This window comes from Sinohyriopsis cumingii, chromosome 10, assembly GCF_028554795.1.
Source record: "Sinohyriopsis cumingii isolate HCF-2022 chromosome 10, ASM2855479v2, whole genome shotgun sequence".
In the NCBI taxonomy this organism is placed as follows: Eukaryota; Metazoa; Mollusca; class Bivalvia; order Unionida; family Unionidae; genus Sinohyriopsis; species Sinohyriopsis cumingii.
Window position 1 is genome coordinate 67,509,836 of NC_142970.1, and position 59,844 is coordinate 67,569,679.

The window sequence follows — 59,844 nt, forward strand, 5'->3', positions numbered from 1 at the left end:
GTAAAACTGAAAGCGCGAAATGACATAAACGAATATGACAACCAAATCTTTAATGAGACAACACAAGAAACGATAAATTTGTGTGAGGTAAAGTAGTTTTAAAACAAAACAATTATATATTGTTGGAAAATAACACCTCGAGTACTAATTCTTTAGTTATAAAACGTTGACCTAACGTACTAGATACATGGAGATAAAGGAGTTTTACGCATAGATGTAGGCGCCCCACTTAAACTAGGTTTGCGAATAGATGTAGAAACTCTGCTGTTTATGTGAACATCAATAAAGTATGCCTGACCCTAATGAAACAGTATCAAAATTAAAGGAATACATTCTTAGACACATGATACTTTATCACCGCCGATGAATTACCTTAATCTTGTAATTTTTTTCCACATACGATTAGTAATAGCCAGAAGTCAAAATTACCAATCATTACAACATATATCTAATCTCTAGTGATATTCGTCTAGATCCAGGTTCGAATATAGGTTTCATAAATCATCAGAGTTTAATTTTGTCAGACAATTAGATCTACTGAGCCAAATCTTCTCTTTGGAACAAGGTCGTGAAAGGGTTCTACAACCAAATACTCTGATACTTAAATTAATTGTACCCCCTATCTGTCTTACAATAAGATGGTTATTTCACGGTTTGTATCTTTTATACACGTTGAGAAGGAAACCAAGAAACCTACGAATCATTTCAAACGGAGACAGCAGTTAATCTTTAAATCTTAGTTTCAGATGTCATATTGTATCCTGTGCCATCAATATGTTGAATGGTGATAGAGTGTTTGAAATACTGCATCTAGTTTTGTTTATTCTGGCCTACTTCAGTCGAAGACAATTGATGTTTGACCAGTCATTTCTGCTTATAACACAAGCATAAATATACACACAACGCACAAACAAGCATATATATATATATATATATATATATATATATATATATATATATATATATATATATATATATATAGATATCTCTCTCTCCCCCATCTCTCTCTCTCTCTCTCTCTCTCTCTCTCTCTCTCTATATATATATATATATATATATATATATATATATATATTGTTATTGATTGAAAATATTCTCTTCCTTGACTAATGTGAGACAAATCAAAACAAATGACCAAAGGAAATGATGCAATGAGTTTTTCTAAGTATTTTATATAATATTGTCAGGTTTTGTAAAGTTTAAATGAAACCTATATTCTGCAGACTGCGCGGGAGAAACTGATGGCTAGTTCAACGGGTAAGAAGGCGATTCGTAGCAACTCGATCTGGAGCATATAGTGCAGGACAAGGCCTGTAGGTATTCCTGGTCATTCACTTCGTCCCACTTGATGTCCAGACGTCTTGATCTTGTCTTGCCACTGGATCCAGATGAGGGAGTTCGACAACAACCAATTCATCCTCACTTTAAACCAAATCAACGCGCAAGTCACTAGGTCATCCTACTCCCAAACTTCCTGTAGCGACAAACGAGCGAAGAAGCATCAGGTGTGGGTAGACTGGCAGCCGTAGTTGCAAATCTGCACACATGTGGCTCAGTCCATATCGTTGTTCTTCACTGACACGGAGCAGCAATGTAATTCGGCGGCCCAATGAGCGACTGGGCAGTCGTTTTTTAAGGATTCGCCTACTCACCTCCATGGCACGAGGAAGGGGTTAGAAAATGTGCCCTAAAATTGACAGCTTCATTCCGCCCTATTGAGCTAACAGTGACTGGAGGGGATCCTACATAAGATGTAGAAATACTGCAAAGATAAAGATGAAAATGGTTCCTCTCACTCTCGTCCCATGGAATGCGGTTACACCTTTGGAAGAACTGGTGCTGATATACCTTACTGGAGAACTGCCCCGATTGACACACAGCTAGCTAGCTATAACATCGATATTGCAACATTTAGTGAAACCCGCATATAGGGAGAGGGGGAACTTTGTGAAAGTGGCGCTGGCTACTGTATGAACTGAGGCAGGAGTAGGCTTTGCAGTGAATTAAATATTTATTAACAGCTAGCTGGACTTCCAAAGGCTGTGAATGGCATGCTTATGACAATGATATTCCCCCTGTCGAATGGAAGAAAGCATGTCACGTCATTGACTACGGTCTGAACATGGCCAGTCTAGATTACATTTTATGCAGAACTCCACTCTATCATAGCATCTGTTCCCAAATCTGACAAGCTCGTCATCATTGGTGAACTCAATGCTAGATTCAGCTCTACCAATATCTCCTGGAAATAGGTCATTGGAAAGTATGTGATAGGCCGCTGCAACATCAATAGCCTTCTATTGCTTCATGTCTGCGCAGAACATGAACTGCTCATCATTAACACCGTCTTCGGCCTCCGTACATGCAACAGGTCGACATGGATGCCTCCCCGATCTAAGCACTGTCATGTCATTGACTACGTGAAAGTCATGAAGAGGAACAGACAGGATGTACGGGTGACCAATTCCACGTGTGGTGCAGAATTTGGACTAATCAATGCCTTAGAAGATTCCAAAACGGCTATACGTGGCCAAGCAGAAGAACTCTGAAACGACCTTTGTCAGCGCTCTAGAAAGCCGTCTTCAATCCACCCTTCTGTAATTTTATGCAACGAGTCGAGATTATTGTAGGCATGTAGTTGTTGCCCATATTCCTGCGGCTGTTTCACACCATATCGAAGCGCACCCTCCAGATGACAGGGATGCATTTGTGATCAAGTAATGCCCGTCTCTGACGGCTGATATATTTTGTCTTCACGTCTGAGCCAGAGTCAACTAGAAGCTTTCTCTGCAGCCCAGTGCTGTCTTGCATGCCCTTCCTATTATTCCCAGTACATTAAAAATTTAAAATGTACACATTACGTTGTGTTTAGTGGACAGCTAATTTGAACATATAATCATTACATGACAAGATGTCATGTAACATGCAAGGATTTAAAATGGGTCAGTATAGGGTAGTGTTTAACGACTGGGTTTCTCGCTTCGTATAGCTTGATACAACTGAAATCACCAACCCCCGAAAAGGTACGAAACAAATATGACTTATAATGGTCTGATCGACAATAGCAATAACAATTCACTAAATAATACCACACAACAGATAAAAAAAGAAAACTTTCATACTCTAATTAAATTTGTACCGCTAATATTTTACGCTATTTATGTACATGGCGACTTGCGTATTAGTTCCTGCAGTAACTGATTTCTAAATCCTACATCAGAAGGATTCTTTGACCGTTACCGATACAAAATTCTTTAAAAAATAATTCACTTTCTTACCAAATTTCTGCAAGTTTTTCACCATGTCACTGTTACATCTTGTATATATATAATTTGCTATATACGGTAAAAAAAAGTCCTCAAGTAATGGCTATATTGCAGATTCCTTTCCACAGTGCTAGTTCAAACCTAGAAAGTGTTCCTTCATTGGCACTCATAGTGTATGTTGTAAAAATTGTTATAACCATTTCGTTGTTACTTTTGTTACATGCATCATATGCGTTGGACTCACGGTACAATTCAGTTCCCATAGTAAACCTATGTAAACATCATGATAACAAAAGTTCAATACCTTTCAATTTATATTTGCTTATGATAAAACTAATATGTATGTATGTATGTATGTATGTATTTGTATATATATATATATATATATATATATATATATATATATATATATATGTATATGTATGTATATATATACATATTCAATGCCATTTCACCTGTGTCTGCGTGGGTTCGAGTTTCGGATTCTGCCAATGTGGGTATGTGAGAAAGCTTGCCAGTATCTTATCGAGGGTCGGTGGTTCTTTCCGGGAATATCCCGGGTTGTTCCTCCACAATAAATACCGGCTGCCATGTATAGCCTACCATGTGCTGAAAAATGGCGCTAAACCCTACAACAACAACAACAACAATATCTATCTATCTATCTATCTATCTATCTATCTATATATATATATATATATATATATATATATATATATATATATATATATATATATATGTGTGTGTGTGTGTGTGTGTGTGTGTATGTGTGTGTGTGTGTGTGTGTGTGTGTGTGTGTGTGAGTATATTTTCAAGGTCAACCCACGCTGGTAATGTGGTATGCCCTACAATTCGGGAAGCTACGAACACTTTCACAGGCGACAGGTGTTGTTATGATAAGACATAGATCGTGCCTGATTTACAATCAGAATGGTGTCCAGACAAGAGCAAATCACGTTCTTCGTACACTAGACACGAAACCGTATACAAGTAGATTAGACATTAGCATTTGCCCACTGAGAAGCAGGAGAAGGGCAGCCGAAAGGAGATCAATGTTGGCACCAAAAATGAAAATGGGTAAGATATATTAAATGTCTCAGGTGGTAGAAGAACAGTTTTGTAAATTGGCTCTTGGCAAATGTATCAACATAAGGCTATGGTGAAAGGTGTTCAACTGGTATTGTGTAATAATTAAAGATATTAACATATTTTGTCAATTTGTTCTTTCATGCTTGTGTTGTTCTTGAAACTGATGCTCACCTCGTGTAGTCACTGTTCAGTACTGTAGCCAGTGAAATACGAAAAGCAGGGCTAGGAATTTATTGCAGTATATACGTTGGTTCAAGGCAAGTAAAATATCCAAATACTGTCTGGATAACAACTATTTTTAATTGCATCAAGGTATTAAGTACACAATGTTTTCAAATTTATCACCCCGGGATTGGGGTTCTGCTTTTACTGTGAACATCAGTCTAGTGTTCACAAAAATGACTTTCCAACATGCACAATGCATATATAAATTTGGATGTGTGTGTGATTCAACTTTTTATTCTGTGAATTCCCACTGACTCGTCAGGTCATGTGAACAATATTCGTATGTTTGGCTTTATTATATCTGTCCAGATATAAAGACCTTATTGACCTCACTCATATATCTTACTTTTATTTAAATTTTATATTAGACAGGATAATGCAACATCAAATTTGCGCATATAATCTGCCCCTTGTATCCTCCGGGATAATTGGGATGTACTCGATTTTGCTTGGATGTACTCGATTTTGCTCAGCATTCCATTTATATTGCTTGGAGTTTCCTAAATTATTGAAAGTGTCATGATTGAAATGTCGTTATAAACACTATATTTGTTTGGGCATATTCTACTAGACAAACTCATAACTGATGTACAAGTAATATGGATTTAAAGTATTGTATAAAGCAATTTGATAGACATATATTGTTATTAAATTCCGATCCGTCCATGAAACATAATTTCGCATCTATAAATATTATTTCAACATTAAGTAATAGAAGGCTATCGCTTCTGTATTCTCTTAATCTATGAAATAGTTCAACTGATTAATCATTGTGAATGTAATAAAATATTGATAAAAAAAAAAATTAGAATCCCCGTCTTGTAAATGAAACCCTGACTGGTTTCCATTTACAATCACTCTCTCTCCTGCCTAATGGAGAGTATGGGGAAGTCTGTGGAGTGACATTAAAATAACACTTCTTGTGTAATACTTCATTTATCACATTTCATGCTTCATACACGATACATCATGCATTATAATTCATACGTCACACTTCAGACTTCTTGCATATCCCTTCATGTATCGCATTTTATGCTTCATACATGAAACTTCATGCATTATACTTCATATGTTACACGTCATATTCAGTGCATTTCATGCTTCATGTATCGCATTTCATGCTTCTTGTATTACGCACATACCTATGCCTCACAGTTCACCTCACACTATATACCTCATAAGACATGGTACAAACAACATTCTTAATATTATGTGTTATTGTCAGGATCATCCGATGTACCGTCATAGTTTGGTGAAATCGTATCCTAGTTTCTTGTGCTACTAATTATCAATCAAGGAAAACTTCAAGCGAAAACGAATGTACCGATGAAGGAAGATTACAGTGGAAACATTAACCCATCATTAACTGGAACTACAACTTATAAACCACGAAACATTAATATCTTCCCTAGGATACAACACATGATACAAATATACTGTGATGAAAATAAAAGATCAGAAACATTTAATAGTAAGACTATTTTAATTTATATTGAACCCAGTCAACGATAATGTTCTTTACAAATGACGTAACGTTCTAGATACGCAAGCAATAATATGAAAAAATATATACCTACCTGGATAGCGTACATAGTAGATGCATAAACGTTTGAAGAATAAAGTTGGAATATTTTACTGATTTCCGTTGAATCTGAATCATTAAATTGACGCACACTACTAATTGTCATGCTAATTATTGAAACCATATAATTGAAGTGTCTGTGTGTTCATTCATTTGATTTATTTATTATTTCTTATCGAGACATATGTATATGCATACTATAATACATCGATGTTGATTAATAACATTCATATTCAATTATATTATGGTCAGAAATCTTTGAATGCTGCCATTTTTTCCATACGTATAATACTATGTTGATATTTCTGGATATTATGTTCTCACTTTAACTATTTTTAATATGTATACGGACCTTTCATGTTTTTCTCAGGATTTCTTTCTTTGAAGAAATGCTATTGTGGTTACGACACAGCTGTTAAGGAATCCTTTATATTCCAAAGGATGCTGGGAAATTATGTATCTATGTGTGTCCAATTACTAATACCCGTGTTTGTGTACGTGAATTAGTGTATGAGGTATACATCAGATGTGTCAGCTGCTACGTCCTAAATATAATGCCACGGTTTTGTATGATTAATTAGAGATATAGAAATTTAAATGTTGTTGTTGTTGTTGTTGTGGGGTTTAACGCCATTTTTCAGCACACGATAGGCTATACATGGCGGCCAGTATTAATGGTGGAGGAAGAACCCGGGAAAACCCCGGAAAGAACCACCGACCCACGAGAAGCTACTGGCAAGCTTTCTCACATACCCACATTGGCTGAATCTTAGACTCGAACCGCCGCAGACAGAGGTGAGATGGCAGTGATCCGTAACGAAGAGCGCTTTAGACCACTCGGCCACTCGGGGCCCCGAAATTTAAATGTAATTTAGAGAGTATCTATATAGCATAAAGACATTACTAATGTGGATGAGGATGTCAATAAGTGGAAAAAAGTATAAAACATACGAATCAGCGTAGCTGCTTGATTAATTGTCTTTTTTTTCTTCCAGATTCTATTGCAATGTTAATATTGTGGGTCATAGGTCTGAATTCAACATCACGAGGTAAGATATTAAAACTCTATGTTTGGCGGCAACGTTGTTCTTTCGCTTTGGAACTTCACATGCGTGATTTATAATTTTCCATTGAAATTTCAGAATTATTTTCCTTTGTTATTTCGAAACAGACTAGCATTTACGAACAATTATTGTTTTCATTGAGCTAATACAGAAATCGTGATAACGACGGACTATCATTTCCAAATAAAGGATACTATGTATCTCATTATTGTTTATTGGTTCATACACTAAGTAACATAAAGAATCAAAGCCAACAAGTTTTGTAAAACTTTGATATAACTAATAATTTGAATATCAAAGTTCAAAAATGAAAATGTGAGATGAACCTTAAATATTATGAACTGAATCCAAAATAAGTTCAAGTCCAAAATAATACAATATTCCGAACAAAGTTGAGATCTTCGAGTGTACGTATCACATTTACATTGTCCCAAATTCCTCTGAATTATTCACAATAGTCTTAGTATACTAGTTTAGTCCAGTGCGCACTTCGTAATTACAATGAAAACTCATAACACAAGTCTCGTTTGAATTCATCTAAACACATCATTAAAAGCATCTACAGCCTGATTTGAATATATGAAATAAAAATCCAAGGTAGGAATTAATAAAAGATATTCATTAATCTGAGTTCTCTCTAATTCTCACCGGATATATTCCTTCAAGAGTATATCACGACCATATGTCATAATATACCCCATGTGATAGATCTTATTACTGATTCAAATATTTTAAAATGACTTTTCAGAAAACCCAACCCTTCCAATGGGAAACAAATTAATTATTCGAAGAGCACACCGGACCTACCTGTCCAATATGATGTAACACCAAACTCGTAAACAGGCCGTATTATCAATATTATTATTCACGGTCGTAAACAACTACGTGAACAACTATTTATAGATCCTACGCAATCTACATTCTTAGTATCTTAAACTAGAATTTTATACCCGTATGCACACATTGACTTTCTAACATCTTGAGTATAGACGTGCTTTACAATTTATAGTCACCAATTAAAAATACCCATACTATAGACACATTCATGTACCAATAGTCACAATAAATGAATATAAATAACAACACATGTTTTACTTATTGTAACTTTTCCAAAAATATCGTATGCTTTTCCTATCTGATCATCATTTATAGAAAGTCATTATAACTGGGGATACTCCACTTTTCGTTAATGTGTGCTATTTATAATGTTTTTCCCTAAAATATCAAATTATTAAAAATATTTTTCATTATGTCGGAAATAAATGTTGCAGATATGAATTATGTTACATTTATGAATTGCACTTATTATAAGTTTATTTAAACCATTACCTTGCTGAATCTGTTTACATTTAGTTCTTAACAAATATAAAAAGTAACAGGAATTGAAGTGCTTCTTATTTCTGACGGAACAACTAATCGTAATTGGTCAGAACTATAATATTCCCTAATTGACTAGTCAAATGTTTTCACTTGTTAAATTAATCGGGAATATTTTCATTAAATAAAGCCAGTAACTGAAGATGATTCTTGGTAAACTCAGATAGGAGTGGACAACGCAGTTTACCGCGCGGATATACTGGTAATAATATTAATGATGATAATGTATATGCTAGCATTACAATTTTTAAGGAAATCGTATAACTCTTTAAAAACTTTGCTCATCATAGTGATATATTATTAAAGAATGCAAATTATTGTCGATTTGGTAATACAGGCAAATACAGTTATGATTTAGTGATATTTTTAAACAATCAACAATCACATACGGACACCGCTCTGGTGGATTAGTAGTTAGAGCGTTCGTGGGTTCGATCCCCGGCCGCGTCATACCAAAGACTTACACAATGTTATTATTAACAGCTGCTTCGCTTGGCGTTTAGCATTAAGAGGTTAGTGTTAGGACTGGTCAGCATGGTATCCGGATAATGTGACTGGGTGGGACATCATGCTACATGCCTGCGGCATGATGCCCCAGTGTTAGACATCACCATAAACTGTCACACTGCAGAAATCATAGCGATATTACTGAAAAAGTGTTAAGGCTACGTTAAACATCCTAATCACACATACACACGCAATCACATACAAACAATACACATGCACTTTCAAAAGACGTCTGTAGTTTGCATGACATGCCTGTCAAAACTCGTGTATTGGGTTTCCTTCTTTCATGTACAATTACATCATGTATTTCGCTACAAACCATTAATTAAGTTTGTGTGACCGAATGATACATGTTCTATAGTCAGCTTGATATACAACTGTTAGCAAGTAAATCAAAATTAAATATTTTTATTTCATTAAAAAATTTGTCATTATATTTCACAGTTATTTCAATGTATTTATTTAGTTTACGGTTTACAAGTAATAACATAGCATCATAACATAATATTATGTTCTCTGTGACAGTTAAATGCAGTGCCTTGAACAGAAATGGAGGACACATCATGCGTAGCACGTGCGACAGCAGTCAGTTGTATGGAGGTAATTAGCTCAAAATATCTAACGGGATTATATATATATATATATATATATATATATATATATATATATATATATATATATATATATATATATATATATATATATATCCATAAACAATTTTTCACCCCTACTCCCACATACATTGGTGATTCTGATACTATGTATGTATGTATCGATGCATATAGGTATCAAGGGGAACTAATTATAATCTAGTTTTGTAGTCATGAATGAAAATACGTACATACATACATACATACATACATACATACATACATACATATATAAAAAGTAGTAATTGGGACTGTATAGGTTCATTGGAAATCCCAGTCAAAAACGTAGTTGGCACTTTTTTTAAACACCCTGGGCACGTTTAGGGGCAATGGCAATATACATTTCAGATATTAGAGATCCCCTTGGGCACGTTTAGGATCAAGATAAGTTTAGCACTGCCTGGGCACGTTGAGCGTCAAGGAAATTTAAACATGGGGAAAATTGGGTCTATATAGCGCAAGGGAAATTGGGGGTTGTTGTATAGTGAATAGGAATTACACATATATCATATAGGCATAGATTGATGAACATCAAACACACACAGACACAGACACACACACACACACACACACACACACACACACACACACACACATATATATATATATATATATATATATATATATGGCAAGAATAATAAAAATCTCTTCGACACAAAGAAGTGGCACCGAACAAGGGGCTTTGGGTTTCTTCTTATTCTTTTAGTTTCTTGTATTCCTCCACCAGCTTCTTTATTCTACCCTACACTCTTTGGTTTCTTCTTTTTCTCATTCTTTTTTTCTTCCTGGTTTTCCATTTTATCCTCCTCTTTCTTCTTCTTTTCATGTTCCTCTTAATTTTGTGATGAGTATATCAATAACCATCCTCCAATATCACCAACATTTGCTCCACCAACCCAACATCATCAACCATTTGTTGCAGCTTGTTCATTTTATCCAATTAATTACTTGTCATCTTCTTTGAGTATTCGTTGTTGAATGGCTCGAATCTCAACTGAACTGAGAAGGATTAAGGGCACCTATGCATATGGTACTTTCGCAACCTTCTAAAGTTCTAAAGGTCAGGAATAGCAGTTGGACGGGACTGCAGTATAGGTACCACAACTGCCCCGTTTGTATGTGCGAATGTCGAACGTTTCAATTTGTATGTCCGGATGTGGAAGGAGAAAAGGGACTCGCGGAACCTGGAGCGTCACAAAACAGTACGCCGGAAAATGTCTAATATTTTTCAGTGATACCAGTGGAAAAATACGATTCTAATAGAGAAACTCGAGTAAATTTCCATATTATTCACGTTGTATAATTTCATTACTACTTTTGCGTACATATTGTACTTTTGGATTCCAAACATAGTGTCAATCAGATGAGTGTCAGTCTTCCTATGCATGCTAGAGTCACGCTGTTTTACTTAGGGTTTTTACTTTTGATGGCGGCATACGAAGGATGAGGTCAGGGTTGTGGGGATAGAGCTGCTATTAAAAGAGGACTTCAATAGCCAAAGGAAGCACCTCGTATAACTAGGCAATTCGGAAGTTAGTGTCGTACTTTCTTTGTTTTCCCTCTTTCTTCCTTCTTCATTCTATTTTCCCCTCTTTCATTCGTCTTCATTCGGTTGTGGTATTTAAGCATTTTGCTGGAGTTAGATATTTTGCTTTTGACTCGCCTTCCCTAGTTGTAGATCTTGATATTTGCGACTGATCTTTAAATGCCACAATTTCTGTATTTAATGGTTATGGGTCGGTTTGATAAGGGCATCGTGTACCTTTGTTGTATTTGAAAAATGACTAGAGTATTTGTTCTGAGAGACTATGTTGGAATTACGTGTTGTGTGTTGATAATTTGGGGACTGTTTATCTGTTTATTTATTTACGCCTTGTGAGGAGTGCTGGATAATATGGTTTTGGTTACTTTATAGTCTTAGAATGGTTGGGGAGCTAAACATTGTGGTATTTGTGTATGTCCTACCATTCGTTGCAGCTTTGTGTTACCGGGCCTGATTGTTGGGTTGACCACCTTGTTTGTAATATTTTTTTGGGAGAGTTGTAGGTTTATGTGTGTTGTTTATATTTTTATTCAGACCTGTATGGTTACGATTGTGTTAGCAACATGCGAAAAAAGGGGATGGGAGCTTATTATGGGCTTTCCCTTTGGCTAGCAGTCTTACCATACTGATATAGCCCTTCTATTTAATGTTATTATATTTATATTGTTTGGATATGTTTATATTTCGCCATGTGTATTAATTTATTTTAGGTATGTGTTATTCTCTTGCATGTCTTGTCAATGTTTTTGTTATGTTCCTTGTCCAAGAATGCAGGGTCTTTCGTAGTGGATCTGCGTTTCGTTTGGTATTCTTGTAAACTAATTTGTTGAGTGTGGTAATTGGGGAAGTTGTTTAAAACGTGTCCCAATGTTTCTGCTAGAAGGCAGTGATGACATGTAATAGTTTGATTTGGTTCTTTTTTGTGATGTTTTCCAAAGCTGTTTATATGTCAAGTTTTGCCTGTTCTGATCCTATTCATAATTTGGAGGTCGATGGTTTCCGGGTCTTTACGGAGTTTTAACTGTTCTTGTGACCTATTTTTGTGGTTGGAATACAAGTCTGCCCTTGTTGGTATGTTCCCAGAGCTGCTGCCATTTCTTGTTTATTCTGCTTTTAAACTGACTATATATATCGTGGACACTAGCTAATAGGCTGTATTGTATGTTCAAGAGATTGTACTTTGCCTTTTGGTCAACATTGTCGTTGCCGGACAGATTGATGTGAAAAGGTACCCATAGGAATTCGATGGTGTGTTGTTTGTCTTCTATCTCCCTAATAGACAAAATAGTTCCTTCTATCATATTTCATCTGCTTTTTGATGGGCCAGTCTCTTGGGATTTAAGTACGCTTGGAGAGTCTATTAGAATGACTGACTGCAGTTTCAGGTTTCAATCCAGTTGAGTGTTCCATTTATTGCCCAGAATTATGCTGTGTAGATGGAGCTTCCGTCGGGGAGTATGGCGCTGAATTCGGTTTGGTGTTCAGGTATCACTATTGCAGCAGCTGTCCTCTTTAGTTCTTTTGAGTTGGATCCATCTGTGTAGATCTTAAAAGATACACAGTAGAGTTCATCGATGATTTTGTGGATTTCAGTAAATGAGTTTAGTGAGTTTTGTAGATTTGGTCCGAATTTCTGGGCAATCAGTTGCTTTTTGGGAGTGTTATTGTTCCAAGGATTATGATCACTAATTATGTGTTGTTCTTCTTGAATCCCTAGTAGTTCCCTTTCTCCACATAGTGTTTGTATTTTTGTACTTTCTGGGGGATTTGGAACTATTTATTGACAGAACTGGGTGTTGCACGTTTTGATCGTTGTTTTAGTTGGGATGGTGTCTTTTGTGTATTGAGGTTTTAGTATCATATTTCAATATTCGTTCTTACCGTCTCAGGTGCATTGGTAAAACTCCCGTTAGTACTTGTAGTTCCTCAAGCGAATTGTTAGGTAGGGTCCCCGTTCATAGTCATGTGCTTTATCCTTTATATGGTTTAATTGTTGGAGCAAAGCATTGTTTGCAGAGGCATACACCGAGCAGCCATAGTCCAATTTACCCATGATTAGTGATTTGTAGATCATGAGCATCGTTTGTAGATCGGCTCCCCACGTTTCCCATTAATGTGTTTGAGAAAGTCGATGTCTCGTTGGTATTTGTTAATAGGGTTCTTATTGTAGTTTTCATCTAAGGGTTTCGTTCAGTAGCATTCCAAAGAAACATGCGTCTTTGAAACATTGGATTGGTGCGTTTTAAAGGTAATGTTTGGGGTATGTGGAAGGTCTTTTATTCATTGGGGAGAAACGTATTTCTACGGTTTTGGTACCTGGTATTTTAAATACCCAGTTGTCTGCTAATTTGCCGCTGGCGTTCAGATTCTGTTGTGGTTGATTGATGTTGATTTGGCTGTTGGTGTTGCCTGCTTTCCAAATTCCGCTATCATCTGCAACTTGGGATAAATATACTAGTTTGTTGGTAATATTATTGCGAAGATTGATTAATGTGGAACTTATCACGCTTCCGTGGGGAGTTCCATTGTCCAGTGAATAGATGTCGGAGAGTGCATCACCTACTCTGGTTTTGATGTGTCTCCCCGATAAGAAGTTTGAAAATCATCGGTGCATGCGTCTTTTATGCCGTATTAGTTGCATTTGGAAATTAGGCCTTTACTCCAGACCATATCAAATGCTTTTTCGAGATCTAGAAATATCGCACTTAGGTATCTTTTTTTGCTTTGGCATTGATGGTAATTTTAATGCTGGCTTCAAGTCTAATTATCCGATCAATGGTAGGTCATTTGGTTCAGTTTGATTTTCGGTGATTAGGTGGTTTTGTTCCAGGTGATATCTTAGTCGGTTGTTGATCATTGTTTTCATGACTTTGGAGATGGTATTAGTCAAGGAGATGGTTCGGTATGATCTGAGGTTTTTGGGGTCTTTTCCTGGTTTGGGTATGGCAATGACTACTGCTTATCTCCACAATGTTGGCATGTTTCGTTTTTCATATTAGGTTGATCATATCAAGTACAATTATTTGCATATTTTATATAATATGTTTATAGATGTCATATCATATAATGTCGTCTAATGGGGATGTGCTTTGTTTGTTAATTAGTGCTTTTCTCCATTCGTCGATGCTGAGACATTCATCAAGTAGTGACTTATTGACGGTTTAGTCCATGAATCGGTGTGGAAATTCTTTTTTTTCCAGTGCCCGTCCTTGCTTCACACAATTTTGGGAGTGATTGTTATTGCCGCTTCCTTGATATGGCTCAAACCTTCGTCCAGATCCTCGTACAATGTTTCTTCTTGACTCGTCTTCAGACATGTATCGTGTTGAATTTGACTGGGATGGTCGTTTTGACATCTTCTTGGATCAATTTTGCAATTTCCGCCAGGTGTTTGGCAAAACAGATGACTAAATGTTGATCTAGTTCTGTCAATCTGGACCTCATCACTATGTCATTTTCGTGTTTGTCTTGGGGTTCTTCTTCCACGGTATCCTCCCATTCCATTTCCAGAAACTTCTCCACTATTCAAAGAGGGATTAGAGTCTTCCATTGCTTCTAATAATCTAGAATAACTTTTCTCAAACTGTTGATTTATATGGCATCAAATTCAGCATACATGATGACGTTCACCGTGTTGTTTACGGTTATTGGCTTTCAAACTGAAGTTTTGCACGAATTAGGCTGGATTTTAAAGGATTGAAATGTCCCTCATCGCTACCTTGGTCTATATTGATATTGACGTCCAAGGCAATACAAAGTGCAACCTTCAGCATAATCCTTGTACGTAATGCCGTGACTGGTGCTGGTTCCTAACTGTCCTGTGGCTTCATACAGGTACATGTATGATCTCAAGTAATTCTTATTCTCGTCACTAAAGTCAGGTTTGAAAGGGCTGGTACACAGGTTTTGCCATCGCGACTGACTTTGATATTGGACGTATTGTAGTGGTGAAACTCAAAAGGATTTTCCTCGAAGATTCAATTGAAGGCTGTATTTTTGACGATAGCAATGCTGAAACGTTTGGGTAACTGTCCTAGGAACAGATTATTTTCGATCATCATTTATGTCCAGCGGGATTGGTAACAGTTTTCACTTTTGGAGATTTGGCTGTCGTTCTTCTCAAAGTTGGACTGATGTCGTTTCGCACTTTAGGTAGCACTTCCACGCAACGTACGTAGATTATGGCGTCTTAGACGACGGTTGTGTAACAGACAGCATCAAATTTCAACTGGAAAGCGGCACTGCTACGATTCAGTCTAGGCGGACATATGCTCTGTGCAGCAATTACTTACCTTGCAACCATATGTCTAAATGCAAACGATCCATCAGTTCTAAAATTGTATGGGGTCCTTTGATTTTGTTTCCTCGACCGTTGAATTGCACATTGTGGTTTGGTTCTTTATCTGTAATCAAATCTTTATTTGCCTGCCGTGTCAGGTTTCTATGCCACTCAAGCATTCAGATGGGTGTTCTTGGCTTCTTTTCCGTACGTCAATAGATTTTCCAGATATCTTGGTAAGGATGAGTGTCCATGCTGCTACTGACCAGTTTGTTATTCAAGTACAAATCCATTCCACTGAACAAGGAATGCATGACATGGTTGACGGTGGCTACTTTACCTTCATCGTCTATATCGGGACCGTCCGTCGATGTGTCTATCACATTCACTTTCAAATACAAGTAACTGCTATTCAGATCGATGTAATCTTCGGGTCGTCCTTTGATTTCAAGCAAGATAGGGACTGTTCCCGAGTCCTTGGCAGAGGAGATGGGATGAAATTCGGCCCATTGGTACGTATGCATTGTAATCATAGTGGGCGGCATCGCTAACATATCCAGTTCCGACTTGGAACAGGCACAAGAGTCTCGGTGCATCCTTTTCATTATTTCTCTGTTTTTGATAAGCAGAAAACGTCTAAGTCTCAAACAGTTATTCCCTTCTTAGTCTTTCCAATTCTAGGGGTGTGAAGTCCTCTAGAGGGGTGTTTTCATCGTCTCTTTTTGCCTTATCTTTATGTGGCGTCTTTCGATGTTTACATTTCAGGAATACCACAGGGTGTGTCTTTGGATAACCCCGCTTGCTCTAACAAGACTTCTGCGTATCTTCATTGTTTAGTTTGGTCCGACTGTCGAATGTTCTCACAGTCTCTTTTACATTCTGCCGTGTCGTTCTTGTTGGCTTTCGTTCGTCCCACCACGATAGCACAGGCTAAACAGATGTTGCCTTGATGATTGTTAATTTGAACCAGGCTCTTCGTGGTGCTGCGAAGTTCGTCCACCAATAACACCTTTTCTTCGTCTTGTCCGTTGGCGAAGAGAAACGTATGTCATGAGCAGTGTCGCTTTTCCATCGGTGATGTAAAACTTGTCGTTGGATTGTTGCACGTGTTGAATCTTGTCGATGACTTTGAAAGGTGTCAATTCTGATGGGCTGCTAAACTCGATCTAAACGGGGGTCTTCAAAGTGTCGTGATGAATGGAACGTCTCAAGCAATCATCTTCTTTGGCTTCACGTTGCCGTTTCAGTTTGGTTAACAAAAACTCCCACACCTCGATGATAAAACCCTCTACTTTATCCAACGGTACGTCGGACTTAAAAGATTTAAACTTCACAGTGTATGTGTAAGCCGTATGTCTAAATGTTCTAAAGGAGAGCTTTTCCGTGAATCGAATACAGCAGTACTTTTGAGGAGTTATTGGTGGAATGTGGTCGGGTGTAGACTCACTTGTTCTGGATTATGGCTCAGTCATGTCATCGTTTTAATCGCTGGCATCAATTTAAGCCAACACTTCAACTACTATGCGAGGCGATTAAACACGTTTCTGACTCTTACCTTCTTATCCTTTCTTTACGAAATGATGCGATCTTTCCATCTTGACTGCAAAAAGTAAAATGACTACATTTTAAATGCCATACCAGGGTCTTCACTATATAAAGGGTCAGTGTCTTCCTTTCCAGTATTCATTTCGCTCCCAAACCGATCAGAACGATGGTAGAGCCCACATAGACCGAACGTCTGATCAGAGTTTTTCGAGCTGTCATACGAAAGATTTCTTCAGACAAGCCAATGGACAACTCCATTTCCTTTCGAGATAAATGTCAATATACTTTAGTATATCGGTAAGAAGATAGGGCACTTACCTACAGAAAGTCCAGACCGTCAAAAAAGCAAGACAGGTGTCAGAAGATGACAAAAGTCAAGATACCTGTTATCATTGTCAAGAAAGAAGACACTGGTCTTCAGAATGCCCTGAAAAGAACAGGAGCAAGAGGAAGAAAGGGGTTCGGAACACTGAGAAGAAGAGGTAGCCTCTCAAACTGAAGACACCAGACACGTCAAAAATGAGAAAAAAGAGAATAAAGAAAGACGAGGAGAAAATGAGGAAGGACAGGAGAAAAAACCCGTGTAAGTGAAGAAATTAAAAAAGCAGAGGGAGTAAAATAAAACTGCACATTAAAAGTCTATGAACGTTTTGAAGAGTTGTGTTGTGAATCGGATTGTAAATATTTTTACAGAATAAACCACACAGCATCCGTTAGTGTCTCTTGGTTTTGATTTGAATAATCATAAGGACTTATACTCACGAATAAGTCACACACTCTTACATAATACATCATTAAAAACATTAAAAAGGGATTTTGAGTTTAAATTGATTTGGCAGAATGAATACTATCTCATTTAGAGAGAAGTGAGTGGTCCTGAAATGAATCATTCGGTGTTTGTTTTTTAAAACACAAACTTAGGAACGGGATGTAATATGCTTTAATTGCCTTAGTCTTTGCCATAGCCAAGGCTTACTTCTGGACTGGCACCTGTCGATGGTTTGGTTGAAATCACTAAGGTGGGTATCTCAGGCGTAGTAACAGGGTTTGGCTGTTTGGCACAGGGAGGTCGTTTCTTCTTTGATCATAATACAAAAGTATGACTCCTTAACTCCTTAACTCTGCCAGAGTTTCTAAGAGTACCGTTATCGTTTGAATTTCACTGTCCTTCTCTCCTAGACCTTGTTTCTTCTCTGCTGCTTCTTCTTCGTGTCATTTCCTTTTTCTTGCCTCTTCTTCTTGCTGTTACTGTTGAAGACGAAAACCTTGTTCTGCTTCTTTCTGCTGATGTAAAAATGTCTGCAATTCTTCTTTCTGTCTTTGTTTAAAATATGCGGTAAAGAAGGAAACGGCGAAGGTGCTGGTACCGGAACAAATTCTTGCAAGGAAGAGAGAAAATCCACTAAATTCCACTTAAAATAGGTTTCTACTGGAAGTAGAACTGTGTTGACTTTGGTAGCCACCGCTACGCCATCTCTTCTCGCCTCCTCTGCGGCCGGTGCACTCCAGTTAAGTTTCCTCTTAGTTTCCGTCATGTTTGAAAACTTTGTCGCATTGATTCACTGCGCACAGATGCTTGCGCATTTATATATAAAATGTGACATCACAGACAGCTCTATTCAGATTGGAAGACACACTCCGTACCGTGACTGAATTTGTATCGCGTATTGGGATTGGTGAAAAAACTAAATTCGTTTCGATCCGCTCTTCCACTATTAATAACACCGTTCGCTTCATTCCCTTCACCGGTTCTCGTCGGAATGTCTTGATGAACGTTGAATCATCTACCTCGTATCGTCGATGTTTTTCTGTACGAACCTACCCGTGTATGCCAGATCATCATGGGCTATCATCCGGATCAGCGATACGTTCGTTTAGAAAAGAAGAATCTATGTAGAGAGACAAGGCTGCTGAAGCGAGTCCTCATCTACGGTCCAGACGTCAGAACAATTTCGAGGAAGACAGCAGCTATGCGGAGCCCTCTATGATAAAGGAATGGTATTAACAAAAACCCAAAGGCCCTTGTCACGGCCACTCATGGATTTATTCTCTTTGCCATATAAGTGTGTTTGATATTCATCAATCTATGTCTATGTGTTATTCATATTGTCCGTATACAACAACCTCACTTTCCCTTGTCGCTATACAGACCCAATATTCCCTCATGTTCAATTATTCTTGACGCTATACGTGCCCAGGCTGTGCTAAAGAAATCTTTGCCCTAAACGTGCTCAAGGGGGTGGTGGTAGTGGGTTGTCTGTACTGTTTGTAACCTATTTTGCCATTGACTCTAAACGTGCCAGGGTGATTTAAAAAGTGTTGACCCTAAACGTGCCCACGATCCTTTCTGAATTGAATTTACACTGACCATAAACAGCTCCATATGACTATTCACATATATACATGGCACCGCAAAATGATACTACGAAAATTAACTTCTGAGTAATATTTTTGTAATAAAATCTAACTGGACTGTTGTTAGAATAACTTTCATTTTCTCTTATTCTATCAACGATCTTATTGTGGGATGTATAAATTAGTGTCATAATTACTATGGCCAGGAAATAAAACTTATCGCCAAATTGTCCCCTGCCAATTTTTATTTGGTGTACATGTTAGATCCATTCCATTTAATGCTTATGTCTTTCCAACAGTGCAGCTTTGAAACACTTTACACTAAATGAACAGACGACATTTTCAATGTCTACTGTGATTTTGTGATGTGTATGACAATCTGATCTTTTTTGAATGTGTTGGATCAATATGTTTGTCTTTAAAATGCGTCTGGATGTTTTTACTTTTCTTTCTCGCCGAGAGGTTTCGTATAAGATAATGGTCGTTTGACAGCAGGTGTGGGTTTATTTCTGACATGTATCGTGTTGTGGTCTGCGATATGGTATACACTAGCTTGTTTAGGATAATACTCATCAAGGTTCTTGCCTTATTTCATGGATATATCTGCTTGTGGTGATATCGATGGAAGGCTAAGGCAAAGAAGTTTCATAAAGTTATCTCTATCTCTCTGTTGTAAGTTTTAGGAGCTTGTTGCGTTGGCACATGTGTCATCTTTGTCTCATCAATAACAAGGTCTTTCTGAAGGTTGACCAAGTACCAAATAGTATTCAGTCGTATTCTATTGAATATACTATCAAAACATTACAAATCGCACATTGATAATGAAAAATTAAGTAAAAATTTGAAAATATCAAATAGATCAATCACTCCAATAAAAACAAACAAAACTAAAAGAATCGAAACAAAACAATCAGGCAAAAAGACAAATAAAACAAGCAAACCAAAATGAAAACAAAACAAAACAGAGAACCGCATGTGTATATTCTTCTTGATTGAAACCGCCCTGGCTTAATATTGTTACGCTAAATCCGGTAGGTGTTCTTTCTATGTCTGATGTCGAGGTTTCAGTTTTGGAGATATAAATATATGCGATGTAGCAATAAGGTTACTTAAATCGATAATTGGTCTTCTTGTAAGCATGTATTTGTTATTTTCTTTCAGAATTAATGGCTTTAAGAGACATACAGAATTGTACTGAAGACAGTCAAGGTTATACTCTACGGTTTAATACGTAATTCTTACAAGTGAAAGTTAAATACTTGGAAAAGTTTGTATTTTATGCAAGCAATTATTGACATTATCAACAAATGTTTAATCTTTTTACTATATCATCTTTGTTTTTCGATGTAATTATTTGAAGCGTCCACAACGTGCTTAGAATAATGGTGTTAGTTTATATGATAATATGACAAGATAATCGAATTTATGAGTCTTTATTTGACTGAATAGTTTGGATAATTTCTTTTTATCAGTATTACCGTATTATTTTCTTGAACTTAAATGATTCCACAATTTTTACTGACTTAAGTATCTGTCTTTTATGTAAATGAATAATTATACTAACATAATATTAGACTTTCATTTTAATCATACTAATGTTAATTTATCATCACCCATCGCCCTACTACTGGGATTCAACGTGAAGTGCTCATTATCTGCTTACTACGTCACTTTTTTAGGTGTCTTTTGTTTGGACATGTGTTAAGAAAAGTGTGATATACACTTCTTCACAAATCAATTATATATTATATATATTTAGTATGCCTTGTAATGTCTGGAAAAAATATGGTTTAAAATAATGTGACTCTACAGTTCCTTAATGAATCTGTCCGTTAAAAATCACGTGTACTGTTTTGGAGTCCTAATCAAAAACAAGAAAATAATCAGACCCCGATTGTCGACACGAAGATCATGGTTCGCACTTTATTGCATGTAAGTATGGTTTAAAGCTAAAATCGTGGCAAATGATTTAAAAAGTTTGGCTCTCTAATTTTGGTGCATCGTTGCATGCTAAAAATGCATACAAGTATTGCTGCGAATTTGCAGTGTGGGGTATGCTGGATCGACTCTACCATGAAACAAATGGGCCTCACTGCATGAAACAGGCAATCGTAAATCTAAATGGTAAGTAATTGTCCCTTACACATGTTGTCTTAGCTATGCTTAAAAAGAAAAGGTAAAAACCCAAACGATTTAGTTATAAACTTCAATACAGTGTTATGCATTAACGACATACCATAAGTCTGCTTGCATGATTCATATATGACGGGTGGGACATAGAGACTTAATATTTATTTCAGATAGATTTGAAAATATGTAATACAAAGTCATTAACTAGAGATACAAAATTGATCATTAATTCTACCAGACCTGCAAGTGACTTAATTAAAGTTAACACATGAAAATAGACTCTCCAACGAACTCAAGTAAGATTAACTCTTTTCTGTATATATCCCAAGAAGCCTAGCTTTGGTTAAATTACATTATCGTTGAGTCGCATGAATTTGGTTAAAAGCAAAACTTATGATTATTTCCCAGTTATTTCAGTAGAACTGTAAATTACAACTATCAGGTTACCCAAATTCATTGTAGAGACTCTTGTGTTGTAAGGGGTGATCTTGAATGAGGTTGGGTAATGAGGTTCATCCCCTCCCCTCTACCTAACGTTTTTTCCCATTTAAGTAGTATAATTCAAAGTGGAAGATCTGTCGTTGGAAACAAAATGAATGGCCCTGTCTAACATAAGAAACCTGTATAATGCGTTCTAGATTTGACCATGTTCTTATTTAGTCCAATAGGTAATCCACACTAGGTATTGCTTTCATTGATAATTTCAGATATAATCTCATATATTAATTTATTAAATGAACATATTAGCAGAGAGTGTTCTCAGAGATTCGTGTCGAAATGTCACACACATCAGTCCAGTTTGTAATCTGAAACGATGTTTAGTCGTAATGATAGTCGTCTGAATATATGCATATTCATTATATGGCAGTAAACATTGTAAATCCACAGACGTGCCAGTCACACGGCGAAAACAACGATTCGAACACGTGAAGTCGCATTCGACTGGTTTCTCAATATTTATAGAAAAGCTGATTATTGGGCAATAGCTCTCTATAATTATTAATGGTGACAGGAAGTGGGGTGGTTTATTCCTCATGGGTGTGCAAGGTGTCAAACATGATATGCTTATTCACCGACCTTAACTTGAATGCCGATATTCCAGAAAGCATCCGAAATCATTTGATGTATGCACCATTAGCTGTTTTCAAAAACCAAGATCAAACCAGAAGGAATGAATCACCCAACACATCAATACATTTTCGGTGGCTACTTTATAATAGCTCTTTTGATGCTTACTTTGATGTTAATAATAATAATAATAATAATAATAATAATAATAATCATCATCATCATCATCATCATCATGATAATATTAGGACTGGTATTAGTCCTAATCGTAATAAATTGTAGTAGTAGTGGTAGTATTAGTATAAGTATTTTCTGTACAGCAGAAATATTTGAGTTTCCACCATTGTCACGATGTCTTTCTCACTTCTCCATTAAATTAAGTTTTTTTTTTGTTTTAATATTCTAATTTTATCTTGAATAATCATCTCACAAGTTATATCATCCATTGGACTGGATAGCCATAACTTCATTTGTACAAGCGATACCAATCAAAACTGTGCCGGTATATTTGCAGCACAATACATTTATATTTGTCTTCGAAACGTTTGAATATTCGTTTGTAAAAGTTTTTAAAACTATTGTAAATGGGTTTTTAAAGAACAAGGTTTCTGTTTCTTTCTATATCTGTGAATAATTTGAAGATACCGTTGTTGCTAGGGCAATAATTTAACGTGTTACATCGTGTCTTAAATTTCGGTGTACCTATTTTTCGAACGTACTTAATGTTTCATCAAAATTATTTTGTAGTATTTGCTATTGTTTCCTCTCCCCCATGCTCATACTAACTCCAGTAGGTTTGGAAAGGTCGTTTGTTTTTAAGATATTAAGGGCACTTTATGAAAATTATAGGTAGTAGTAATTGAATTGGTATATTAGGCCAATATATTAATTAACACAGGTTTGTATTTTTATTTATCAAGAATGATCATTGCTAAAAAAATGTAGAAGTATAACAAGTTTAATCCATAATTCTTGTCATCTTGATGCAATTTTAAATGTTGCATCTTTTGTTTATTTACTTAAAATTGTGGGATGTTATTATTATGGCTGGCAGAGGGTCGGGGCATACATTATGGCTGATGTTCTTCGTAATAAGAGATGGTTCATAGTGGTGTTCGTTATAGTATTTAGCATTTGGTCTAGATTTTAAAAGTTTCGCAATGGAGAGAGTTTTCTAATTAATATCATATGATATCGTTATCATATAAGTTAACCAAACCATTTGCTTAGAATGAATTATTTATACATAACGCTGAGTATTACAATTTTGCCGTCGATTAATTGTATATTCTGTACAGGAAAAAGTACAAAAGGTTTGTCTGTATGCATGCATGTATGTATGTATGTATGTATGTATGTATGTATGTACTGATGTGTGTTTGTGGCAAGAAAATCAAACGATAGAGTAAATTAATTTTTTTAGAAGATTCAAAAATAAGATTACAGTTTAACTGCTCGAAGACTTAACAACTTTGAAAGAGGTTGATATATGTCTACACTGTTTATTATCAGAAACATTTAGAGATATCAGAGATACGCCCACATACTGTAGTTGCTCTGGGTCGATACACAACTACCAGTACCCTCATGTGCCTGGTAAGTTGCTAACAATTATGTATTGTTACGTATATTTAATTTGCAATATTTGTTTGCTTGTTCTTGTAAAAGTCTTTTTCGAAATTCATTATGTGATGTGGAACATTTTATGCTGGACTTGATCTACATCATTGACTTTTTAAAATATTCTTTTAAAAACGAATATATATCAAATAGTTTCCTACGAGTATGTATTAACTATATATCAACTATATTACTAAATATTATTTCCAATATCGTACATGCGTTTTGTTTTGCATTTTCACTTTTGTATACTAGGAAAATAAACCTTTAGTTGAACTTTACAAAGGTTGCTCCTTATCATTATTTTTGTTAATTATTTATACATCATATATATATATATATATATATATATATATATATATATATCGTTTTAGATCTAAATATTTTTCATATCTGAGCATTGGCATGATTTGTCTCATTTTGTCTGCCTAATTGTAATCAGTACTATAAGAACTATATGTGCTGTGCAAACTATTTACTAGAATTTATTTTTAAGGGCGGTGCATGTTTACGAATTAATTAACGGTTTATTGAAAATAATCGTTTTGTCAGAAAATTCAACTTTACCATAGATAAAGTTTTAATTTGTAAAACCTTTTATTCCTCTGTTGATATGAGTATATGATCAGTGTTTACTTATAATTTACGAGTACGAACTTATTTAAAATATTATAGCTGGAACTGCAATTGACTCAAAGATACTTGGGACTAAAGCACAACTTTGGGATTAACAAGGTCTCGTTCAAAGAGATTTAGGATTATATCATTGAGATAAATTAAGCCATTCAAGACTATTTGAATTTATTGGAAGCATTCTATGCTTTTGACCTTTGGAAGAAAGTTTATGATTTTTTGCGACTGAAATGTCATAGAAAACGTGTACGATGCACTCTTGGGAATTAAATTATTTCTAGAATTTAACTTAAAAATATTATTTCATTGTTTAATACTATAACGTCGTAAAAACAAGCACTGGGTAGCGTATTAGAGGGACATAGGAATGCATTTTTGTTTTTCAAAAATTACCACCACCCCAGGAAAAAGAATCATCTTAATTTTGTTCATGATCAAGATGGATTTTGTTTTACTTTTTGTCCTTTTTCGCATTATTCTTTTTGAGTTTTATTTTCGGAAGACAGAAACAAAAATCAACAGGACAAGGAATTATGCATTTGGGAACATTTTAACCTTGGCATTTATTTTAAGAAAAATGGGATATCTTATAATTAAGTCCATTGCATGAGTTTTGAAAGGTTTAGCTATAATCAGATATCGAAATTACTCACAGCAAGACGAAAAAAGGCGAAAAGCTTCTTTCTACATATTGGCTATACGCGAAGTCAAATATATAAACGAGCAATGCATTATTTTGTGCTTTTTCTGTAACAGTTTTTATAATGCAGTATTGTATATTTGTATTGCTAATGTGTACCTTCTAGATACTGTGGAACATTCGCGTGATTGCTTGAATGACTTTTCATATCAACGTAAGTATTTTTGTTCTCCATTTTCTCCATATCTTAATCACTCTTCGTTCTTTCACCCCATCTATCTATCTATCTATTTAGCTATCAATATATGTCTCTCTGTCTCTGCCTCTCTGTCTGTCTGTCTCTTTTCTCTCTCTCTCTCTCTCTCTCTCTCTCTCTCTCTCTCTCTCTATATGTATATATATATATATATATATATATATATATATATATATATATATATATATATATGTTGTTTATGTGACCATGCTTTGAAATATCTGAACGATCCACTAAGGTGCATATAGGGTTAATATATCCGAAAATTGGCCAGTGACGATGCTCAAAAAAATTATGTCTATGCGCTACGGCGAGACGCAACTTTGAAGATTGTGAGAAAGACATCTACTTATTTTTAATGAGGTTGCAATGCTACAGCTGCTTTTGACAGTGCGTACGTTTCATGACCAAGTTGATTTGATTGTGTGACCTTGAGGCAATAATTTATCCTGTTGATTCGGGGTCAAACAGCAATTTTACTGTGACACCAGCAGGATATAATTCTTTACAATGAATTGAAACCCACGGAAAAGGTGTCTTGAACAAAATGTCCAGCTATGCACCACCTTTGTGAACCTGACTAAGGCATTTGACGGTCTTTGGAGCATCATGGCCCAAACAAGATGTCAAGAAATCTTCGTTGAAATGGCTAGATATTTTCATGATGGCATGCTTACCATACTCCTGGACCAGATTAACTATTCTGAACCCTTGCAGTTTCGAATGGTGTAAAGCAAGTATGTGTCTTATCCCCCACTCTCTTCAGCCTTATGTTCTACGCAATATTGATCCTTTCAAGGACAGTGATGTTGGAGTATGCCGCCGATACCGTCTGAATGGGACGTTGTTCAACATGAGAAGGGTTCAAGCTAAAACCAAAGTCCAAGTTGAGAAATTCGCGACCTACTGTTTGCAGATGACTGTGTCCTCAACTCCAGCACGAAGGCAGGCATGCAACAGAGAATGGACCGTTTTTCCACAATGTGCATCAACTTCGAACTCACCATCTTAACCAGTTAGACAGAGGTTCTGCATCAGCCAGTTCCTAGTGAAGATTACCTGGAACCATCCCTCATTGTCAATGGCCAAAATATCATATATGTAGACAGGTTAATGTACCTCGGCAGCACCCACTCACAAGCAGTCATCATATATGATGAGGTCAGCACCAGGTTTGCTAAAGCCAGTGTAGCTTTTGTCAGACTCCGCTGAAATGGCTGTGATAGGAAAGGCAACAAGCGTGATACCAAACCCAAAACATACGCAGCGGTTATACTTCCCAACCTCCTCTATGTTTGCTAGACCGTGACTGTGTATAACCGCCGCCATGTTCAAAAAGTGAACCACTTCCATATGAACTCCCGGAAAAGTCTTCTGAGAATCATATTGCAGAACAAGGTACCAAACAATGAGGTGCTCACTCAGGCTGGCATCATGACAGATATCCACGCCATGCTGTGCAGGGGATGGCCATGTTGTCCGCATGCCGGTAGACTGCCTACCTAAGAAGGTCTTCTTTGGAGAGCTATATCAAGGCAAGATATCTCGCGTTGGTCAAAATATAGTTTTAAGGACATCGTCAAGGCATCGCTCAAGAAATTAGGCATTGATCCCGTCAGCTGGGATAGTGTCGTTGCTGATAGTTCTGCTTGGGTAGTCAAATCAATGCCTGTGCTGCAGCCTTTGAGTATACAATACTGTTGGACGCAGCTAAGAAATATGATCTTCACAAATCCAGTATAAGCAATTCCACAAATCCCAGTCAGCAACCTGGACATCCATGTCCCCACTGCAATAGACTCTTCCAGGTCATGATCCCACTGTTCAGCCATATCCGTACACACCCTCAGTTAATCGGAGACATTGAATGGTCCTCATCGAATCTGATGGACAAACATCATTATCAATTACAAAATATATTGACATGCTTGCCAATGTAAATAAGTTATAGATCATTGTAATATTAGGGTCACAACAGCAAAAATAAATATCATGGGTTTCCTTTACCAAAGTGGAGTTAAATACCATATTCTTCCAAAAATATTAACAAATTAGAACCGAACCGAATGACTAAGGGGTTAAATTTATATGGTTTGTTCTACTATGTCGCTTTCAAGCATCGCTGATCTATGTCCAGATTTATCCATACGCTGCTAGATACATTGTAAGGACCTAGTAAACACGGCATGTTTGTTTAAATTTGTAGTTCATGATTGTTTAAGAATGATCTATATTGCAAGTAGTTTTATGATAGATGAAGTTATATTTATCATTTTCAAACAATTTGTTAACTAATCCTAAAATACATCAACAAAAACACAAATGTAAATGGATACATGTTTGCTGAGTTAATTAAAAATTTGGGAAAAATGATTAATGAAGGAATAGTGGTGTGAATGTACCATACTCAAACAGACATTCCTAATCATACTGAACAATTTGATTGAATGCTTTTTTTCCGTTGTAATTAAATCTTCCAGTACAAATGTATTTTGAACTGGTTAACGAACTTCTTCTCACTTTTCTTATGTACTTATTTTGACATTGGCAGAATTGTACGAAACACACGTCGGACAATTGCAAAATCGTCGACATTGCAGGAGTCATCACATAGGTAAGTACCATAAAAAGAAAAGAAAACGTACAAGCATGACATTTGTTTATCGTCCTGCAGATAAACGTAAATAAACGTTACCAATATGCACTCAGTGACGGTACCAATACTCAGATACACTAAGGAAGAGTCATAGCTATGTTACATAGCAAATGAAAATATTAAATTAAAAGTTATTTATTTCAATAATTTAATCATCTGGCCTCAAAATAAAAACCCTATATGTGATATAGAAAATTGGAACGTAACATTTACTTTGATACAATTGAAGTATACTTTCTTGATTTAGTTCTACACTTATTTGATAACATCAACATTTCCAGTGTTAAATGACTTCATTTTTATGGAGATAAATGATCCGCTATCCAAGCAAATATTATATTCAAATGGTGTGATGAATTATAATGAGTCACAATAAAACTGCTAGGCTTAGCCAGACAAAAGTTGTAATGCCTCCTTGTACATCACATACACTTATAAGATATTATATATTATCTGATAAACGCATAATTTTAATCCAGTATTGTATACGTCTTACAATATGTGAGGCAAAGACTTTATTCTCGTATAGATACTTATTTGTATTTTTTGAAACAGAGGGAAATCCCTTACATACTTGAAACTGTACATATGAAATATCTTTCTTGTTCCTCATTAATGAAAGTATTTTTGTGCCTAAAAGTAAATTCATGCGATTAAACCTTTTTTTTTTAAACCTTGCATAGTTTATTCACTGGAGACATACCTCGATAAATATTAGGGCCATGACTGCTCTTACCTGTATATAATAGGCAAATACTGCTTGTAGTCCACACTCTCAGAAAGTTGCCCGAATTAAATATTGTATAAAAATTATTGTTTGAATGCTGAAGCACTCTTACTAGTCAATTCATAACATATAGTTAGAACATATTGGCTCCAGGAGTTTTGTTTTACATTGAGTTCAAACTGGTTATGATCCGTTGATCCATTATTTTTTCATCCAATATATTGTCAGTTTCCGATCGGATAATATAATAAACATAATCATAGTCACTCTACAGGGTTTTCATTTGATATGATTTTTTAAAAGATACTATGACGAAAATGACAGAATAAGTACAAACTTGATATATAATTATCCTACAGCAGATCAACGCCAAAAGAGTAACCAATATTAACTCATTTAAAACCAAGATGTTAATAATTTTCAGATTCTCTATGGGACAATAAACGTTACGTTAGTTTGCAATTTGCATGTAGGAAATATATCTCATTACAGAATACTATTAGGTTTTAAAGTTATGTTATATGTCACTGGCAACAATTATCCATGGGAAATATGATTAAACTTGTTCCTTAATTTCATACTACCTAACACTCTCATAAGATTATATACTTCATTAACGTCATGATGTTGGTGTTATGTACTTAAGGGGATCATGCATTTGCAGCAGAAAATCTTAGTTTTATACAGTGCTAACCAGCTTAAACGTACCACCCGATTAGTGTACATAGCGTGCAGAGAGAGAGAGAGAGAGAGAGAGAGAGAGAGAGAGACATTCGTGATTATTTATGGCAGATGGCTCATGCAAAATCAAACAATAATGCAAATATTGGGCACTTTCTATATAAATAGAATCTGTCAACCTTGTCGATATTTGAAAGCGATGCGTTCCGGTGAAGTTAAGGAGAAGAAACTGGTACTATATTAAAAACTTAGATTATATCTGTATAAAAATTGAAACTATGAACGGTGTGATGTGTGTTATGTGATTTTTAACGCAGCTTTAACAGTTTTTCAGTCATATCGCTACGATGTCTGCAATGTGGCAGTTTATAGTTATGTCTAGCACTGGGGCATCATGTCGCAGACATGTAGCATGATGCCCCACCCAGACATATTATCCTGACACCGGGCCGACCAGTCCTAGTACTAACCTCTTAATGCTAAGCGCCAAGCGAGGCAGCTGTTAGTACCGTTTTTGTAAAACTATGAACGGTAATATTCCTTTAAGTTTACATGTATCTGAATGTATACATAATAATGTGTAAACCTTAGACAAAAAGGCAAATAATACATACACATACTGTTTACAGATTTAGATAACTATATGCATATTATATCAACGATATACGCAAACAAATGAAACTTATATAGAATGCCATTACGCTAACATTTTCTGTATCGTTTTATTTCAGTCTGGCGTAGACTGGCTTCCATTGGCAGCGATCTATGCAGAAACGAGATTGTTCGACTCGTGACTGGTAAACAGCAACTATTATGATTAATATCGAACCTAAACTCTAACATTATGGGTTTCCTTCGAAAAAGTTTCATGCAGTCCAGCTGGTCGCTTTAACAACCGATTTTGACTCTATAACACGAATACGTTAATATGGTAGGCAGTTTAAATAAAAGCAAATAGTAAATCCGTATTGAAACAAGCTTAACGCATTATTCTTTAATTTATACTGTAAGGAAGACAATATTACGAGTATATATTTTAACATGCTGACAGGCAATCACATGAACACACATGTTCATTATTCACTAATCACATTCAAAAAATTCTAACTCTAAAATATTTTTGAATTTTTGAGACTAAATCTGTGGCCATTGGGCTTGATTACATTTTTTGTTAGTATAATTTATAAAAGACTTAATTGGATATCATTAACCTTGAAATAAATGCTAAATATAACGTTCTATGAATACTAAATATAACGTTCTATAAATACTAAATATAACGTTCTATAAATACTAAATATAACGTTCTATAAATACTAAATATAACGTTCTATAAATACTAAATATAACGTTCTAGCTTTGCTGTTAAGCACACCGATTCCTTCTTCAACGGGCCTCTGAAATACATATGGTTTGCTTGTATATTATGTACTGACGATTTTAATTAAATCTCTTTATTTATCCGTAAACGCTTATATGCAGAAGTATATTTAGAGCAAATGAACTTCCATTATGTTTCCTACAACTGTTATATAGCATCTATACTAAGGAGCATTTTCATGATCGTGTTATCTGTGTTTTCTTTATGCAGTCGTAACGTCTGGAGACAAGTGTTCTTGCCAAATAAACGAAGCAGGTATATGTATGTATGTATGTATGTATGTATATATGTACGTATGTATGTATGTATGTATGTATGTATGCATGTATGTATGTAGGTAGGCATGTATGTATGTATGTATGTATGCATGTATGTATGTACGTATGTAGTATGTATGTAGGTATGTAGGTATGTATGTATGTATGTACGTATGTAGTATGTATGTATGTATGTATGTATGTATGTATGTATGTAAGTATGTATGTATGTATGTATGTATGTATGCATGTATGTAGTATGTATGTATGTATGTATGTAGTATGTAGGTATGTAGGTATGTATGTATGTATGTATATGTGTGTGTGTCTGTATGTATGCATGTATGTATGTATGTATGTATGTAGTATGTATGTATGTATGTATGTATGTATGTATGCATGTATGTATGTATGTATATGTGTGTGTGTCTGTATGTATGTATGTATGTATGTATGTATGTAGTATGTATGTATGTATGTATGTATATGTGTGTGTGTCTGTATGTATGTTTGTATGTATGTACGTATGTAGTATGTATGTATGTATGTATGTACGTATGTATGTAGTATGTATGTAGTTATCTATCTATGTATATATGTATGTATGTAGTATGTATGTATGTATGTATGTATGTATGTATGTATGTATGTATGTATGTATGTATATGTGTCTGTGTCTGTATGTATGCATGTATGTATGTAGTATGTATGTATGTATGTATGTATGTATATGTGTGTGTGTGTCTGTATGTATGTATGTATGTATGTATGTGTATGTGTGTGTGTGTGTCTGTATGTATGTATGTATGTAGTATGTATGTATGTATATGTGTGTGTGTGTCTGTATGTATGTATGTATGTAGTATGTATGTATGTATGTATATGTGTGTGTGTATCTGTATGTATGTATGGATGTACGTATGTATGTATGTAGTATGTATGTATGTATGTAGGTAGGTAGGTAGGTAGGTATGTATGTATGTACATGTGTGTGTGTCTGTATTATGTATGTATGCATGTACGTGCGTATATATGTATACATTTATGTATATATTTATAGACGCATATACCCACAACACACCTGTATTGATTGTATTATTTAGAAATGTACTTTATGTCTTAATGTTCATATATATGTTTGAAACAAATGGTAACATAGTGACACGTATTTTTAGTTGTGTCCTTCTTGTTTTAATATATGTTGTATTTATTCCAAATTGTATTATATAAGGCTTAAAACAGTTTGGCAAAGTAGGCGTTGTAAAGAAATATTAGTTGCTTACATTTTTTGATCGTAAATAATATTTGTATGTATGAGTGGTTTGGAATTAAATGAACTCTGGCATATCGCTCTTCTCTACCAGGAACTCTTGCACATTTAATAACGTTCTTGATTAATTTTAGTCATATTCATGCAATACATTGAAATCATTATAGTTTAAATGACTTCTCATCTTAAGTATACGTTTATTATCATTTAATTGATGCAGACGCTTCATTGTTGCATTACGTTTTTCAGGAACGGCAGTGCAACAAATGAATCATACAACCAACCAAGCCGCAAACTCTGATCCCTGCTTCCAGTATGAATCATACAAATGTAAGTTGCTACTCTCCCAGCTTTTCCAAAAGATTGCTTTTTTGTTAATACATTTTTGTACATTTGAAATATAAGTAACTCTAACATTCCCACAACTGTCCTTATAATTCTTATTTCCGTCCCTCTAACGATTGCCAAACATGATACAGATGAAATACACGAAAGTTCCACCTGATCACATACCTGCCATATCAAAAACTACAATGTAACACTAATTAGTGCAAGGAAAAATATAAACAAGGGATGTAAGCATTTTATATTTTAGCTTGTTGCCTTGTAATAAAGCATGAAAAAGCTTTGAAGAAATTTTGATTCGCTTGTGATGGAATCAAGATACCTAGTATTGACACAAAGCAACCAAAGAAAATGATCAACATATCTTTTAATGTTACCTAAATTCTTGTTAAAGCTCGTGGGCAAGGTGCTAACTTTATCCGTATATTTATTTAACGTGTTTAAGTGGCATATTGATGCCTATATACCTATAGTATCTATTGTAATCATAATTAGGCAGAACCTCCTCTATGACGACAAGCTGTCATATCGGAAAGATATTTTCTTCTGACGCAATTCACAGATTAAAAAAAACTTTTTTTTACGAAACGGGAGAAAAAAATAAGTTTTCTAAACAACACATCACTTAACAAATTAAAAATACACACCATTCTTTATTAATATTATACAATATATTTTTGGATTTAAGTTTACGTAAGAAGGTTCTCCGTGCCGCACATTATTTATGTTTATTTATTCTGCATACTTTGTGTTATGAAACGGCTTTTAGTGTCCTCTGTTGTGTTTAAAAAACCGAACGTCTCGATAGATTATACCATGATGAATAAAAATTGTAAAATGTAAATTTTTAATGAGCATGAAGAAGCCATAGAAACATAGGATAGGATTTTAATTTGATACAGATTAATATTCCATAATATAGCATTACTATTGACACTATAAATGAGCAATGTATTTAGAAAACCAAATTTTAGTTTACTATGCAAACGGGGCAAACAAAGGACAATATAGGGTGTTATTGTATCTGTAGAAAGATGACACTTGTTTAGTTACATGTCAAGTACCCGTGGTACTGTGCGTATTTAAGTTTCGATATTTATCTGTCACATTAGAAGGGATATGTAGCTCTACCCTACCAGCTTTACCTCCAGACATACAGCAATATAGGTTTTTAGACTAAGGTGTAGTTTGCATTCTGTAAATTATTTCTGGAATGTTATACATTAATGATAATTGACATTGATTAAATTTCTTTCTAGCATCGGATTAAAATTGATACATTGAATTTAAGTTACCTAATCATTTGAATTGTAATAACTTTGATGATAAAAAATTTGGCGCCTGTCCTCTCAATGCTTATTTCGAACTGCATAGAGTTATATCATTTTATCCTCTTTGCTTGGAAATAAGAGATGCACATACATTAAATAACACCATTGCATTTGTATAGCTTATCTTTCTTTACAGATCTGTATGACCTAAGCCTTCACGTTGACCGATGTGTGAGTGTCAACAACAGTAAGTGTACACACTCTAAGTACTTTATACATTTTATATTGTTTTGGAAATATGCTTAGTTTTTTAATTATGACTTAGAAATGGACATAATGTGAGCAAAATTACCAATTGATTATTTGTTCACATTTCAATGTGTGTATGTGTTTATGTTTGTGCTTTCTAGTGTAGAACTAAGGTACAGGAGAACTTTATTTACCTTTTACATGAGGCATTACCTCATTCGTTTTAATATTATGATCGTCTACAAGAAACACAACTTATACAAAGTAGCAAATACTTCCAGATTTCCAGAATCACATAAATATTCTTTCACAATAATGAATATACATATCAATTGTAACACATTTGCGCAATAAAACTAGCAGTTGTTGAAGTAAAGTCGCCGCAAATCAGATCATTTTGCATATGGCGACCTAGCTATATGTACGGCTTCTTCGAACTATATTTCGAGTAATGAAGTCGTCATGGTACTTATTATTTACAAATACATATTCTCATTGATATTTCTAAAATATAAATGAAGTCTCTGTCAAAGTAAAATCGAGGACTATCTCCCAGTGTTTTGTCTGTCTTGATTAATCTTATTAATAACGTGGACTGAGGGTTTTGTTTGCGCACCTTTTGGCATCATTGCGCTTGCTATCCGTATTAAACAATGTGTATTTCCATAGCCATTATAACGGCTGTTCTATGAAAACAAAATGCATTCAAACTTCGTTTTGAATTTGTACGGAATGGTTTAGTAAAAACCTAAACTCTATATTCTGTCTTGCTAAACATGGATACTTTCAATGTGCGTTTTGCTAAATGAAAGTTACATTTGTATGCATAACACGCTATTTCGATCTCATGTTTCATTAGCAAATGCGACAAAACAATAATTTATCCAGTGTTGGATAAGAAAATCCCACCATCGTCAAGACATATTTTGCGTCAAAACGCTCGGAAAAGCATCATGTTTGACAAGTGTGAATATTTTCCCTCATATACGGATGCATATGAACGATTCCGTCAATGTCATACTCCTTTTTACAAGTGTTACTTTCAACGGCAACACACAAGGAAACAATGCGCAATTTTATACAAAAAATGAAAGTCTACCTTTAATTCCTGACTAGACTTTAGTATCTCACCTCAGCTTTTATGTACAACATATGTTTGAAACGACCGTAAACAGACCTAAATGTATATGTCTGAATACACACATTTATTATTGACAAAATTTGTATATAATGTGTTTCATAAAGTTGCAGAGAACGTTAATATGGGAACTATACCTTTTATAAACGAATACAATGTTGAAACAAAATGTAGGATTCCTGAAAGGTTAGCACCGCATTGTTATTCAAAATCAAATTGCAAAAGATATGATTCTCACCGTTAAAAGCACATGCAAATATTCCTGATGTAAATCGGCTATATTGTGAAAGCATCCTGCTGAATTACTTAAAACTGAAACTAAAGTCAGATTTATATACAATCTACTACGAAAAGTGTGCACGTACAAGAATATACTAATAGATAAGTTCATTTAGAACGATATATACATGTTTGCAACCATGGTTCAAATTACAAACTGCCGATTCGGATCTAAGTAATACATTCATGAGCAAACCATAATCTACAAGATATACACTGGAATTCATCGACTAGCAGGCACAAGCATGTAAATGTTCTATACCATGAAGTAAGTCCCAGTGCTGAAAAGAGATCGAATCACCTACGTATATTATTCCATGAGGATCATTGGAAGCCATATCGATATATGATATTAAACAAACAATACGGTACGTTTTAATGGCTCTGAAGTGAATTATATTTTGTGTTCACAAAAACAGTTGAAGAACTTGAGAAAACAAGTTATCAATGTAATGAATAATTGTACAAGAAGATGTAGCGAATGGATTAAAAAAAAGTTTTCAAGAAAGTATTTTTCCGTATAAATCGTTTATCTAAAGTTACAGGGTTGTTGCTTGGAAATTATAACGAGTTTTAACTGTTCGGATCACGATTAAGTTAAAGAATTAAAGTTTATTCAGATCACAAGTTGATGCTATATTCACGTTTGTTTCACAAAGTTGTGTGTCACCCAAATACTGTTGACAATGACTCTTATTCGCAGTGTGGCATTACCTGGCAGACTTGCAGCATACAAATATGGCTTGCGGAATAAAAATTATGAACAAAATGAATGGTAAGAATAACTGTCAATTACAATACAGTACAATACAATACAATACAATACAATACAATACAATACAATACAATACAATATAATACAATGCAATGCAATGCAATGCAATACAAAACAAAACAAAACAACGGAACGCAATGCAATGGAATGCATTACGGCATTGCCAGAACAGCACAATACATTGCAATTATGCTGTACTGCTATGCAATAATGTTATCATATGCAGTGCAGTTCATTTATATTTTCAACCTGTACCATACTGTTCCATATTTTATCGTAAATTGTCAACCCACGCTACACTTAGTGAGACGGAAAACATTTACGACCGACCTTTATAGTCTTCTTTGGCATCACAACCTCCATAATGAGACAATTAGCACACTCCTTTAAAGAAAACAAAAAGAAAGAAAACCCCGTTTGCCATTGCCCTTGCATTGTAATGCAAATTACAAAATACTTTTAAGATGTTGTTTTTGCTGGATCATTGCTTCCAAAACTAAAATAGCCGCCCCACAAACAACCAGCTGCCATTGAATAGAGATCTGCAATATAAGAAAGTTCATTAAGATGCATTTCAATGGATTACAGGTATTTTCCATGGCCAAGAAAACTCACAGAATTGTCACTGTACCGGACAGGATATCCACCATAACATCACACGTCTTCGTAAGTATAAAATCGTAACCATATCTTCATAATTATTGTTGAGAGCAGTTAATATTCGTACTCTGGAAATAACTAGTTAATTACGCATAATATACAGATATTTAAAGTCCTGACAGTTTTAACCATTTAAAAGTGAACGAACAAAACAGTGGTTCTCGTCATAATCACTTATCTATGGTCCTTATCCACAATGAGGCAAAAGAACCAATCAAATACATCGAAATGTACCAAGTTGTCTGTGTACTTTGAAATATGTTAGTTGACCCATGAATGAACGAATGAATTAATAAATAAATGAATAAGCTACAATGAGAATAAAAGCAGTCTATAATATAACATTAAGATCAGAAGGTGAAAAACACGCTATTAAATGAGTGATGTGTATATAAGAAACATCACCTCTTTGTGAGGCAACGTGGTCAAAGTGCACGTCTCCTCTGTGTGTGTGTGTGTGTGTGTGTGTATGTTTGTGTGTGTGTGTGTGTATGTGTGTGTGTGCTAACCTGGAGAAGTGTCTGTTTCTTGACAAATTCGACATTAAGTATCCCGCTCCTGTGCGTATTGTATATAGCACAAAAAGTATACTCTCTCCGGGATATTCTAGTTGCAAGAAACGAAAGAAAACCATGCCAAATGGACATAAAATATAATATACATTGCCAAAACGATTTACATTTCATGGTTAACAAATAATTGAAAAATATCATATTTAACAAATATCATCAAGAATATATATTTTAGATTCTGCATATTGAAGGTGTTAAAAATGCCTAACATCTGCAACATTGGTATAGTTTAGAAATTCTGAAGTTCATTTATTGTATTTCCCGCAGAATCGTAACTGTGTAGTCACAGTACATTAGTACATATGGATTAACTTTTATAATAATTTATATTTTGAAGATAAAACAAATACGACTTGTGTAGCATATATGAAGAGATTGTGAGACGTACAATTGTATAATCTACAAATGTGAAGCCTGAGTAATGCCAATGGTAAAATTTACTAGTGGCAAGGCGTGACGCAAGACATCAAGTCGATACAATCAGCTACAATGCCCAATATATCACTTTCATAAGTCAGAGAAAAAGTTCCAAGTTTGCCTTGGCTGGATTCGAATCGCACAAACGTTGCAAGACCGCTACATCCCACACAGTAGATGCACGTTGTCGACCAGTCTTTGGGTCGGCAGTTTCGAGAATACAGGCATATCAACACTTTTAATATCGAAATGCATTTGATATAGCACTAGAATTCAATAGGAATTTTATACATAAAAGTATTTGGGATTTAGTTAAGAGTAATGTAAATTCGTTTTAAATGTTTCATATGTATTATTAAGAGTATATGGTGTTAAGATAAGTAATACACAAGAGGGAGAACAAGTTTAAAAAAATTCGATTAATACCTATTTCTATATAAAAATATCGAAAAGTGAAACCTGTAAAAATAACTGAAGCTATTACGAAATAAATTCATAGAATTTCGAACATGTCCTCATTATCATAGTTTTGAAAGAACTTTAGCGGTGTTCTTACACTAATCCATGTAGTTGTGATGTGTCGACATGTGTTTGCTTGATCACACTAATACAATCCAAGAATGTATCATTTTAAAATTTCAATATGATTCCAAGTCTCTATTTCTAGGAATATTTCTCTTGAAATATTTTTATTTGCAGAGTAGAATCACACAATAATAATACTACACTCGATAATGCACCGATCTTAAAGCGCGAATAAATAAGTTCTATACAAACACAGTTATTTGGTCCTTTAAATGACCTCAGGTAACAATTACAATTTTATAAAAGCAACCATTACCTAACTGAAAAAATTCATTCCGGAAGGTTCGATTTGTTAACAAGATAAAATCATATGCCTGTTCGTAATATTATAATATAAATTGACGTAAACTTGTAGATCCGGCGTATCGTGAGGAATTTGCAAACTTATAGACCCAGATTGAGAAAAACATGTTTATTGGAAACACAAAATCAACGATCTTGTTGAGGTAGAAAATTAACACGATTTTGAACCAGGCAAGTCCAAAACAGAAATACCCATAACATATACTATAAAAAAAACTTAAACGCAATGCCAATTAAATATAAGTTCTTTCAGTTTCTTTTTAATTATTTATTAGTAAATCTTTAACGGAGATAAGTCATTATGGTCATTGTGTCAGGTATATGAATTTGGCTGTGCTAGAGTCCTTGCAATAATCATGTCGTTGTTTGTAATATCCTGGTATGCTTGTATAATGAAGCATGCATAACAATTATTAGCAATTTCAAATAGATTGTCTTATATCCTTCTAATATGGGTATCATTTTACCATCATAAACACTTACTGGCATCACTTATCTCACTGGTGCAGATCAGTGATATCGAAGTGCACGAGTTATTAATAGGGTTAGATTAATTGAACGTTACGTCATTTGGTGTCCTCCAATCATTGTATATAATGCATTATTGAATTCAGAGGGTCACTTTCTGTCATCGGAAATATATCGCACTGTGCTAAAGGTTATAATTCGACATCGTTTTGTTCAAATTCTAAGCATGAGTTAATCATCTTGCACGTAATAAACGAACAGCCTCTGGTCTGCAATTTTTTAATGCTGAAATTATCTGGAACAAGTTTACAAAAGTCAATGAAAACATGAAAGTCATGACAGGGCAACTAATTAAGAAATCCTAACACTGTAAATAGGTACACAAATGCTAATGACATTCGGTAAGTTCAAAACGTCGTTAACAGAGCTTTAAGAGCAAGATATTTATAACAGATCGCTGAGAGGTTGACTTTAATTACAAATCGTTAAGAGTAAGACGTCTATAACAAATTGTTAAGAGCAAGATTTCTATAACAGATCGTTAAAAGCAAGACTTCTATAACATATCATTAAGAGCACAGTTCGTTAAGAGCAAAACACTTCCATAATATATCGTTAAGAGCAAGACGCCTATATAATCAGATCGCTAAGAGTTTGACTCATATAATCTTTATGAGCAAGACTTCTATAACATATTGTTGAAAGCAATACTTATATAACAGATCATTAGGAACAATACGTCTAAACAGATCGTAAGGAGCAAAATGTCTATAACAGATCCTTAGGAGCAAAGCTTCCATAACAGCTAGATAAGAGCAATATTTATTAAACAGATCAATAAGAGCAAGGCGTCAATAACATATCGTTAAGACCAATGTCTCTATAACATACCGTAAGGAGCATGATTTCTATAACAGATAGTTAAGATCAAGATTTCTATAACAGATCATTAGGAGCAAGACGTATATAACATATTATTAAGAGTCACGATTTCTATAACTGATTGTTAAGATAGATTGGTAGCGTTCTTTGTAATTGTTTTGTTTTATCACTGTTATGGTACACTTTGTAGTACTAAAATGTCTGACATATTCATCTGGGAATATAATTAGTTCTGCATATTTCATTATTAAATATTTTCACTGCGCTTTAAGACTGTACACATCCAGTTGCGCAAGATCTGAATGGAATCATTACCCTCTCAGACCGATGTGTTTATATCAGTTATGAATTTACATCAGGTACTAATATAGCTCTGTATTGGGATTTAGATGTTTGCATTGTCTAGGATATATCTTACTGTGGCATAGCACTGCTTCATGCATATGGATGTAATAGTATACGCTTATTCATTTTGTTATAATGGTATGAATGTAAGGTATTGTATAATCGCTATGATATCAGCTATAACATAAATAATATAGTCAGAGGTGAATCGAAAATTTATATATATTCCATAAAAAGATGTTATATTGCCATAAACTGGGTCAGGTAACAATTACTCACACAACTTTGAATTAGTTCTTCCTCTTCATTTAAATATAAATTGATTTCCTACATGCAAAACATACATGATTCTGGAAACACACACACACACACACACACACACACACACACACACACACACATATATATATATATATATATATATATATATATATATATAGAGAGAGAGAGAGAGAGAGAGAGAGAGACAGAGAGACAGAGAGAGAGAGAGAGAGAGAGTAATCAGTTGCACAAGACTACCAAAATCAAGAATGAATACCATATCTAGACTAGAAAAGCCTACGTTGTTGTTTTGCTGTTGCAGCTGTTCTTACTTCCAGGTACCGGAATTCGAGTTAATGTTATGATATAGATCAATTCGTCAAATTAGTTGGTTAAGAAGCCAGTGGTGTCTAAATATCCAAGTGGGGTTGAAAGATGCGTAAAGCTAGAGAATGGAAAAGGTATTTTAGGCTATTATTAATTGGTGTTCAATTTTAAGGCAAATACAAGTTATTTAGCCTCGTTTTATCCATGCAGAAAGTATCAATAGCAAGCAAACTTTTATTTAATAGTGCTACCGTTCTATAACATATATTTAAGATGTCTGTTATATTGGATAAAAAGTCAAGATCTGTCTTATTTGCAGAACATTTGCACCAGGAGTACTGTATTAGAATGTATGAGCCCTACCGCCGTAAGTGGGCAGTTTACAAATATATTTATATCTACTTATCTATTTGTCTATCCGTCACTATTTATATATATATATATATATATATATATATATATATATATATATATATATATATATATATATATATATATATATATATAATCTATCTATCTATCTCGTTTTATCTATCGTTCTATATATCTATCCAGATATCTGTCTAACTATATTTATATGTATGTATGTATGTATGTATGTATGCATGTATGTATGGCTCTATCTATCTATCTATCTAAACCTAACCGCCAAAGCAAAAGCAATGCGTTCAAGCCCTTTTGGAATGTACAGTTCTCGTCTGAAGCAATATAAAAAGTACGATGACAAGATGTAGCGAGATTAGAACACAGCTGAATAATTACTTTACATAATATACCTGCTATCTGGCTGATAGTTTCAAAACGGAGTAACGTTGGTCTAAAGACATAGGAGTGGAAAACTAAGGAAGCCTAATGACAACCATGGACGGTGGTTATAGGCTCAATCATGAAAACCTGACTGAAATCGCGCACAACTCGAAATTGATTCAAGAAAATACGAAATTGTAAGAGGGATTTTGGATTCGATGCCTTCATATTTTTAAATCTATCATAATTCGACACTAGTCACGGTTCTAGAATTCGACACTATAACTCGGTTTTCCTCGTCATATGCCGAATAGTCCATTCACTGGCCATGAAGATCGGTAAGGCCCATGTATGGTGCCGCGAACTCCCCCTTTCTATTTGCCTTTAGCCTGCTGAAGATGAAGAGGTATGTTGTGTGACACACATCCTCCTTTTGCTTCGCATGTACGCTTCACCGGGCATAAACTCTCTGCGAAGGCTACAGTGTCATACCTTCTTCGCCTGCCTGGCTGCCTCCACCCTCCACTTCTATATTTGATTCCTTTAATTTCCAAAAATATTTCGATGTAATAAAGACAGCTGGATTTCGATGCAGCAGGAAATCATGCCTTAGCGCATATTCTTTCTTAAAATCACAACATCTGTATTGTTCAGTGAATATATCATCAGCATAACTCGTTGATTATAGCATACGTTCATTCATGACAACACGTTTCGCTGACACTGGTAATAAGACCGCTCTGTGTGCTAGGGCCGTTAGGTATTACTTTTTGGTATCACATATTTTTGTTAAATATCTAAATGCAAAAGAAGTCGTATTGATCCTGTAGAGAATTCAGGTTTTGTGATGCACACTCGAACCGTTTGCGTACAATGTCCTCACAGGTTGTTGCTGTTAAGAAATGAAAGGAGAGCCTGTCATTCTTGCCCACCGTTGTTTATCAGTTTCACTTTCATATATATTCATTTTGACAGGACCCCCCTTTTTCTCTCTATTGTGTAAATTCGATAAAGCAGAAAAGTTACATTCGTGAAAAACATAGTAAATGAAAATGTAAATATGAATAAATGAAAGATTGACACACTGTAACAAATGTGAAGATAATCGCAACTGTACGGATGTAAATCATAATATGTAATCGATGGAGAAACCATGACAGCAAATTGTTAGAGGCAGATGAAGAAATGAAAGACAGAGATTCAATTTTGGGAATTAAATGCAGTATATCCTAATACTTGCTTCCAAATCATGCCTCTCTCTCTCTTTCTTAATATATATATATATATATATACATATGCTGTTTTATTTCTTTATTCCAGTTCTGCATAACGAAATGTATGCGCAGAGCCCATCGCCATGCAGGTCACACCAATACCGTGAGAATTTTATAATTCTTACAACTCAGCTATGACTGTTGATCAGAAAATGTTCTCTCTGATACAAAATATCTTCTTTAGCGTGTTTAACATTTTGGAGTTCAATGCTGTAAATTAGTCTGACTATAATATTGACATTTGCTGTTTCATTTCTTTTTATATAAATTACCTTATAAACGTAGTTTATAACCCAATTCTACTTGAAGTCACCAAAAATAAGGGAGGATGTTGAACATAGTGAACGGACTTGACGTCAAGCGTGTAAAATTCTACTCATGCAGACAGGAAATATCATCCACTTGCCTGTTTTTCCAATATGTTTTATGGCTATTGCAAATAGGAAGATCGCGGAGCTAAATGCTCATAAACTTCGGATTTCAAGAACATGTGTCGACATGGTATTTCCTGGATATGACAAAATAGTATTAGTTTCTGACACGTGTAGAAATCAATTGAAAATAATTAAATATGCATAGTCCCGTCCCTATATTTTCAACAGTCGATATATGTAAACAGCACGTCAGATGATGGACTTAGAGGTACCAAAGGTATACGTGGTCTGAATCTTGTTCTTGTCTTATTTTCGTTAGAGTCCGACATTTCCCGTGAGTTCTGCTTTGAGCATCGAAACTGCGATTAATCTAGATTTCAACGAATTGATCCAAAACTATAGAGCACATTATAAGTCGTTTCTGAATGAAATAGTGAGTACAGTATATATTGTTCTATGTATCTGGATATATTGTTTTATCTGTGCCATTTTTGCAATAAATCATTGTCACTCACATTCCAAGTTTCATACTGGCATATATATACAATAAAGATTAAGCGGATAAAGTAGCCACTTGTCAATTATTACCATTAGAACAATCTTTGCTGTTACCAATGTATGAAAATGTACGTAGCTTAAACGTTTGTGAATTATTTCAGTGTGGCAAATACTTCTTAACATCCCTATAGTGCACGGTGAGGTTGACTGTAGGGCGGATCTTATACTTCATGCAGCGGGTAATATGTCTATATTTTAATCTCTAAATCTTTAATCGTTAAGGCTACTCTACATACACGCGCATACATTAACGTTCTAGATCAAACCAAACTAGTTTTACCTTCACGAAAGGACTCAAAATACGTTTTTGAAGCATACTGTTTAACTAATATTCAACTAGCCTTCATGTTCATGCTGTAATTGAATTAACACGTAAAAAAGATATATGACGTAACATGTGTTGTTCTGAATGAAATGATTAAATTATAAATAATTATAAAAAGTTATTTTGAAAGATTTAAATGCACACGTTTGATTAAACCATTTAGAACGGTTGGAAATCACTTTTAAGCAAACATGTGCATAAAGGATGTTCTGTTATTTAAACGTCCCTTTGATTGAATCACATATAGCACTATCGTACATCTGTAAACTTTTCGTCTAACCATAGCCACATATCCGGAACCAAGAAATGATCCATGTTTGTGCTCACAAGGTATTGTTCTACTTCTCTGTCTACCTTATTATGTTCTTATCTACTTGTTTGCATGTCTCTACGTCTAGTCCCTGTCTACTTAGTTATGTATAAATCGAGTTTTCTTTAATACAGACTCGTCAAAGTTAAAGATCAGGATCTAGCGATATTGACACAAACAAGAATGTTTTTTTCTTCTGAAAGGTAATATGCCTGTCAAAAGGTAGATCTGAGAAATATTTAATTTGTAAACTATTTTTAATCTCAGATTTAAGTTTCTAGAAACACGTGCCTTCAAATAACATAAATTATCCTGGTGACATGACTCAGTGTTTAATATAAGGTTTACCGAACTTTTAAACGTGCTCACTGATATATAACGTCTATGTTTGAATATTATGATTGAACATTTAATATTGTTTTGTTTTGAAAACGTGAATTCCGTCAGTATAATTAGATAAGGTTAACATTTAAAACGAAACAGTTGCCAATACTCGTTCAGGATAACATACAGGAAGCTATAATTGATAAACTTGTGTGAATATGCCACATAATGACAGCAAAAATCTTGTAAAAATAGATATGATGTATTTTACTATTTTTCTTTTGATTTAGTAGCCATTCAGAAAATATAGAGTGTACATACTACTGTAGCGACCTATCGAGTAGTGTAATTGTGTCTGAAAGACATGTCAAAGCATTGATAGATACGTCTTGAAAGTCGAATTTAAAGGAATGATACATTATTCATACCGAATTATCATACAGGACAGAGTAATTGATATTTTAATATTATATTATATTATATTATATATATATATATATATATATATATATATATATATATATATATATATATATATATATATCTATATCTATATCTATATCTATATATATATATATATATATATATATATATATATCTTTGTTAGCGTAGATATATGCGTTGACGTCTTCCCCTTTAGCATCCATTTATTCCACCTTTCGACCATTTTTGTGTATATTCCTATATGCGATACATTAGACAGACATTCACCTGTACTAATAATCAGTCGCTAGTGTGTGCTGAGGGACAGCATCTTGCTACGATTGGTCTCATTGAGGTGGTCTCGATTAGTGCGTAATCTGAAAGAATATTCTGCATATATTAATAGTGGTCCTTGCAAGAATGGTAACGTTTGACCAGTTTGCATTGTATTTTTGAAAGATTTTCAGAGGATAGAAATATTATGAAGCTTGAAAGACAAATGTGTTTCAAACCTCAGAGTAGCCTCTTTCCTAACTTTTAGTGATAGTTGCGGCCACTTTGACAAGCACTAGCGTACCATCAACTACAACATTTACTGCTACTCGAGAAACAACATCTATCTTAACAGGTAATTATAAACACACATTCAGATTTTGTTTAAAGACTTTAGATCCGAAATGAGACAACAAATAGTGGGGTAGCTCAATATCTAGCTTGTCAGACTTACAAGGCGTTCTTTGGTCTTTCAAAGATGCCCAGATGTTCCCTTGTTTGTTGTAGGTGTGTGTTTTGAAGAAAGAAACTATTCAATCTGCCACATCAGCCTAAAGTATTTCTTGGGCCGATGTGCTGTGAACAACCAGAAAAATGTATTATAATTGATTTCATTTTCCCATGATATATTTTTCAAATGCGCTAGAATGTCTTTATGTCGTGTAGGAAAAGGAAGAATGGTAAAATCTGATCTGATATTGTAGTTGTCTAAATCGTTTATTTTTTAGTATTACATATTTGAAAAAACGTCGATCAATAGTAGGATTACAATGCTGGTAAATTTATAAAAACAAACCTAACATAAGTTAACACGTTAGGAATCATTTTAAAATCAGTCAGGCTATTATCTACTCGAGAATGACTATACATGAAATTAATTCAATTATATTTATATGCTAGTTGTGAAAAAAGAAATGCTATTTAGCAATCATAAACTGGTTTATTTTCCTAATAATGTTATATAATGTACCATCCAAGTCATAGTTTACTTAACGTTAACTTAATAAGTCTTGATTCTGGTTCTCTTTATTATCATCTTATGTGTTTACCTGTTATTTGTTCATGACACTGACGTCCGGGTCCACTACGGACAGGCTTGTTATCCTAGTGTTTGATTCTGATTTAATGTTTACTTAAACCATTGTAATATATGCTTTTCCCGTGATGTTTAGTTATTTAGTTATCTAAAGTGATCTGAAAACCCGTGAAACAATAAAATGATTGCTTGAGGTTCAGCTTAACATAATCATGTCTAATGATCAGAGTAGCTGCAACTAGATTGCGAAATCCATACCAACACAACAATAAAATCACATACACTAGTGTTCGATGTTACTCATCTTTACAAATATCAAGGTTTTGATTTTTCATATATTTCCGGATAATATGTTTCCTTCATGGTAGGCATTCATGCGTGTAACAAATCCTTAACTATCTCTGAGATTGCGCATAACGTCACGCTTACCCATGCCAACGCATCCGACTGTATAACGGGAGATCACAAGTCGTCCGAAGCTCTTGTATTTCTCAGCTGCAATACAAGCTCAACAGCAACTTGGAGACAAGGAGAAAATGTACGTATTAACAAAGGATGTTTGTTCAATTATTCTTTAAACTGTTTGGTCACAACGTGATTGTCCTAAATAATTATATCACATTTAAGTTCTGAAACAAGACAAAAAATACATTGTGTAAATTCTCTGAAAAATCTATAAAACCTTTTCCTACAGCTAAGAAGTATTGTCTCCACTGTCAATTTAGTAAATTAAATTGAAATACGATGTTCAAGCAAACAGATTATTAGTGAAATTTCTATATTGTCAAATATATCAGATAGAAAGATAAATGTAATTAATATCAGCAGGATAAACAGAACTCAGAAGGGTTGTCTCTCCACTTTTGTTGTTAGTTTGTCAGTGCCTATTTAAAATTCCTACGGACTGCTTACTACTGACATGAATTATTACACTAAGATCAGAACATCGTTAGCATTTCCAAGAGCATACAACCATATTGAATGTAATTCATTTATAACACTATTGTGGTTGCTTTATTCAAAGATTGTAGATTCATCCAATCTATAGAAGTCATATACTTAATTTGTTGGGAAAAGCCAAATATATTGTTAAATCTGTTTTATTTGTACATGAGCAGGCATATTGCATATCACAAACATTTTAATATATTAACGCACATTTTATATTTTACATAGTCCTAGAATTAGATAATTGATAGTATTTCTCATACTTTCATGCCTTTTGCGTTCCATGTCAGCTGCATGTTGCATTTTTATTTTAATCTCTCTGTAATGGGTTCCCGTCGGTTGAGATGGGATGCTCTTTAATTATTTAATTATTACAGAAGACCCATCCTGGCTCGTTTTGTTTTAAAAACATTGTAGTAGTGATAGAGATGCTAAGCCCCGAGCCTTGTTCAATTCCGAGTGGATGTCGATTCACCCATGGTCTACATAATTAGCAGACATTGCGTCCTCCCCGGCAGGCTGTCAAGGGTGGATTTACGACCCTCACTTGACGTTATTTCGAGCCCAAACCGGAATTCCAGCCCCCTACCTGTGAATCGCACGCCGCCGAATAAGGCGCCATTAACATGTTCCTATGGCCATGCTATATACAACTGGCTTCCCCTCCGTCTTTCTGATGTCGGCTTACCTCGCAACAATTACGAAACGAATAATTAGCCTCAGGGTCTAACATAGACATGTTGCAGTTTGGCTATTGTTACGTACTTATAACGTGACAACCTTTATACAGAGGAGCTAAAAAATATTCTTTTCTATACGTTTTATGTACATATTGTGCAGTCTCAGCAGTCACCTATTGTCGTACTATACCACTATTCCTGTCACTGATACTCCTCTTCCCATAGTTAATAATAATAATAATAATAATAATAATAATAATAATAATAATAACAAAAATACTAAAAATACTAATACTAATAATAATAATAATTTTAATAATTTGAACAAATTCAACGAGATGGAGTTTTATGCTGAAATTATGCTGAATAACGCTTTTGATATGTTTTCTACCAGTTTATTTTTCCGTTTTTTATATTCAATTAATACAGGTCATTGCATTATGTAACAAAATTCCGCTGTTCACACCCATAGCCACATTCAAATCGGATGGAGTGTACACTTCCACTGGAGGGCTTGCTGGCATCTTTCTTGGATGTCTTACTAACGGATTTAAGGTATTGTGGAATAGCAGAAAGCGCTGCACATACATATATTATACAAGAGTTTGGTGAAGCTATGATCAAAATTAAACAGTGTGATAATGCTAATTTCTACATATCAACTAGTCTTGGTGTAGATATTTTGAACTATATGTGCCTGCACGAGTGCTCAGTTCACATGTCACTTGTAAACCCTACTGAATAATGTTTAAACAGTAATGAAACTTTATAAACAAAATATAAAAGTGTTATCAAACGTTACACAAAGCTGGTTTGAAACTTATTATAAGCATAACATTGCTTCATATACTTCATTAAAACAATTGACATAACCCAGGTGCGATAAAATTATGTTTGACGTTATCACTTCTAGAATTCTTTTTGCCACATTTTAGAGATATATCTACATTTAGTATATTATATTTCCATATTAATGCTTTATACTTCTCTCTTCCTTCAGCTTTGAAGATACTGTTTTGTCCATCTGTCTCTATCCGTTGCACATATCTTATTATATGCTGGCACCGTTTGCTTGTGAAAGATATGAAGACGTCAAATTAAAAGATGATTAAAATAAATTGCAAACAACAAGAAGGTTTCCATGTTGGCCTATTTCTAACAGATCTCCACCTGAATCGTGAAAATTATCATTTACTGAATCTACAATTCCCATCATTTTTCAAAACTGCCATTTTAAAGCCTCTGTTAAAGAAACCAACACTAAACTATAACGATCTAAAGAACTACCGCCCAGTTTCTAATCTCCGATTTATATAACAAAATCTTTAAAAAGGTTGTTCTATCCCAGCTTGTATCTCATCTGAATTGAAACAATCTACATATCGCCCTTGCCTCAGTACTAAAACTACTATTTTAAAATTAGTTAATGACATTCTCTCTGCTTTGAATACAATCCTCACCCTACTTGATTTGTCTGCATCATTTGACTCAATCGACCATAATATATTACTTCACCGTCTGCAGCATGTATTTAGCATTCATAATACATCCTTACTGTGGTTCAAGTCCTATTTGAGCAACATGACACAAATTGTGTCTGCAAATGGAATACACTGTAGCCCATTTGATCTATGTTGTGGTGTTACACAGGGGTCTGTTGGACCTGTTCTCTTCATTATATGCACTCAGCCGCTCTCAAGTGTCATAAATAATCATCCAGTGTCACACCAATTGTACGCTGATTACACCTCAAACTACAAATCTAGCCACCAAACTGAAGTTGATGCAACCATCCCAGGTGTAAAGAGGTGCATTTCTGATGGGACATCATGCATGACATGTAACAAGCTGCAGATGAATGATGGTAAAACTGAAGCCATTCTGATTACAACACAAAGACTTTCTCATTCACATCCTTTACCTCCAACAATACATATCAGCAACAACAACATTAAATTCACACATTCAGGACGAAACCTAATTGTTCCTCTGGCCAATACTTTCACATTGCACCAACATGTCATGAACATATGCAAGGCTGCATATCTTGAGCTGAGACGCATCAGCTCCATTCGCAAATATATTTCAGTTGATGCCACTAAAACACTTGTGTGCTGTGCTCATTAGTAATTTCAAGACTGGACTATTGTAACTTATTTGTGTCTGGTTCATCTCAATACCTACTGCAAAAAACTTTAAAAAGTTAATAACACAGCCGCTCGGATCATTCTTAGATTACCACGATCAGAGCACACCTCCCCGCCGCTATGTACCCTACACTGGCTATACATTTGATCCAGAATCAAACACAGTACTTGTTCTCTGTGTTACGTTTCATTGACCGACTCTAGTCCAATATACCTATACGACCTCACCCATGTGTACACACCAAGAAGACACTTATGCTCTTCTTCTGACAATCGTATACTCATTATTCCCACTATGAAAACAAAGTCATATGGACAGCGTTCATTTGCATATCAGGGCCCAGCAACGAGGAATGAATTGCCCACTGAACTTAGACACAAAGACACAGTGATCACATTCAAGAGTGCTCTAAAACTCACTTATTTCGACTGCAAGAACAAACTTAAAGACGTAATGTTTCCTACCTTAAATGTTCCCATAATGTTTTCTTTTTATGTTTTTGTTTAAACACATATGATATAGGTGTCTTACACTAATTTAACTCTCGTGTGATACGATGTGGATAATCATGTGTGTTTCTGTCTATCATAATTTCAACGTCTCAAAATATAAACTATGACATATATTCTTGAATGGAGAATAATTAGTTTTTTAATTTATGAAACTCTTTATTTAAACTCTTTCGAGTTTTATAGCCATTTTCTTGTTATCATTTTAGTTTGCTGTCCAGGACTGTCATTCTGGCATACAGATCAAACATCTGCTAGCAGGTGGAGATTCTGTGAACAATCCCGCAAACTATTTTATTATTAGATGGTAAAATAAAAAGATTTAAGAATATTCATTTTCGTTGTAAACTAATTATTACGCAGTTGTTCTATGCCCTTTATGTTCGATTTTATTCTCATTTTTCTTCCGGCTTTTATTAAATAAATAAAAAAGATTTCGACTTTTAAATAGTTTTGCATGTCCGAAACTGAACTGTCGATGATGACATTAGCCTTTACTTGCCGGGAAGCAAAGAAAGCATTGGAGAGTTGATTTGAAACATTTTTAATCTTTGAGGATATGTTGTCAGGTTGTTTAGATCTGGATTAATATCCGGTGCTATTACCTATTCCAGCTAAAATACTCTTTAATAATAGCAAAACTACCAGACACACACAAACCCACAACAATATATAATGATGGATTACATTTTGGTGACTTTCATAAATGATTATATGGTTACAATCAACCAGATCTCAACACGACAAGGCTAAATAGGATGAAATTAATTGTTGGACGATTAAAACAGATCTGTATACTGTAGTACTTCAGTTAATCAAACTTCACTATTAAAAAGAATTGAACGAAATAAGCAGTTTGATTAGAAATGAGACGAAAACAATCCCAGAATGTTTAACATTCATTTCAAAAGTATGGTAGTTAGAGATTGGAGAAAACATTTAAAAATAATTTCTAAGCAATGCAAAGAACGATTGAATAAACCAGACATTATTGTAATGAACTTTGAAATGTGGAGCATAAGAACCATTGATCCAAGTGTGTGTGTGTGTGTGTGTGTGTGTGTGTGTGTGATTTGCATTCTTGTTGTAGCTTAAACAATTTGTCAGTCATATCGCTCTGATGTCTGCAGTTTAACAGTTTATAGTGATGTCCAGCACTGGGGCATCATGCTAAGTGATATATTTAATTAAGAGAATGATTTACAAGAAAGATAATACCCAGTCAAGAACAAAAACATGTTGTGGAATTATAACTACATTAACAAACATGATATAATCCTTTTCGTTCTTGAGCCAAACTCGTGATTGTTCATTCGGTATTTCCGCAACATTCATAGAGATTATATGAAATAATGATGGATTGATAAACATACTAGAAGGCTATATGACATAATGTACTATTTTGAGGTTAAATATGAGTCAGGACCATTGTAATGGATTGAGTGTGTGAACGTGTTTGACTGTTAAGTGTACCAGTTTTGGAATTGCTCCGCGAATCGTCTTAGTTAAAACAAGTAGATATATATCCCTTAATAGCGCGATATGTTTGCGATCCATCGCAATACACTCAAACCATCGCCGAATGGATGCCGATTAACCACACGTTGCGTATGAGGTTTTTTGCAATAAATCAAAAAGTTACGTAGCTAAAATTGAGCACTTACACATACATATCGAGAGGATAGATGTCCACATGTTGAAAATGTTGCCCCATACCGATTTATGATACAAACAATGCTTGCATTTTTCATAATGACAATAAGTACACATTAGGAAAGTATGAAAGTGGTAATTTCCATTTCCTTTGTCATTCAAAGTAATCATGCAGATTATTAGTAGCGTTGCCTTATTTTGAGGCACGTACAGTCGTGAACTTACAATTGAAAAGCTAGTTAGGAAGGAAGTACAAAACTGAGGAGAAAAAATAAGTTTAAAAGTTGATACTAAAAGACAAACGTCTAAGTATAAAGTACGCGGGAGGATTGTGCGAGTGTTGGACGCTAGACATCTCTTTCAATTCAGATGACCAGGTAGAAATTAATGATTAAAAGATGCTGATAAAAGTAAAGAAACAAACTGATTGATAAGGGAGGAAATATTGCATCCATTACTGAAGACGTTACTTTGATAAACTCCTTGAACTGCCTTACTTAATACGTGTTGTTTCAGTTGTAGGAAATCCTCTTCTGTATATTATAAACAAAATTAATAAATACTTTTCCAGGCTATTTGTTGAAGTTAAACTGACATGGTTAAATTAGACACCTTTGTAGCTTTTGTAAAGGGGTGGGATGGACTTTGGCAAATATTTTATTTTTCTGAACAAATATGTGGAGTACCTCTATCGATATATCTATATATCTCTCCCTCTATCGATATATATATATATATATATATATATATATATATATATATATATATATATATATATATATATATATATATATATACATATCTGTCTTTCTGTATATATATATATATATATATATATATATATATATATATATATATATATATATATATATATATATATTAATCTATCTATCTGTCTGTCTGTCTATCTATGTACCCATCTATCTATCTATCTCTATCTACCTATCTATCTATCTGTCTGTATGTCTGTCCGTCCGTCCGTCTGTCCGTATGTCCGTCAGTCCGTCCATCCATCCATCCATCTATCTATCTATCTATCTATCTATATATCTATCTATCTATCTATCTATCTATCTATCTATCTATCTATCTATCTATCTATCTGTCTATCTATCTATCTATCTATCTATCTATCTATCTATCTATCTATCTATCTATCTATCTATCTATTTAAAAACCAGACCCAAATGAAAGGGGGTTCGTCTCTTACAGTAACAATTTGCAGAAAGGTGCGAAGACATGATCATGATCATCTCTCGATAGAGCGTAGCTATCACCTCAGCTATGGAAACGAATTTTGATCTGTATAATTTAGTGATGGTGAACGTCTTGCTCGAGTCCTTGTTATGAATGAGCTGGGTCAGCCCACTAGCCATCCTTTTCCGCTATTACCATTTGGTGCTATCTCCTTTTATCCAGAAAAAAGGTACCAGTTGCAGATGATGGTAGATAATGATGCTTATATACTGAATTTACATGACAAAATCTGCCTAAATTTGTTTACTACCTTGTCCATTAATGGACATCCTTGGCAGAATGGATTTGCACTGCGCATGCTTTCATTATATTTATAGTATACAAAATATACAAATTTGCCTGACCATACACTTAGAAACGTTTAGTATCATAGGGTTGGAAAGTCTGTCCGGACATAAGGACTGGGATAGATTCCGGTATTCAAAACCAGTTGGGAGACTCGGTTTAACTTCTACCGTTGATGCAGTCTCATAGTTCGCAGGAGAACATAAGGAAAAGGATTGACGCTATGAATAAAGCAATTTTGAACCCGTCTTCGAAGCCGTTCAAACTCACGTGCGCTGGTTAACGGTGAATTAATAATTCAGATGTATTTCTTATCAAAAGAAGAACTAACCTATTTGATCTGGTCTCGGCACAGATATTGTTTCCAGCCTCAAATTACCACACCTGAAAAAATCATATCATTTGTGTCTATAAATAACTTTAACATCGTTATCTACGCATGTCTGGAAATTTTGTTAATTAGTGGAGGCCTAAAATATGCAATTAAACATAAAAAAAGTTTATACATGAGGAGAATTGACACGGATTTAACATGCATCATCAATGAATGCAAACAGCAAACTAAATGTATCGCCATCAAATTATTCTTCAATGCAACTGAAGATTTATGCGTTCCAATCCACGTCGTATGTGGTGAGTTGATATCCTTTAGGAAGCGAACAAAACACATTTCACCCAGATAGAACGAAACATATTTTTCAAGTGTTTTGAAGTTGAAGGTTTTCTTCTCGAGTTTTCCAAACCTTTTCACGATGAAATATGATTCGTGTCCGCGGAGTTTGTGGCAGATATTTAATCTAATTAATCATTCCTGAACACTATTTCTCTCAATACAGTAGATTATATGACGCATCAACTATTGTTGTCAAAGAGTAAACCATTGCCGCTGTGTGATTACAGGTTCCATTGCTGTTGCTCTGTAATGAAGACCTACATCAGTTTAACAAGATAACCAGGTTAATGATGTCTGATATAAATACAAATACAATGTTTAATGATGATTGACTCGAATACAAAACTAATTAGGATTAATACGTATAAGATCCAAATAATGGACAAATGAGCACAATCCGCACGAACAAAGCAATGCAACATAAATGTAAATACCAGCAAATAACCTTACATAGTACAAGGCAAAGGTTAATCATTCACAGCAATTTCACACGGCGAATGCATTTATGTGTTTTACTCAAATAGTATAAATGATATACTTACCTAACATCGTAAAACTGACGTATGCACTCAAATAGTGAAAAATGACGTACTTTACTACGATAGTACAAGAATATAAAATGAGACAGGTATGATATGTTTACAGTCCCAAAACACTGGGTATAAACAAACCAAAAATTAGCCCATTGCTAAAATAATACATGTATAGAATTACACAAAACATTCCTTCATTAGAATAGTTTGCTACAAGTAGCACTGATCAGTCAATCAGTAACATTTACAGGTAATCACTAACCACCATTCAGTCACTTGGTCAATCTGTCAATCAGCGCCAACCATTCGGTCAGCATCGTCTAATCACCTGCTACCCAACAAGTAAACCACTGTTCAATCAGCTCTACGGCTGATATGGTCAGCTTTACAGCTCCTATGGTCAACTTCTTTGGTCAGCTCGAGAGCTGGTTCCTCGTCGACTCTGATCAGCTGAAATTAGATTGAACACTTTGTAGTAAGAATGACACGGGCATCTACGATAATACCTAATGCCATTATATATGATCATTTTTAATGTCAGCTCCCCTGCTGCTATGGGCCTTCAACCGATCACTATGGTCAGCTCTACAGCTGCTATGGTCAGTTTTATGGTCAGCTCTACAGCTGCTATGGTCAGTTTTATGGTCAGCTCTACAGCCGCTAAACCGTCAACTCTGATTAGCTGCAAATACATCTAATATTGTTTACTAAGATACATACTGGCATATACGATAACACGTAGTGACGTTATATACGGTAATCTACACAAATTACATTATCAGCACAACATTACAAAGCACTAAACATGTTTAGAAGTGAATTTGCATGTGTTCGATAAGAATGCTATGGTACTAAACGTTTCTTAATAAAATGCAACTTTGGCGTTAATACTCATCTCACGTTTAGTCACATAAAATAATAAATCATACTTGCATTATACTACGCAAGCCGGATTTACAAAGAATATATACAAAATAAACTTAATAGAACAATATTTATAACCTATATTATACATCAAAATATAATAAATAACTCACAAGCCTATAGAGCGGAAGATATGCAAGTCCTAAAGTAGACTGCTCACAGACAATACGTTTCCAGTGTGCAATGGTTTCGTCCTACGGTGATGCGATTTTAAACAGACGATGTAGCCACACATGATCTGTACGCTTGATGAATATCAGTTTTCTCATCGAAAGCACGTTGCACGTGCGGCTTATAATGAACCGAACTCACTATTTCAAAATATTGTACAATATACATAAATAATCTCTGGTATCATTGTACACTAAACACAAAGACCGAGTACATGCATGTAGTAAATAACAAAGCCATCTATACAATTCGATGACAGTAAGACACGTTTTGTTATTTTCGCAGATGATTTTCAGCTTTTCTATTTCTAAAGAATTTCTTATTAGTAAACTTTTGAAATATGTTTTATATACATTTCTAGAAGCTGTAAGTTAACGTATGTTATAGAAACAGTAGTATCTGACACGAGTTATTTTCGACTGATACCGACGTACGATTTAGATGAGAACCAAAGATGCGATTATCAGGCATACGCCGAGTAAGACTATTTAGAAAACGAGGATGTTGAAAACGAGTAATTGCTTTACAGCACAAAACCACACGAATATACCAGACAACATCAAATAAGAAATACGTTTCGCAATACAACTTGTGGTATATAGATTTTGGCACAACTTGGAACACGTAACACTTATAACTATTTTGTTTCTAGTTTTTTTTCTTCTTTTGAGCCATATAAAAGCATAAGGTAGTAAGAGTACCTGATGACTATAATACGCATTTTATGTGCTAAATCTATCACGGAAGTGCTGGGTTATTTTACTTTAAATGGAAAATATTGGATAGGAATATAATCTATGTTTGAATTACCACCAAGGCAAGGAAAACCCAGTTGTGGGTTATATTATTTATCTCCCACGAGGCGCCGCTGAGTGGGGATATATATAACGTAACCACTTGACTGGAGTTTTCTTGTTTCATTGTAAACCCTAGCAGATTATATTAGTCTTGCCGGCTTATGTTTTATTTCTTCCGCTATTTATTTCTGGGTGAATTTCGTTTATATTTTGCATGAAATGCTTTGGTTTCTTGGCTTTTTTGTTTTTAGGTCTATCGCCAAGCCTACATTTGAGTCTGAAAGTGCCTCTGTTAACAAGTTTCTTTGCGCTCTCTCATTTACGCTGGCGTTATTGTCTGTAGTTCGTTAGCTCGTCAAGTATATTTTTGTCACGATTTTTCTCTTTAATCTGTCGCTATAGCTAATGCCTTGCCCCATCGCTGAGGCTCCTACTTGATTGGCCCCGGGAGTCTCTGGTCATTAGTAGAAGGCGTCTTATCAAAAAGATTCTACAGAGCAGTATATTTGTTTCCTGGCAGAGTTGCGTCACATTTTGCCTTATGCAGATTAGTTCTTAGTGTATAAGGGACAAAGGTGACACCATAAATGCTACGTCGCGTGCAGACAGCGATTTGGTCAACTATTGTGTTGCCTTGAATAGAAATAGTATAAGCACAAGCATGAATTTTAAATCTGCAAAACAGACAACCATATTCATTGATTTCTTATATTCAGTATCCAGTACCAGCCTGCACAGATAGCCCCTGACAAGAACTGCTTTATAAAACGGGATTTTCTTTTTTGCGCAGTGAGCATATATTGACTTCAGGACAGCTGTATTGTTCTTTTCTATAGCTTGAATTAAAGGTTTCTAAAGAGAATACGTATTCTTCTTGCACTATTAGCACCATGAACGATACCATTATATTTGAATTGTGTATTAGCGGGCGATGCTCCAATAGTTTATTCCATATTGTTATCGCACAACCCGGTGCATTCTAAACCCAATCAAAATAGACATGTAATTGTCCGACGTTTTCACTCCCAAGCATTCGCTCTACCATCCACCTCCTGAATTGTTAATGAATACTAAACACAACTTTGTTTGTCCCGATCTTTAAATCTTTGACAGCGATATACTGAAGCAGAGGAAACTAGTCAAAATATTGTGCCAATAAGACCTGACTTATTTACTTTGGATAAACAGTCTTAATAATGTTCGATCGTGTTAATGCATAATTCCTGATAGTATAAGACACCATGCAATTATTTCACATATTTAGCTTCCCACGATCAGGTCAGTAATGGATAATGGAGGGAATTATATTGTAATTATTGTTTCTTATAAATGGTTAGATGGAAAATCCAAAGTCCAAAGGCAATTGATATGGCGTATATTACAAAATATGAGTCGACAGGAAGTCGAACCTCGATTAAGAGCTGCAAAGTTCTAACTTACATTTGACTTTCCTATAATTCGTGTTGTATTTTGCAACTGATATCCATTTGAAGGGGTTTCTTGTCGTCAGTGACTTGTAGATACATTTTTGAAAAATAAAGATGACAAACGTTATGGATGGGGATATAGACAGATAAAAGACAAAATCAATATAAAAAAATGTATATTCAAGAGTAGAAAATGTCTCAAATACATTGACAACTTGCATGTTGTCCAAATTCATGTCATAAAATCTATCGAAAACCAAAATTTGGGTTCTGCTGCCAGCTTCATGTTGGCAATGCATATAAGGTGATCGCGCAATCAATTGTTACAATATGAACTGAAAAGAGTGACTGACGTTGTATCATATAAGTTCATATTGAACATTGAGTTTGTGTTACTCAGACACATATACGCGGATTGAATACAGTACTAAAAGTGACTTATCTAAACTGGTTTTACTGACACGAGATAACAAGGCTATTTTCAAACACGATGATAACCTGAGTCGCCTACATACAA

General features: G+C 34.7%; 1 protein-coding gene across 1 annotated transcript; it reads left to right on the top strand.

Annotated features, from left to right (window-relative positions):
* Positions 1 to 4,210: 4,210 nt before the first annotated feature.
* On the top strand, positions 4,211 to 51,958 carry LOC149790324 (uncharacterized). The gene is made up of 22 exons (XM_089972382.1): positions 4,211 to 4,343; positions 7,158 to 7,211; positions 9,636 to 9,710; positions 20,644 to 20,691; positions 21,529 to 21,606; positions 24,193 to 24,276; positions 25,740 to 25,787; positions 28,381 to 28,443; positions 30,625 to 30,690; positions 31,485 to 31,529; positions 33,051 to 33,131; positions 34,614 to 34,664; positions 36,787 to 36,858; positions 37,447 to 37,524; positions 41,998 to 42,045; positions 43,746 to 43,802; positions 44,733 to 44,810; positions 45,242 to 45,286; positions 46,555 to 46,641; positions 47,691 to 47,860; positions 49,380 to 49,505; positions 51,817 to 51,958. Exons 1-22 carry the CDS (start codon positions 4,319 to 4,321, stop codon positions 51,916 to 51,918), a joined length of 1,581 nt encoding a protein of 526 aa, XP_089828508.1. The 5' UTR covers positions 4,211 to 4,318; the 3' UTR covers positions 51,919 to 51,958.
* Positions 51,959 to 59,844: the final 7,886 nt, after the last annotated feature.

Bases quoted from the DNA above. Each gene is read 5' to 3' on its own strand.
- LOC149790324 (XM_089972382.1), top strand. From the start codon at position 4,319: ATGTTGGCACCAAAAATGAAAATGG. The intron at 20,692-21,528 runs GTTATACTCTAC...GCGAATTTGCAG, and splicing joins TTGTACTGAAGACAGTCAAG to TGTGGGGTATGCTGGATCGA. The intron at 34,665-36,786 runs GTAAGTGTACAC...TCTTATTCGCAG, and splicing joins ATGTGTGAGTGTCAACAACA to TGTGGCATTACCTGGCAGAC.